Source organism: Dendrobates tinctorius, unplaced genomic scaffold (assembly GCF_039654945.1).
Source record: "Dendrobates tinctorius isolate UK_male_01 unplaced genomic scaffold, ASM3965494v1 ptg000029l, whole genome shotgun sequence".
Classification (NCBI taxonomy): Eukaryota; Metazoa; Chordata; class Amphibia; order Anura; family Dendrobatidae; genus Dendrobates; species Dendrobates tinctorius.
Window position 1 is genome coordinate 11,668,125 of NW_027361697.1, and position 65,588 is coordinate 11,733,712.

Here is a 65,588-nt window from a genome sequence, read left to right on the forward strand (position 1 = left end):
GTCTGCCCATTGGTCTGAGGGTGAAATGCAGAGGAGAAGGACAACTGAATTCCCAGCTTGGAACAGAAAGTCCTCCAAAATCTAGACACAAACTGAACTCCTCTGTCAGATACAATGTTCTCAGGAATCCCGTGCAAGCGAACCACCTGTTGCAAAAACAAGGGCACCAACTCTGAGGAAGATGGCAACTTAGGGAGTGGTACAAGATGGACCATCTTAGAGAATCTATCACAAATCACCCAAATAACAGTCATTCTCTGAGAGATAGGCATACCAGAGATAAAATCCATTGAAATATGGGTCCATGGCCTCCTGGGCACCGGCAAAGGCATCAACAACCCACTAGAGCGAGAACAAGGTTTAGACCGAGAGCAAGTCCCACAGGACTGCACAAAATTCCTGACATCACGAGACAAGGCGGGCCACCAAAAAGACCGACTCACCAAATCTCTAGTACCAAAAATACCTGGATGACCAGCCAATGCAGAGCAATGAATTTCAGACATCACTCTCTTCCTCCACTGGTCAGGATCATACAATTTTCCAATGGGACAACGCTCAGGTTTGTCCTCCTGAAACTCTTCCAGAGCACTTCTCAAATCGGGCGAGATGGCAGAAAGAACTACCCCCTCACCTAAGATGGTAGCAGGCTTGGTCACAACAGGAGAATCAGCAAAGAAACTCCTAGAGAGGGCGTCTGCCTTGACATTCTTAGTGCCCGGAAGAAAAGAGACCACAAAATCAAAACGTGTGAAAAACAAGGCCCACCTAGCCTGTCTAGGATTCAAGCGTTTGGCCGACTCCAGGTAAATCAAATTCTTGTGGTCAGTAAGGACCACGACTTGATGTTTAGCTCCCTCCAACCAATGTCTCCACTCCTCAAATGCCCATTTCATGGCTAACAGTTCCCGATTCCCCACATCATAGTTATGTTCGGATGGGGAGAACTTTCGGGAAAAGAAAGCACAGGGATTCATTTTAGATGTTACAGGATCTTTTTGGGACAAAACAGCTCCTGCACCAATCTCAGAAGCATCCACCTCTACCTGAAACGGGAGTGAGACATCAGGTTGCCGCAAAACCGGAGCAGAAGTGAACCTTCGCTTCAGCTCCTGAAAGGAAGAAACAGCCTCCGGAGACCAATTCAGCACATCAGCACCCTTCTTAGTCAGATCAGTCAATGGCTTGGCAATACCAGAAAAATTAGCTATAAATTTACGATAAAAATTAGCAAAACCCAAAAACTTCTGGAGGGCCTTCAAAGAAGTGGGCTGAACCCAATCATAAATGGCCTGTACCTTGGCCGGGTCCATTTCATTAGTTGACGGAGACAAAATAAATCCCAAAAATGAAATCCTCTGTGCACCAAAAAGGCATTTCGATCCCTTGACATACAGGGAATAAAAATCCGGAACACAGTCCGAACATGTTCCACATGAGAGTCCCAATTCTTGGAAAAGATCAAAATATCATCCAGATAGATGATCAAAAATTTATCCACCAAGTCTCGGAAAATATCATTCATGAAGCACTGGAAGACAGAAGGGGCATTAGTGAGCCCAAAAGGCATCACCAGGTACTCAAAATGTCCATCCGGAGTATTAAACGCCGTCTTCCATTCATCCCCATGCTTATTGCGAATAAGATTATACATCCCCCTGAGGTCAAGCTTTGTAAACCAGCAAGCACCTTTAACTCTGGAGAATAGATCAGAAATCAGGGGTAACGGATACTGATATTTAACAATATTCAGGATTGAGAGTCCTCAGTAGTTGATACCTTTTAATGGCTAACTGAAAAGATGGTAACACATTGCAAGCTTTCGAGACTACTCAGGTCTCTTCATCAGGCTAGACTAGACAGGCTAACACGGTACAAAGATATACATCTTCCCTGATATTTAACACTAATTTTGTCGAGGGAACGATAGTCAATACAAGACCTTAATGTCCCATCTTTCTTAGCCACGAAAAAAAACCCATCACCTAAGGGTGAAGAGGATGGTCTAATATGACCCTTCTCCAACGACTCCTTAATATAGGATCGCATAGCCTCGTGCTCGGGTACAGATAAATTGAAAAGTTGACCCTTGGGAAATTTACACCCAGGGCTCAGCTCAATTGCACAGTCATAACTCCTATGAGGAGGCAAAGACGCAGACTCATTCTCACTAAATACATCATAAAAATCAGCCAAATAGTCAGGAACATCATGCGACTGGGGAGAGGTGGAGAAAACAGGAGCATCACTAAGGGCACACCGACAACCCCAACTCACCACAGACACAGATTTCCAATCCAAAACTGGATTATGGATTTGCAACCAGGGAAACCCCAGAACAATGGTATCATGCAAATTATGCAACACCAAAAATCTGCAATTCTCTTGATGGTCTGGGGCGACCCACATTACCACCTGGGTCCAAAACTGAGGTTTATTCTTTGCCAAAGGAGTAGCATCAATACCCCTCAAAGGGATAGGCGTCCGCAGAGGTGTCATAGGAAATCCACAACGTTTAGCAAAATCCAAGTCCATCAGGTTCAGAGCTGCTCCCGAATACACAAAAGCCTTAGCGGAAAATGTGGACAGGGAGTAGATCAGAGTAATTGCCAGAAGAAACTTAGGTTGAACACCACCCACAGCAAATGTGTGTGCAAAACGTTTCTCTCGTTAAGGGCAGACAGAAATAATATGCGAGGCATCACCACAGAAGAAACACAGCTTATTACACCTTCTGAACTCCTGCCGTTGCGCCCTAGACAAAACTTTATCACATTGCATAGGTTCAGACATTTGTTCAACAGGTGGCAACACCTCTCGTGCGGTTTTGCGTTCACGCAAACGCCGATCAACCTGAATGGCTAATGACATAGAATCGTCAAGACCAGAGGGAACAGGAAATCCCACCATAGTATCTTTTACGGTTTCTGACAAACCCTTCCGAAAGAGAGCTGCCAAGGCACCATCATTCCAGGTAGTAAGGACCGCCCACTTTCGGAATTTTTGACAGTACAACTCTGCAGAATCCCGACCCTGGCTCAATGCCAACAGGGCCTTTTCAGTCTGATCAATAGCATTAGGTTCATCATACAACAACCCCAAGGCTTGAAAAAATGCGTTCACATTAGTAAGAATAGGATCATCAGGTTTCAAAGAAAACGCCCAATCCTGGGGATCGCTGCGCAGCAAAGAGATGACAATTTTAACCTGCTGCGCGGAGCTCCCCGACGAGTTAGGCTTCAAGGCAAAAAATAATTTACAATTATTCTTAAAATTCAAAAATTTAGACCGATCCCCAAAAAACACATCAGGAGTAGGGCTCTTTGTTTCAGCAGCATGTGAATGAGCAAGATAGGCGGAAATTCCCCGCACTTCAGCAGTGAGCTGCTCCACACGATCAGACAATTGCTTCATCTCCATTGAGAAAGAAAAAAAATTCCCCCTACGGCCTCAGAGACATAGAGGAAAAATATACACAAAAAAAAAATTCTGACAAACTCTTTTTTTTTTACAATTCTTTCCTGCTATTGAGTACCCTAGGATCTGCGGTATGGCTGGTGATTCTGTTATGAATGAGTCACCGAAGGAGGAAAAAACAAAAATACAAGCTAAGTCCAGAAATCCGGAGAGGTTGGTAGCTATCGGATTGCAGACCCCTGATCCTATCCACAACAACTAACAGTAGCCGTGGGGGGTTCCTACGATGCCCTAGACCCCTCGATCACAGCCGGAGAACTAAATAGGCCTAAAGAAAGAAAGGGGAAATCTAAACTGCCCCAGAGCAGACCCCAAAGCAATAGGCAGCCCCCAACATATAATGACGGTGAAGCAAGATGAAAACACTAACACAGATAGAAAGATAGGTTGAGCAAACGATGGGGCCCAAGCTAACTAAAAAGGACAGGATAGAAAAGCTGCTGTCTGCAATCCATAAAAAACCCTACCAAAAAATGTCCAAACCGTCTGATAGGAAAAACAGGCCCTGAAGTCGCTAGGACTTCAAAATGACTATATCAGCACTCAGGTAAATTCTGAAGACAGAGCAAAGAGACAAACTGATCAGAGACAAAAATGGAACTCAGCACACCCCCAACCGGGGATGGCTGAACTCCAAAAAACAAGGTAAACAAAACAAAACTAATAAGTTCAATAGCAGAGCAAAAACTTATCTTTGGGAAGAAGGAGTCAGACTGGTCTCCAAGAATCCAGCAGAGAAATCACCAGCGACTCAGAAGGGCGTGGGTTGCCTTATATCCAGTCAGAAGTTCCTGTTACCCAGTCATCATCTACCAGATCAGGTGTTTGGTAATCAGCCTCACTACCTTCCTTCACCAGAAGAGGGAGTTCATCAGACATTGACGGTGAAGGGGAAAATGAACTCACAACAACAATCCTCTCAGCAATCCATGGTCAAGGATCTTAACTCAAAAAGCTCTGACTCCAGTGAGTCTGGAAAACATGCTGTTTTGGCTAAATATTTACCCAAACAAGGAGAGTAGAAAACTGTTATTTGAAGGTTTTTCTTTTGGTTTTCACGTCCCCCCTTTTAGTGGCATGGGTTGCAAGATAGTTGGGAATTTGCCTTCTTTAAAATTTCTCAATGATGTGGCCAAAGAAAAAATTTCAAGTGAGTTAGGGTTAGGCAGGTTTGCTGCCCCTTTCCCATCTCCCCCATTTGAGAATTTCCGGATCTCTCCTTTAGGCATTGTCCCCAAAAAAGAACCAGGCTCCTTTAGATTGATTCACCATTTATCATACCCGTACGGTAATTCATTAAATGACCAAATCGATAATTCACTATGTTCCGTTAGCTATGCCTCATTTGACACTGCCATTGATATTTAAAAAAAATTTGGTCTCAATGCTTTGCTGGCTAAGTCGGATATCAAATCCGCATTTAGGCTCCTTCCAGTTCACCCTGATGGTTTTAGTTCCTTAGGTTTTTATTTTGATGGCAATTTTTTCTTTGACAAATGCCTACCAATGGGTTTTTCTCTGTCGTGCTACTACTTTGAAAATTTTTCCTCGTTTCTACATTGGGTTTTGGAAAAGAATATCGTGAATGTCGGTATTTTACATTATTTGGACAATGTTTTATTTGTAGGCCCATCTGCTACATCCAGCCGACTGCTCTTAAGCTCTTTTTAACTTTATTAGGTTGTGCGAGAATTTTGGAGTTCCAATTGCCCATGAAAAGACAGTTTTGCTATGTAGGTGTATCGAATTCTTAGGCATAACCTTAGATTCTACTGTAATGGAATCAAGGCTTCCTCCCGATAAGGTGTCTAAGCTTCACAACTCTTTAGTAAATTTTGTCAGCAAACATAAGATTACTTTAAAAAATTTACAATCGTTATTGGGTCTACTCAATTTTGCAGTTAAAATTATTCCAATAGGCAGGCAATTCTCCCATCGCCTTTACGAAGCTTCAAAGGGATTATCATCTCCAAATTCTCATGTCAGAATTTGTTCTGACCTAAAGAAGGATGCCAAAATTTGGCTAAGATTTCTGACTGATTTTAATGGAAGGTCTTGTTGGCAATCTAATTTTGTATCAGCTGAAAATTTTCCTTTTAATTTTTCAGTTAGTAATTCTGAAGGATGCACAATTTTATTTGATTCTCATTGGACTGTCCAACGGCTACCTCTACCTTGGATTTCTATCGGGGTAGATAAAAATAACTTGGTATTAGAATTAATTTCGGTCCTCATGAGTATTTTCTTATGGGGATCTTTTCTGCAGAATTCCAGGATCATCATATTATCAGAAAACCAAGGCTTCCTCATGTCCATCAATACTCTGTCATCTAAAAATAAATGGGCCGCAGAAATTTTAAGGCAATTAACATTAATGTGCTTGAAATTTAATATCTGGCTTAAGGCAAATTTGGGGATTAGTCGTTGGAATTTAGCGACTAATTCTTTATTATCAAGTCAGCGGTTAAATATTTTACCAACAGGTTCCAAATGCAGATATAGAAGCGACCCCCTGCCCTCAGGAACTTTGGGACTTGATACAGATTTGATTCCTCATTTTATTCGACAGTCATTATCTGAAAGATCATGGGCCGAGTATTCGGCTGCATGGATGCGATGGGTCAATTTTTGTAACGTTTTCCAATTAAATCCAAAAACCTCCAACCATCTGGCCTAAAATTTACGGAATACCTAGTACATAAAGGATTAGCTTACTCAGCAGTGAGTAAGTCAATTTCTGGGATATCATTTTTTCTAAGAATTTTCGGGTGTCAGCATCTATCGTCTTTTTTCTCTGTGAAACAGTTCCTAAAAGGTTTTAAAAGAAGTAATTTTACACCGGACTCAAGATGCCCGATTTCTCATTCGTTGTTGAAGGACCTTTGTGTTTCTCTGCATAGGGTCTGCTCTAGCTCTTATGAAGCATTATTGTTTTCCGCTGCATTTTTAATCGCCTTTTTCGGTGCCCTTCGTTTTGGCGAATTGGTGTCTGCAAAAAAGACTTTTATATCTGGTTTATTGTTTTCAGATATTGAGATTTATGATGATTTCTTAATTTTATTCATAAGAAAATGAAAAACAGATCAGACAGGTAGAGGATGCAGGATTAGGATTAACAGTTTTCCCGATCCGGTTATTTGCCCGGTAGTTAATTTCAAAAAATGGTTTCAGTTTCGACCAGAATCCCCAGGCCCTTTATTTTTACATTTGGATTTTACTTCTGTTACCAATTTTCAATTTAATTTTTTATTAACCCCTTACCTACAATGGACGTAATATTCCGTCCATGTGACCCTGGGCCTAATTACCATGGACGGAATATTACGTCCCAGCGATCAGCGGCGCCCACGTGGTGAGCGCCGCTGATCGCGGCCGGGTGTCAGCTGATTATCACAGCTGACACCCGGCACAATGTGACCGCCCCCGACACGTTAACCCCTTGTACACCGCGATCAAACACGATCGCGGTGTACCGGGGGTTAAAGGGAAGCATCGGCAGGGAGGGGGCTCCCTCCTTGCTTCCCTGAGCCCCCCACAGCAGCGCAATGTGCAGCGCTGCTGCGGGGGTCTCTTTCCCTACAGGCCCCCGGATCCAAGATGGCGACGGGGGCCTTCGGGGGCCTGTAGGGAGCTGACTTCCTCACTGCCTGCAAAGCGCAGGCATGAGGAAGTCTGCAGAACTGCCTGTGACAGATTGCTGATCTGTCACAGTGATCTGTGATGTGACAGATCAGCGATCTGTCACAGGACAGTGATGTCCCACCTGGGACAAGGTAATAAAGTAAAAAAAAAAAAAAAGTGTTAAAAATAATTTTTAAAAAATCGCTAAATAAATTAGTAAAAAAAAAAAAATATTCCCCAATAAATCCATTTTTTCAAAATAAAAAAAAAACAATAAAAGTACACATATTTGGTATTGCCGCGTCCGTAGCGACCCGCCCTATAAAACTGTCCCATTAGTTAACCCCTTTAGCGAACCCCTTAAAAAAAAAAAAAAAAAAACGAAGCAAAAAATAATGATTTATTATCATACCACCGAACAAAAAGTGCAATAACGCATGATCAAAAAGACGCATATAAATATCCATGGTACCACTGAAAACATCATCTTGTCCCGCAAAAAACGAGCTGCAATACAGCGTTATCCGCAAAAAAATAGAAAAGTTATAGCTCGCAGAATAAAGCGATAGAAAAATAATTATTTTTTATATAAAATTGTTTTCATTGCAAAAAACCGACAAAACATAAAAAAATGACCTAAATGAGTTATCGCTGTAACCGTACCAACCCGAAGAATAAAACTGCTTTATCAATTTTACCGCACGCGGAACGGTGTAAACGCACCCCCCCAAAGAAATTCATGAAACGCTGGTTTTTGTTCATTCTGCGTCCCAAAAATCGGAATAAAAAACGATCAAAAAATGTCATGTGCCCAAAAATGGTACCAGTGAAAACGTCAACTCGTCCCGCAAAAAATAAGACCTCACATGACTCGGTGGGTCAAAATACGGAAAAATTATAGCTCACAATATGTGGCGATGCAAAAACTATTTTTACAATAAAAAGCGTCTTTTAGCGTCTGACAGCTGCCAAACATAAAAACCGCCATAAATAGTAAATCAAACCCCCCGTTATCACCCCCTTAGTTAGGGAAAAATAATAAAACTAAAAGAAAATGTATTTATTTCCATTTTCCCATTAGGGTTAGGGCTAGGGTTAGGGCTAGGGTTAGGGTTAGGGCTAGGGTTAGGGCTAGGGCTCAGATTAGGGTTAGGGGTGTGTTGGGGTTAGGGTTGGAGTTATAATTGTGGGTTTCCACTGTTTGGGCACATCAGGACAACATGGCGTCTGATCTCAATTCCAGCCATTTCTGCGTAGAAAAAGTCAAATGGTGCTCCTTCCCTTCCAAGCTCTGCCATGCGCCCAAACAGTGTTTTACCCCCACATATGGGGTATCAGCCTACTCAGAACAAATTACAAAACAACAATTTCTCCTGTTACCCTTAGGAAAATAAAAAATTGGGGGCAAAAATATCATTTTTGCAGAAAAAAATGATTTTTTTATTTTCACGCCCAGGCGTTATAAACTTCTGTGAAGCACTTGGGGGTTCAAAGTGCTCACCACACATCTAGATAAGTTCCGTGGGGGGTCTAGTTTCCAAAATGGGGTCACTTGTGGGGAGTTTCAATAGTTTAGGTACATCAGGGGCTCTCCAAACGCACATGACACCCGCAGACCAATCCATCAAAGTCTGCATTCCAAAACGTCACTACTTCCCTTCCGAGCCCCGACGTGTGCCCATACAGTAGTTTTCTCCCACATATGAGGTATCAGCGTACTCAGGACAAATTGGACAACTTTTGGGGTCCAATTTCTCCTGTTACCCTTGGGAAAATAAAAAAAATGGGGACTAAAAGATGATGTTTGTTGAAAAAATACGATATTTTTATTTTCACGCCCGGTCGTTATAAACTTCTGTGAAGCACTGGGGGTTCAAACTGCTCACCACACATCTAGATAAGTTCATTAGGGGGTTTAGTTTCCAAAATGGGGTCACTTGTGGGGGGTTTCCACTGTTTAGGTACATCAGGGGCTCTCCAAATGCAACATGACACCCGCAGACCATGCCATCAAAGTCTGCATTCCAAAACGTCACTACTTCCCTTCCGAGCCCCGACATGTGCCCATACAGTAGTTTTCTCCCACATATGAGGTATCAGCATACTCAGGACAAATTGGACAACAACTTTTGGTGTCCAATTTCTCCTGTTACCCTTGGTAAAATAAAAAAATTGGAGACTAATTGATCATGTTTGTGGAAAAAATACAATTTTTTTATTTTCATGCCTGGGCATTATAAACTTCTGTGAAGCCCTTGGGGGTTCAAAGTGCTCACCACACATCTAGATAAGTTCCTCAGGGGGTCTAGTTTCCAAAATGTGGTCATTTGTGGGGGGTTTCCACTGTTTAGGTACATTAGGGGCTCTCCAAAGGCAACATGACACCCGCAGACCATTCCATCAAAGTCTGCATTCCAAAACGTCACTACTTCCCTTCCGAGCCCCGACGTGTCCCCATACAGTAGTTTTCTCCCACATATGGGGTGTCAGCGTACTCAGGACAAATTGGACAACAACTTTTGGTGTCCAATTTCTCCTGTTACCCTTGGGAAAATAAAAAAAATTGGGGACTAAAAGATGATATTTGTGGAAAAAATACGATTTTTTTATTTTCACGCCCGGGCGTTATAAACTTCTGTGAAGCACTGGGGGGTTCAAAGTGCTCGCCACACATCTAGATAAGTTCCTTGGGGGGTCTAGTTTACAAAATTGTGTCATTTGTGGGGGGGTTTCTACTGTTTAGGTACATCAGGGGCTTTCCAAACGTGACATGGTGTCCGATCTCAATTCCAGCCAAAAACGTCAAATGGTGCTGCTTCCCTTCCGAGCTCTGCCATGCGCCCAAATAGTCGTTTACCCCCACATGTGGGGTATCAGCGCACTCAGGATAAATTGCACAATGTCTTTTAGGGTCCTGTTACTCTTGGAAAAATAAGAATTGAGGGTGAAAAGATCATTTTTGTGGAAAAAATATGATTTTTTAATTGTATGGCTATATGTTATAAACTTCTGTGAAGCCCTTGTGGGTTCAAAGTTCTCACCACATATCTAGATAAGCTCCTTGGGGGGTCTAGTTTCCAAAATGGGGTCACTTGAGGGGGGGTTCCACTGTTTAGGTACATCTGGGGCTCTCCAAACGTGACATGGCGTCCGATCTGCATTCCAGCCAATTTTGCATTGAAAAAGTCAAACTACGCTCCTTCCCTACTGAGGTCTGCCATGCGCAGAAACAGTGGTTCCCCCCCACATATCAGGTATCAGTGTACTCAGGACAAATTGCACAATAACTTTTGCAGTCCAGTTTCTCCTGTTACCCTTGGTAAAATAAAGAAAATTGAACCTGAAGTATTTTTTTTGTGAAAAAAGTTAAATGTTCATTTTTTTTTAAATATTCATAAAATTCCTGTGACGCACCTAAAGGGTTAATAAACTTCTTGAATGTGGTTTTAAGCACCTTAAGGGGTGCAGTTTTTAGAATGGTGTCACTTTTGGGTATTTTCTATCATATAGACCCCTCAAAGTGGCTTCAAATGTGATGTGGTCCCTAAAAATAAAATGGTGTTGCAAAAATGAGAAATCCCTGGTCAATTTTTAACCCTTATAACTTCTTAACAAAAAAAATTTTGGTTCCAAATTGTGCTGATGTAAAGTAAACATGTGGGAAATGTTATTTATTAAGTTTTTTTTGTGCCGTATCCCGGTGATTTAAGGGCATAAAAATTCAAAGTTGGAAAATTGCGAAATTTTCAAAATGGTCAAGTTTTATCTTAGAGTTTAATAAATGTTTATTTCTTTACTTGATTTAGTAATATTCCATGTTTGGGGTAACGATCTCGGGAAAATGAGAACGCTGGATTTACTAGCCGTAATGAGATCGGATGTATCATTTTTGAGACAATCCTTTCCGAATACAGCCTTCATTTTCTCGGAAATTGTTCCGAGATTGCTATGGAAGAGAAATGGGTCTTATTTTTTTAATAAAATTCGTATACATATTAATAGGGGCTTACAAAAATTTCTACCTCTAATTAGCGGTTTTTCATTCAGACACGTGGAACTCGAAGGATTTATTCCGGGCCTGTACAGGCAGGATTTGGTTCATTTATCAGATATAGGCCTGGACATTTTGAATTTGGACTTACAATCAATGGTTGAAAGGTGGCTGTCTTTGTGGGGGTGCAGGGCCATGTCTCTGTGAGCCCTGGCTCGTGGGAAAATCACCCGCTAAGGGGCGGATTGTTTCTTGGATTTGGTAATATCGGGTATTTATATGGTTGTATTTATTAATGGATTTTAATATTTATTTATATTAACCCAAAATAAACGCACGGCCACTTTTCATCCACGATTAATGTCTCCGTTGTCGTTAATTTATCTGTAATTCGTATCGGTCCTGTATGGCCATGATGAGAGCCGTCGTCAGCACCCGCCACCAGGGAAAAGCGCTTACTGTAGCGCTGCTTCTCAGTCACTGGCATGTTTCACACAGATGATATCCATGTGTGTTCACCGTGTGCACTTGTGTGGGACATTTTGCCATCCATGCTGACGGTAAAAAACAGATATGTCAGCGTGTTTTGCCCACAGTCCGTGGAAACACGCTGACATGTGCACAGACCCATTCACTTGAATGGATTTACATGGGTAAGTTTCTCCAGTACGTGTGAAAACTGTCACCACATGTACCTGAGACATGGATGTGTGAAAGAGGCCTAAAAAAGCTTTTGGGAATGAGGAGGGAGCCATTCTGGATTTCATGCTGCCCGCGCTTTTGGTAGCATTAAGGCTTGGACTACATGGTGATTTTGGCCTGACTCCTGTGGTGCGACCTAAGTTCGCTTGGTGTCAATGTCAAGTTACCAATGAATGAAGTCCATGAGGATACTGCGGTGGTGACAATTTACAAAAAAATCGAATAAGCGTGGACTTCTTGCAACTTGGTTGTCATGATCACAGTATCCTCAGGGTCACAGTATCCTCGAGGTAACAGTATCCTTAGGGTGACAGTATCCTCAGGGTCGCAGTATCCTCAGTGTCACAGTATCCTCAGGGTCACAGTACCCTCAGGGTCACAGTATTCTCAGGGTCACAGTATCCTCAGGGTCGCAGTATCCTCAGGGTCACAGTATCCTCAGGGTCACAGTACCCTCAGGGTCACAGTATTCTCAGGGTCACAGTACCCTCAGGGTCACAGTATTCTCAGGGTCACAGTATTCTCAGGGTCACAGTACCCTCAGGGTCACAGTATCCTCAGGGTAACAGTATCCTCAGGGTGATAGTATCCTCAGGGTCACAGTATCCTCAGGGTCACAGTATCCTCGGGGTCGCAGTATCCTCGGGGTGACAGTATCCTCGGGGTCGCAGTATCCTCAGGGTGACTATCCTCAGGGTGACAGTATCCTCAGGGTCACAGTACCCTCAGGGTCACAGTACCCTCAGGGTCACAGTATCCTCAGGGTCACAGTACCCTCATGGTCGCAGTATTCTCAGGGTGACAGTATCCTCAGGGTGACAGTATCCTCAGGGTCACAGTATCCTCAGGGTCACAGTACCCTCATGGTCGCAGTATCCTCAGGGTGACAGTATCCTCAGGGTGACAGTATCCTCAGGGTCACAGTATCCTCAGGGTCACAGTACCCTCATGGTCGCAGTATTCTCAGGGTGACAGTATCCTTAGGGTGACAGTATCCTCAGGGTCACAGTATCCTCAGGGTCACAGTATCCTCAGGGTCACAGTATCCTCGGGGTGACAGCATCCTCAGGGTAACAGTATCCTCAGGGTCACAGTACCCTCAGGGTGACAGTATCCTCAGGGTCACAGTACCCTCAGGGTGACAGTATCCTCAGGGTGACAGTATCCTCAGGGTCACAGTACCCTCATGGTCGCAGTATTCTCAGGGTGACAGTATCCTCAGGGTGACAGTTTCCTCATGGTCGCAGTATTCTCAGGGTGACAGTATCCTCAGGGTCACAGTACCCTCATGGTCGCAGTATTCTCAGGGTGACAGTACCCTCATGGTGACAGTATCCTCATGGTGACAGTACCCTCAGGGTGACAGTATCCTCAGGATGACAGTATCCTCAGGGTCACAGTATTCTCAGGGTGACAGTATCCTCAGGGTGACAGTATCCTCATGGTCGCAGTATTCTCAGGGTGACAGTATCCTCGGGGTGACAGCATCCTCAGGGTAACAGTATCCTCAGGGTCACAGTATCCTCAGGGTGACAGTACCCTCATGGTCGCAGTATCCTCGGGGTGACAGCATCCTCAGGGTAACAGTATCCTCAGGGTCACAGTATCCTCAGGGTCACAGTATTCTCAGGGTGACAGTATCCTCAGGGTGACAGTATCCTCATGGTCGCAGTATTCTCAGGGTGACAGTATCCTCGGGGTGACAGCATCCTCAGGGTGACAGTACCCTCATGGTCGCAGTATCCTCGGGGTGACAGCATCCTCAGGGTAACAGTATCCTCGGGGTGACAGCATCCTCAGGGTAACAGTATCCTCGGGGTGACAGTATTCTCAGGGTGACAGTATCCTCAGGGTGACAGTATCCTCATGGTCGCAGTATTCTCAGGGTAACAGTATCCTCAGGGTCACAGTATCCTCAGGGTGACAGTACCCTCATGGTCGCAGTATCCTCGGGGTGACAGCATCCTCAGGGTAACAGTATCCTCGGGGTGACAGCATCCTCAGGGTGACAGTATCCTCGGGGTGACAGTACCCTCAGGGTGACAGTATCCTCAGGGTCACAGTACCCTCAGGGTGACAGTACCCTCAGGGTGACAGTATCCTCAGGGTCGCAATGTGAGTGACCCGGTTCACTTGTATTGCAATGTAGCAATGACATCTAGGAGGCTTTGGTGGTGGGACAGGTGTCACGGCCAAAGCCCCAGGCTAAACAGATAACAACACTTTGGAGTCATGTCCTATATAAATTTGCAGGACATAATGCTCAAAACTTTTGTGTGGGCTCTGGGCACAATGTTCCATATTCTCCCAGCTGTAATCCTTCATTAGTTATTTATAATGTATGATCTGTCACATATAATGCCATGATGGTGTGTACTCTATACAGTGTGACCTGTGGAGGCCTCAGTATCTCTGGAGCTGTGACACGATGTCTCCCTGCTGTCAGTTACTGTCAGTGTCACCCCCTCCATATTCATTACTACAACACGCCCAGCAGCCAATAGTGGGAGGCCTGTACTGTGACCCCGCCTCCTTTGTATTGACCCCGTCAGTACCAGCGCCTGTGCCGCCTCCGGCTGCTGAGAGGTGAGTGACGGCTGCGGGAGGCCGGTGAGGTCGCGGAGTGAGGTAGGTGACGGCGGCGGCCCGGGCTGTGCATTGCGGCTCACACGTGCGGGGCGCAGGCGGCGCTCGTTACAGTGAGTCATGGAGGTGACACTGAGGGAGTGTTGGCGCCGGTTACAGCGCGCTGTGTGACACCTCGGTGCAGCAGGTGGGTGTCGGTCCCTCCAGCGCTTCCTTCTCTCCCGTGCTGCTTTCAAGCAGATTCCGCTGCGGAAAGTGCAAAAGTTGAAAAGTGTGAATCTATACTTATAAAAGCGGCTTGCTGTGTCTTTATATTCCGGCTCTTAGGCTGTGTGCACACGCTGCGGAAAAGGTGCGGATTCATCCGCGCGGATTTTGTACAATCCGCAGGTGAAACCGCAGGTCAAAAGACCTGCGGTTTTACCTGCGGATTGCTCTGCGGTTTTGTCCTGCGGTTTTTCATCTCCTCAATAGAGGAGATGGCAAACCGCAGGAGAATCTGCAGAAAGAATTGACATGTCAATTCTTTCTGCGGATTGAAAACCGCAGATAATCCGCGCGGAAAATTCCGCACCGTCTGCACTGCGGTTTTTGATTCCCATAGGGAATCATTGTACTGTACACCGCAGCAGAAACTGCTGCGGGTCCGCAGCGGCCAAAACCGCTGCGGAACCGTAGCAAAATCCGCAGCGTGTGCACACAGCCTTACGCTTCTAACAAGACCGCACCGAGGCGCTAAGTGCGCGGCCGGGGCTCTGGAGAGCGCTCTGTATTGGGCGACAATGCGAAGGCTAAAAAGACGCAGACAGAAGGTTTGGGAGCATTTTTTAACAAGAAAAAAAGCCTAAATGGTTCCTTAATGAATGGAATAAAAATGTGTGAATCCAGCCTAACACTGGTAACAGGATTACATTCTCTGTGTGCCCCGTGCGAGCTGGCGGTCACATGCCTACTAGTCTGTTCTCGTTTCTCTGATTAGTAGAGAATTGACTCGTGCAGAAGTCTAGTTGGCATGTGTGCACAAGTTGGAATCGTGGTCACATGACCGCCCGCTCGCAGGGAGCGCACACGCAGTCGCGTGGTGACGTGACCGCCCGCTGGCTGGCAGCGCACACGCAGTCGTGTGGTGACGTGACCGCCCGCTTGCAGGGAGCGCACACGCAGTCGTGTGGTGACGTGACCGCCCGCTCGCAGGGAGCGCACACGCAGTCGTGTGGTGACGTGACCGCCCGCTCGCAGGGAGCGCACACGCAGTCGTGTGGTGACGTGACCGCCCGCTTGCAGGGAGCGCACACGCAGTCGTGTGGTGACGTGACCGCCCGCTGGCTGGCAGCGCACACGCAGTCGTGTGGTGACGTGACCGCCCGCTTGCAGGGAGCGCACACGCAGTCTTGTGGTGACGTGACCGCCCGCTCGCAGGGAGCGCACACGCAGTCGTGTGGTGACGTGACCGCCCGCTCGCAGGGAGCGCACACGCAGTCGTGTGGTGACGTGACCGCCCGCTTGCAGGGAGCGCACACGCAGTCGTGTGGTGACGTGACCGCCCGCTTGCAGGGAGCGCACACGCAGTCGTGTGGTGACGTGACCGCCCGCTGGCTGGCAGCGCACACGCAGTCGTGTGGTGACGTGACCGCCCGCTGGCTGGCAGCGCACACGCAGTCGTGTGGTGACGTGACCGCCCGCTTGCAGGGAGCGCACACGCAGTCGTGTGGTGACGTGACCGCCCGCTTGCAGGGAGCGCACACGCAGTCGTGTGGTGACGTGACCGCCCGCTCGCAGGGAGCGCACACGCAGTCGTGTGGTGACGTGACCGCCCGCTTGCAGGGAGCGCACACGCAGTCGTGTGGTGACGTGACCGCCCGCTGGCTGGCAGCGCACACGCAGTCGTGTGGTGACGTGACCGCCCGCTTGCAGGGAGCGCACACGCAGTCGTGTGGTGACGTGACCGCCCGCTCGCAGGGAGCGCACACGCAGTCGTGTGGTGACGTGACCGCCCGCTCGCAGGGAGCGCACACGCAGTCGTGTGGTGACGTGACCGCCCGCTTGCAGGGAGCGCACACGCAGTCGTGTGGTGACGTGACCGCCCGCTTGCAGGGAGCGCACACGCAGTCGTGTGGTGACGTGACCGCCCGCTGGCTGGCAGCGCACACGCAGTCGTGTGGTGACGTGACCGCCCGCTGGCTGGCAGCGCACACGCAGTCGTGTGGTGACGTGACCGCCCGCTTGCAGGGAGCGCACACGCAGTCGTGTGGTGACGTGACCGCCCGCTGGCTGGCAGCGCACACGCAGTCGTGTGGTGACGTGACCGCCCGCTGGCTGGCAGCGCACACGCAGTCGTGTGGTGACGTGACCGCCCGCTGGCTGGCAGCGCACACGCAGTCGTGTGGTGACGTGACCGCCCGCTGGCAGGCAGCGCACACGCAGTCGTGTGGTGACGTGACCACCCGCTGGCAGGCAGCGCACACGCAGTCGTGTGGTGACGTGACCTCCCGCTTGCAGGGAGCGCACACGCAGTCGTGTGGTGACGTGACCGCCCGCTTGCAGGGAGCGCACACGCAGTCTTGTGGTGACGTGACCGCCCGCTCGCAGGGAGCGCACACGCAGTCGTGTGGTGTCGTGACCGCCCGCTGGCTGGCAGCGCACACGCAGTCGTGTGGTGTCGTGACCGCCCGCTTGCAGGGAGCGCACACGCAGTCGTGTGGTGACGTGACCGCCCGCTCGCAGGGAGCGCACACGCAGTCGTGTGGTGACGTGACCGCCCGCTGGCTGGCAGCGCACACGCAGTCGTGTGGTGACGTGACCGCCCGCTGGTTGGCAGCGCACACGCAGTCGCGTGGTGACGTGACCGCCCGCTGGCTGGCAGCGCACACGCAGTCGTGTGGTGACGTGACCGCCCGCTCGCAGGGAGCGCACACGCAGTCTTGTGGTGACGTGACCGCCCGCTCGCAGGGAGCGCACACGCAGTCGTGTGGTGACGTGACCGCCCGCTCGCAGGGAGCGCACACGCAGTCGTGTGGTGACGTGACCGCCCGCTCGCAGGGAGCGCACACGCAGTCGTGTGGTGACGTGACCGCCCGCTCGCAGGGAGCGCACACGCAGTCGTGTGGTGACGTGACCGCCCGCTTGCAGGGAGCGCACACGCAGTCGTGTGGTGACGTGACCGCCCGCTGGCTGGCAGCGCACACGCAGTCGTGTGGTGACGTGACCGCCCGCTGGCTGGCAGCGCACACGCAGTCGTGTGGTGACGTGACCGCCCGCTGGCTGGCAGCGCACACGCAGTCGTGTGGTGACGTGACCGCCCGCTGGCAGGCAGCGCACACGCAGTCGTGTGGTGACGTGACCACCCGCTGGCAGGCAGCGCACACGCAGTCGTGTGGTGACGTGACCTCCCGCTGGCAGGGAGCGCACACGCAGTCGTGTGGTGACGTGACCGCCCGCTTGCAGGGAGCGCACACGCAGTCTTGTGGTGACGTGACCGCCCGCTCGCAGGGAGCGCACACGCAGTCGTGTGGTGACGTGACCGCCCGCTGGCTGGCAGCGCACACGCAGTCGTGTGGTGTCGTGACCGCCCGCTTGCAGGGAGCGCACACGCAGTCGTGTGGTGACGTGACCGCCCGCTCGCAGGGAGCGCACACGCAGTCGTGTGGTGACGTGACCGCCCGCTGGCTGGCAGCGCACACGCAGTCGTGTGGTGACGTGACCGCCCGCTGGTTGGCAGCGCACACGCAGTCGTGTGGTGTCGTGACCGCCCGCTCGCAGGGAGCGCACACGCAGTCGTGTGGTGACGTGACCGCCCGCTGGCTGGCAGCGCACACGCAGTCTTGTGGTGACGTGACCGCCCGCTGGCTGGCAGCGCACACGCAGTCTTGTGGTGACGTGACCGCCCGCTGGCTGGCAGCGCACACGCAGTCTTGTGGTGACGTGACCGCCCGCTGGCTGGCAGCGCACACGCAGTCGTGTGGTGACGTGACCGCCCGCTGGCTGGCAGCGCACACGCAGTCGTGTGGTGACGTGACCGCCCGCTGGCTGGCAGCGCACATGCAGTCGTGTGGTGACGTGACCGCTCGCTCGCAGGGAGCGCACACGCAGTCGTGTGGTCATGTGACCGCCTGCTCGCTGGCAGCGCACACAAGTCTCTTGACAGTGTTTATAGTGACCATGTCATCAGAAAATTGCCTGTAACCTGCCCCCAGACAGGGTTCTGCAGGCTATTACATGTTGATTACAGTGGTGCTTGTAGCTAAACTATGGCCCCAATTCATCATTTGAGCTTTTTTTTTTTTTTTTGTCTTTGTTGCCATTTTTTTTGGTGCCGAATTCATCAAAATGGCAGGTGTGATTCATGCACTTGGTGTAAAGTCATAAATGGATTTTTGTTTTTCCTGTATTGAACTGGTTTTTATGACCTTTGGTCCAAGTTGCAAAAATTGCATCAAAATACGACCAAATTTGAAAAACCGGGGGAGGAGGCGCTGGAGGGAAATCGCACCTAAACTGTTCTGAGACAAATTAAGCGAAAATCTTAGGAATCTCTAAATTCCACCCACAAAGTGGTGAATAAAATAAACACGGGCGAGCAGATATCAAATAGACTTAAAAAAGGCGCAAATAAAACAATTAATTGGGTGAAACAAAAAAGGAAAAAAAGCACAAAACTAGACAAAAAAACCACGCTCAAAGTTGACGATGAATCGGGGCCTGTATGTCTTGTGGTTTTGCCAACTTTGTAACTTTCCTCCTTGTGTGTATAACCGATGTCTACGTATACCGTAGTTTTTTAGCTATGAACACTATTGTGATTACCATGTGATAAGCCTGCAGGACCCCGCGGTCGGGTTAATAGGCGATTTTCTGAGGACAGGTTCCCTTTAATGTTTGGCCACGTAGGCAAAAAAACAACAAAACAAAACGTTGCGTCAGGAATCTCTCACATTTGGTTGAGATTCACAATGTTTTGGACCTTTGCTAAGATTGGAGAAGCCTGTCAGTGCGTTCTTTGATGTAAGGATGTTGCGGTATGACATGGGGGTCTTTCTTTTTTCTCTCCAATCTATAGATGGCTCTGGTGGTGCCGGTTTTCGTCATCTGGTTGCTCGCTTGCAGTTTTCCACCTGCCACCAGTTATCCGGATGGGCAGGTCACCGTAGCTTGCAGTTCCATGGAGCCGCGGCATAAACATTCCCCGCAGCCAGGAGTCATCCATAACATCACTGTGGATAAGACCGTGTTTAGTCCAGGAGATCAGATCAAAGGTAAGAGCATTGACATTAGGCCAACTGCGGCCAATAAGCGATGATGGGTTATGTTTTGCCAACCGCTGTTCATTTACCAGCTTGTTGAGACCGACCAACCGCACTTCCATGTGCACAGAACCATCAGTAGTAGATAAATCTGTGCGAATAGGCTGTCGTTTAAACACCCGACGAACAAGCTTTTTGCTCATTTGTCGGGTGATTGCAACTTTACACTTCCAAAATTGTGTTTAGAGAAACTGTGTGCCTAAAGCAACCAAATCCGTTTTCATTTGTCACTTCGATGAAAGCTTAGAAAATTAAACTTGATGGGTAAAACACAAATTATCCTAAAAATCAATATACGGTAGAATATATAACGGTATGGGTTTTTTTCTTTATTTTATTCATCGTCTATTGTCCAATTTTATTCAATACCATAATTGGCTGATGCCGAAAACTAACATACTGTTTTTGTTTTTTTTTTTTCTTTTTGCCAGTGACTTTGTCTGGAGATCGCTTTTCTGGATTTTTAATTCAGGCTCGAAATGCGAATAATTTAGACGGTGATGCCGTGGGCTCCTTCTCTTTAATTGACAGTCAAGTTTCACAACTTTTGAAATGTGGAAGCTTACCGGTATAGTTACTTACACTTCATAAGAAATAGAAAACCTTGGAGAATGACAAACATTTTAAAGGGAATCTGTCGCCCTATAAGATGCGGCCACCGACATCAGGGGCTTATCTACAGCTTTCTGTAATGCTGTAGTTAAGCCCCCGATGAAACCTGAAAGAGAAGAAGAACAAGTTATATTATACTCACCAGGGGGCACGGTCCGGTCCGGGTCCTCCCATCTTCTAGCGATGTCGTCGTCCTCCTCCTTGCTCCTCCCTCGGCTCCGGCACACGTGTACTTTATCTGCCCTGTTGAGGGCAGAGTAAAGTACTGCAGTGCACAGGCGCCGGGAAAGGTCAGAGAGGTCTGGCGTCTGCACACTGCGGTACTCTGCTCTGCCCTCAACAGGGCAGATAAAGTACACGTGCGCCGAAGCCAAGGGAGAAGCAAGGAGGAGGACGTCATCGTATGAAGATGGGAGGCGTTGGACCGGATCGCGACACCCACCGCACCGGACCAAGCCCCCCCGGTGAGTATAATCTAACGTGTTTTTCTTACCTTTCAGGTTACATTGGGGGCTTATCTACAGCATTACAGAATGCTGTAGATAAGCCCCTGATGGCGGTGCCGGCAGCTGATAGGGCTAAAATGGGCTGACCGATTCTCTTTTAATGTTGTACACTAGAGAAGAGTTGACCTAGCAAAAAAGTTAATTTGCCCGTGTGTGAAGAGTTTCTTGGGAAGATCAGTCAGCAATAAACTTATTCTACACAAATTTAATGTTCCTTATTATGCTATGGGGCCTCTCCAGATCCCAGAGCATAATATACAGTAGATGTTAAAATTAATAAAAATTCTTACTCTTCTCACCGTTCACCTTTCCGGGGCCCCTCACCATCACCCTTCCGATCTTCTTCACATCTTCTCATCCTTGCTGCAAGTACTCAAATTCCCAAGACCCTCACATAGAGCTGGGACTGATGAGACTGGAGACAGTTCTGTGCAAGCGTACGCAAGTTCATGATGTCCCAAGTTGGCTGTGACCTTGCGTATACATACAGAAAACCATCCCAAGCTTCATCAGAGCTGGAAGCCCCAGCTCAGTGAGAGCAAACTGGGGGTTTTGGTGCAGAAGATGCCAAAAAGACTGTAAGGAGCTTAGAGGCCAGAGTTGAACTGTGACTATAAGGGTTTTTTTTTTTTTTTTTTACCTTTTGAAGACCCTTTACAGTTCAGAGAGATGGCATCCATCAGCTGGCATTTTGCTAAATCTGTGCAGAAGAGTTGCCAAAAAATCTGCGTTTTGGCGAATGAAAATTGTAATAGAATTGATTCCACTCAAATGTATTTGCTCATTTCTTTTGTAGAGTTTATTACATTTTTTTTTTTACCGCCGCCTTTCCATTTTGTTTATATCCTAAGCAGATGCTCCATTTTCACCAGACAGCTATATTCTGTATATCCGTGACGTGTTATGAGTTGATTACAATGACGCTGACATTGATACAGCTGCACCGAGCTTTATTACAGAGCTCAGATGCAGCCGGTCTGGGACCTTGTAGCAGAATTTTTGCTGTAAGCCACTGTTTCAATAGAAACACAAGATTTTTGTAACAAAAATTGCTAAAGACCACTTTAACTGCAATGAATTGTGCAGACGTTACGAAGGGTGATGCTTTCCTGACTCCAGAAGGCCGGGAAGTGGCGTCCTTCGCAGTTCCCCCCGATCAAATTGGCTTACTAGTCTGCATGGATTTTATTCTGGCTCGTGTAACCCAATGCTTCTCTTTCCAGGGCTCCGCTGTCAGTCAGACCAACAAGAGGAGAAAAGAACAGGTTGAATTCTATTGGATCGCCCCCAGCGCCGGCCCGCAGCATATCCAGTTCCTGTACGTCGTCATGTTCACAGCACAGGCCACTGTACATTTTCACTTGCACTCACCTGTCGCTTTATATTTTATGCTTTTCAGTGTAGCGCATAAATATTCATGATAGAATTTTGTACCCAAAATGTTTTACCAGATTCCAAAACTGAGTTTTCTACAGCTGGACCCATGATGGTTAACATCCTTCTGAGATGTTGGTTTTGGAAAAGTCAGATCCTCTTGTCATTTACTTGTATTCACAGAATATCAATCCTTTAACCCCTGTCACACTATATGACTGATGTATACATGGATCGGGGTGCTTGGAGCAGGCTCAGGAGCTGCACCCGCTCTGCATATGGCGGGCGTCAGCTGTGTTGTCCAGCTGGCATTTGACACTAACCATTTACTGTGGTCAACCCCTTGAATGGTCTGCCTGTGACATCGCAGGGTGCCTATGGATTGCCATGACATTTGTAGGCCTATGCCATAATGGAAAACAGAAGGTCAGATTCCCAAATCACAAATCCAATATTATTTTTTAACAAAGTTCAAAAATTTGGGCAGTAATGTAAAATAATGTCAATCAAAACTACAACTCAACCCAGCGCAAATGCTATGTCGGTGGTAAAAAGAAAAGGCTCCTTGAAGAAGGGGAACCTATGATAGACTTCTGCCTCCTTAAGGGGGTCGACGTGCCTGTTTAGCATTTCACCGATGGGCATTTACATTAAGCAAAAAAATATATTTTTGTCTTTTATAATCATTGTGATTTGCTTTGGCGTCAGGTCATTTGTTCCCCTGTGTATAATCAGTATTCTATTAGTTAATTTTGGAGACGCGGATTCTTTTCCAGAAAGCGGCCGGGCTTCTCCTTTTACCGACAGATCAATTGTTAACATTTACAAGTGGATGAGGGATTTGGAGGCCGCATTCTTCCCGAGCTCGGCGAATGCTGCTCTCGCTGGATCTGGAAATACTTGTTTATCAGCACGCTGTAACAAACCTGTATTATACAAGTCAGAGGGATTAAAGAAGTCTCTGCCAAGAAATAATAATCAATTCTTTATACACTTCCGGGCAATGTAGAAAACTGTCTCCAACATATCACCTTATTACGCTATAAGACCAGTGCTCTGAGCGAGGTTTATTCAGGCAAAAAGAAGTCTCCTAGGCGTTTAAATCTGTTAAGAAAGTAGGACTTTTTTTTTTTTTATCGCCACTCGCCTGGAAGGAGTTCAGGCCGCTCTGTGGTCTGCACTGATGCAGAAAGAGGAGACATCACTGTTCCGTCAGCAGCAGAACCGCTGTGCTCTGATCGGCTGCAGCGGTCAGATGACTTGATCACAGCATCACTGGATATTTTTGGGATGGCTCGCCGCTCGAGTCGCTTGAATGCTGCTCCCAGTTTTTGGCCGCAGCGGTTCTGCTGACGGAGCGGTGAAGTCTTCCCTTCCTGAGACATTGCAGACCACAGAGCAGCCTGTGCTGGATCCTGATGGGTGTCACTAGGTGATTATCACCTTTATTTTTTATTTTTTTGTAGCTCCCTCAATAAGGAACAGGCTGCCAGAACCCCTGGCGATCAGTAATTGGGTAAAGCTGCTATCACTTGCCGATATGTGAAGTTCATTGAATATTTAATACCTGGTTGGGCCAAGCTGCTTATTTTCTCCATGACACTTATGCCTAATTCATCTTCTATGTGTAACCTTTTATACTCCATAAACTCCCTTAGGTTAGAAATGACAAGTCGTAATTGTAACCGTGACCCCTGCAATGCTTCTACTACAGTGTATGTGACCACTGCAGCCAATCACTGCCAATGTAGATGCCCAGTGATTGGCTGAAACAGTCCTGTGCGCTGTAGTCCTGTCATTGCTGTCGCCCATTAGCGTGCTTTAGTCCCTCATGTTCTCATCTGTGACATAATGATAAATGTGCCCAATCTTTGTTTTTTTATCTAGGATTTTGTCACACTACGTATTTTTGTTTTTGTACTGGTTTAATTCCCTGCATGTTACTTAACCATAACGTTTTCTTTTTTTATGTCCTAGAGCCACTGTCGTTGAAAAATATGCAATTTACTGGGTGAAGATTCCAGGACCAATTATTTCTCAATCTGGTTTTCTACTCGTCTCCAGTAAACCACAGAATGTTGTGCCGTCAGTTGTGCCGCCAGCCGTGCCATCAGCGTCATTACTGACCGAGGGGGTAATACAGGCTGCTAGTTGTTGTTGTTGTTTTTGAGCCCCCCATTCCTGTGAGATCACAAGCTGACTGGTTAGTCGCTGAAACGATTCCATTTTTATTTTTTATTTTTTGTACAGGACTATCTTTATAGTCTTGGTCTCTTCCATTGTAGGCCACACAAACATTACTCCTGCCATCTAATTGATAAAAACATTACCGGATTCCAAACGCACCACGTTACAAGCTATGGGTGTCCGATTGATCGATATTTGACTGCATTATAAATCGGCGCAGGATTATGGCTTCTGTAATAAATGGAGGCTCTTGCACCAGTGAGAACATTGTGTAAAGCAGCTTTACTGTGTAAGGCCGGTTTCACATTTGCGCTTTATGGCGCTGCGATGGCCTGCGCACGGCGGCCGCTAAGCCCCCCCCCCGCCGGCTCCCTGCCCGCCCCATCCGGTCATCGCCGCCTACTAGCGCACATGGACGCTTGCGATCTGCGCACCCCAGCTTTAGCATAGGGTGCGCACATCGTGCGCTGGCCGGATTTTGCCGTGCGCTGCGCACTTTTGAAGGTGCGCCAAAATGCAACATGCTGCGTTCGGCGCACACGGGCGCACCTTCAAAAGTGCGCAGCGCATGGCAAAATCCTGCCAGCGCACGATCTGCGCACCCGTCGCAGCGCCATAAAGCGCAAATGTGAAACCGGCCTAAGCCAGTATATAGGGGGTCATGATCATGTGAAAATCAGATACACTGGATGGCCGAATAATTATTATATTAATATAATTTTCATTTAATTATTTTGTTTTTTTTCCTAAAACTTTGTATTCTAACTTCTGTGAAGGGACTTTTTTTTTTTTTTTTTACATTTCAACCATTCGATACTTGTGACCTTCCTTTAGGTATAAGACTACCATTTAGACTATGAATGGATAAATCTGGTTATACACATGTTCATATCGTTACCAATAATCATTTTGTCTATAATCATTTGCTTGATGTGAAATATTTGACCATCGAGCCCAATCATTCAGACGTAAAGTTTTTCAGATGACTTCGATAAACCCAAGAATTGTAGAATTTACATTTTTATCAATAACACTACACTTCCCACGATGCATGCAAAGGCGTGTCATTATAAACCCCCAAATTATAATTATTCTCCTTTTTTCAAAAAAATTTTTTTGTCTTCTTTAATCTAAAGAAATGCTAAAGCCCTTATGGAAGCGCTGATCATTGAATTCCTGGCAAACCATTTACTATCTAATTATTTGCTATCAATTTTAAAGAACTTGAATTTTTTTTATTTTTATATTAAAAAATGAAAATGCAGCTGTCGCATTTAATAAAAAAAATTTTGACACGATAGCCTAAGGCAGTGTTCACAAGTTGTGTTTTTTTTTTTTTGCAGCTTTTGTTTTTTTTTAAATGCAAATTTTAAGCTGCTTATGAGAAGCTGGTTTTGCGTAAGTTTTTCCTTCGTTTTTGTCAGGGTACATTTGTCTCCTGTGCATGCTGATAAAGTGAGTGCATAAAAAAAAAAATCTGATTCGACTTCATCAGGTTTTGGCACCAAGAACGCAAATAAAATCCGGATGCCTGCCTTTTTTGCATCGTTTTTTGCACTACCCGTTGCTTTTAATTGGGTGAAAAACGCTGAAAGAAGTGACATGCTGTATGTTGCAGAAACGCAGCTGTCAGGAAAAATAAAAAACGCAAGGTGTGTGCATGAGATTTCTGAAGTCTCATAGACTTTTCTGGTGCTGTGCTGCATTGCCTGTTTTTCTGGTTGCAGAAGACTTGAACTGAGAGTTCCTGAGTGTACCCGTTCTGATGGTTGGGTTTACAACTTTTAGCTTCCTGAGCTGCTCAAAGCTTACTTATTAACACAAAGTTCACTTCAACCTTCTAAATCTCAGAAGAAAAAAGTTTAAGGGTTACAAACTCTTCCATTGAAATGAGCTCGCTGATGGATTCTCAGCCCACTCTCTGCTGCCAGCAGAATAGATGGTGAAATTCAGACTCCAGATTTCAAATGGGGCAAAAGTTTTAACTAAACAAAAAAATAAAAAATTTCAGCACAAAATTAATGACTTTAAGAAATATAAATGCCCCCAAATGAGTTTGTATCCTTTCATCCAGTCAATAGAATAAATGTTTCAACCTTCTGTGGGGGATGGAAAATAATCTTACAGTTTATTGTATTTGCAGGTCAGCTCATCCGGATGTGGAAGCAACAAGTTCTGTGTCAGGAGCCCCATATCGTGCGATCCTCAGCGTGATCTGCACTGCTTCTTCCTGTCCTTCAGGAGAGAAGGCGACTCCATCCTGATTGAGATGAGTGGACCAGTAAAAGGATACTTGTCTTTTGCCTTATCCCATGACCAGTGGATGGTGAGTATCACCAGGTGTTTGCTACCTAATCTGATAACCGCAGGATGTAGAGACACAGACCCTGATTCCAGCGATGCGTCACTTACTTTACTTGGTTGCTGCAGGTTTGATTAAAACAGGTTTTATCTGTACATGCTGTAATAGTTTGATGTTTTTGGTTTTTTCCTAGGGGGATGATGATGTTTACCTGTGTGTGATTAATCAGCAAACTGTCACGATAAACCCTGGATACTTTCGAGGACGCAAACATCCAGATGTGGCATCGTCGGTAATTACAGAAAATCATGAAATCGCAACATAAACTTTCAGAATGTAGTTTCATAAGGCAGAAAGTTGGAATGCTAGTTTTAAAAGCTTTAAATTACCCATCAAGCCTTCTTGGCAAATGATGCAATGATTCTGTATTGTAGAAGGGGTATTACTGTTTTGCTCCTGACGCTTTTTGTAAATTCTTTAAAGGGATTGTTTCATCAGAAAGTTACCTATTTTTAATTCAGGTTTTTATCTCGCATGCATTTTTTTTTTTTTATGTTTTTTGCAACGTTTTTAATCCGCTAAGATACAGATTTGCTTAGAAAGTTTTGCAACTGAAAATTGATTCCATTAAAGGAGGAGTTAGGTGAAGAGTAAGTCAAGTCACCAATCCCAAGTATAAATGATAACTGATGAGGGTCCGACTGCTTGGACCCCCACTGATTGGTAGAATAAGGCATATTTCTCTATCGCTTGATTGGGGGACACAGCTAAACATGGTCTCTGTGTCCCCCAAGAAGGCTCCGAGAAACAGATTTTTCGGTAAGCAACCCAAAAATCCTGTTTTATCCCGGTTATAGTATATGAATCTATGGAAAGTGCATTCTGATCTGTGTTCCAATATGATTTTTACTCCAGAACGTTCTGCGGGACATGGCATGGAGGATAGAAGATGGAATTCTTCAATGTTCTTTCCGGAGAAATATCCGCATTCCTGACTCTCAAGAGCGATATCCACTGGACAGCCATCATTATATATTTGTGGCTGATGGTGATGCTGAAGATGGTATATCAATACTCTAAATTCTAAATACAGTATCACTTTATTTTTAAAATGGCGAATTAATTATTTTTTTTTAAATGTAAGGACACATTCACAGACATCAACGCCAGCCTCTTATAACCAGCAAAATGTACAACGTTGCTGAATCTAACGAGGACGTCGGTGGGTCACGATCCCCTCTGCTCATTAAATTCCATGGTAAATAGACTTTTTTTTTTTTTTTTTTTTTTTTTTCCTGTAGGGTTTTTTCTTTTTGATAATGCAAATTATTGACTTGCCGCAAACAACTTTGGTATTAATGGTTAGGCCAAGTGGACTGTTAGTCAGCGGTGACGGAGTAGCATTTGCTGCAGGTTATTGCTTTAGCTGATATTACAGCATCATCCGCACATGGCGTTCGTTTCCACCAGGATTAGTACGTTTCCATTACCTTTTAGCCCTGGGAATAGTGTTAGTCTGGCTATTCTGTCCAGTCTAAAAGAACAAAACAACCCTGACATGACGTCTGTTATGATCCTTTGCAAAAAGGTTCAAAATGGTTGTATTCCTATTTATCAAGGATGCAGTAAACAGCTGTATCCCTCCTCTCATTCCACTTAATACTGCCCTATCCAAGGTTCTAAAGAGGAGTTTAGTCTTATCCTGGGCAAAAATAAGTCCAGTCTTCAGCTGTCCTGTAAGTAGACTGGGCTTCTCATAGGTGACTGGTCAGACCCTATTGTCGCACATACATGAGACCGTCCTGTCTGACTCTGCGCCGCATCTGTCGGGTCACATCTTAATATTGCTATCCGCCGTCATTCACCTGTACTTGTTCTGCTCACCTTGTCAGGTGCTATGATGTTCGTTGCCTGGATGACTACAGTCAGTATCGGTGTCCTTGTGGCTCGATTCTTCAAGCCTGTCTGGCCAACATCTACTCTGTGTGGGGAGAAAATTTGGTTCCAGGTATTTTCTGCTTTTTAAAATTACCTTGTAAGGCTGTGTTCACATGTTGCGTTTTTGCTTTTTTTTTTTTCTTGGCAGGCAAAATCTGCTCTCTTGGCAGTTTTTGTTGTCTCGAGCATGCTGATGAAGTTTAGTGCACCCCCCCAAGATGATAAAAAGAAAAACATTATGCAACATCCTTAGGTTTTTCCAACCAATAAACACAGACAAATCTACTATGCGGTTTTTGTTGCATTTTTGCACTTACCTAAGGGTGAAAAAAACACTGAAAGAATTGACATGTTGCATTTCGCAAAAAACGCAGCAGTTTTCCAGATCAGTCAGGAAAAGAAAAACGATGAAATCTCAGCCTTTGCTGTTACTGTAAAATACAGCTTAAAATTTGCTTAAAAAGTAGCAAAAACGCAACATGTGAACATAATATATTGTGAGTAACAAAGTTGTCACTCACTTTGATCCTACAGATTATATTATAAAAACTACATATTATCTCTCCGAGAAGTAAGGAAAACTCTCACAAGCACAACTAAGTGGAGGCAGCTACCTTATACAATAAGACAGTGTTCATATGTCCAACAGTCCTCTATTTGAAACTGATCTGTCAGAACATTTTTTTTTTCTTTGTCCAACTTAAGGGAACCTGTCAGCAGTTTTCACCTTTCAGGGCTGATATACAGCATTTTATAATGCTGTATATCTGCCCCCAACCCAACCTGGAAGAGAAGAAAGATAACTTACCTGTGGTGCGGTCCGGGTCCGATGGGTGTCGCAGGTTTCGGAGCCTCATGCTTCATCGCTCCCCGGCATTGCGCTCCTGTGCTGATATACTTATCTGCCCTGTTAAGGGCAAAGCAAAGTACAGCAGTGCGCAGGCGCCGGGGAAGGTCAGAGAGGCTCAGCGCCTGCGCACTGTAGTCCTTTGCTCTGCCCTCAGCAGGGCAGATAAGTAAATCTGCGCAGGAGCACAATGCCGAGGAGAGTATGCGGATGACGCAGGGACGCTTCATCCACATGAAGGAGGACGGGGTTCGTAAGAAAATGTGAGGCACCAGACCAGCGACACGCCTCATACCAGACCGCCACGCAGGTGAGTATAATAAGTTATTTTTCTTCTCTTCCAGGTCAGGTTGGGGGCAGATATAAATATAATATAATGCTGTATATGCGCCCTGAAAGGTGATGGCCGTTCTCTTGGACAAGACTTCTGAGACACATACATAGTCCCCATCCAGCTTTTCAAAGTTTATGCACCCTGAAGAGCTGCAAAGCGTCAGAGTAATATAGAACATAAATGACTGCCATAATGCTGCCAGTGTCTGATTTCATGCTTACTATGGTACTGACATCTGAAGTCCGGCATCACACATGCGAGGAATACGGCCGAGTCTCGCATGTTAATACCCGGCACTGCCGCCAGCACTCGGACAGGAGCGTGTGGCTCATGTATTGCTATGTGGCCGTACACTCTGATCCGAGTGCTGGCGACAGTGTCAGGTATTAATATGCGAGACTTGGCCGTATTCCTCACATGTGCGATCCCGGCCTAAATCTCCTGCCAGGTTCCCTTTACTTTATTGCTCGTTGCTGATTTTCTTATCACCAAGGTAAAATGGTCAACTGCAGTGTAGAAAAGAAAAATGTTATCCAGATGAAAGCACTTTGCTCAGTCTTTAGCCATTTAAGTGTTTTTCTTTCCTTCCTGAGGTGCATCGTATCCTAATGGTCACCACAGTATTACTCACAGTTTTGGCCTTTGTGCTGCCATTTTTATACCGCGGATACTGGAGTACTGTAAGTAAACTGCATCCTGCACTGGCGGAATAGCTTTAATTGCATGCATCAATGTTGGACAACCTTTTAGAATGTCAGCTTGGCTTTGTATCTTTTTATTATTCTCATTAAACTGGCTCTCATGTGTCACATGTGCTTTGCACAACACTGCTACACTACTTTTTTTTTTTTTTTTTTTTTTAAATCCATCCCTTGTTTTGGCTGTAAAAAATTACAAAAGCTGCGTTGTGTAGAGCACATGTGGAAACGATGTTTTAATAAGGTTATGCCAGGTTCACATTGCGTTTAACCAGCCCGTTCAATGCATAGCGCTATACCCGCTAGCGTAGATGATTCATCTGTGCTAGCGGTGACGGAGCCTCAGACGCTGCAGCCCGCTTCAGAGGCTCCGTCACTGAATGACGGCACGTCGCGCACGCATGCCGCTTTACGGCATGCGTCGCGATGCGCCCGACAATGGGGCTCTATGGCTGCGTTAACGGACTGCCTAAATGTAATGTGAACCCAGCCTTACCTAGAATTTTCAAGCCATTAGATCTGATTCACGTCACTGAAATAATGCAGTGTGTCTACTATTTTTAAGTCACTCTAACCCTTTCAAACCTAGTTCTCACATACTTCATGTGTTTAAAGGGTTTTTCACTTGCTGCTGCCAATCGCTGAGCTCACCAGCTCTGACCTCCACCGATCTAATAGTGATGCCTTATCCTTTGCATAGGCCATCAGTCTTGGCGAACACCAAGTATTCTCACAAGGATTATTGGTTCGCCATGTCTGGTCAATCATCGCACAAATTACATGGAGCTTTTCTAATTCTGTATTGTCTTCTGCTTCTTGCAGCGGGCCGGTTATCATCCCTATTTAGGCTGTATAGTCTTGGCCTTGGCAGTTCTTCAGCCGATAATCGCAGTTTTCAGGCCTCCACCCTGCAGCCACAGGTATGAAATCCTATAGCAATCGCTTAACTTAATATATGATGGAACTTGTACCCTCTTACTGCTCTCCTTCTTGCCAGCTTTTTTTTTTTTTCTTCCCTTTTTCCCAAGAGTCATAACTTTATTTTTCCAACAACATATTTCATATTTGTATGAGGGAAAAAATTCCAGGTACGATGAATTGGTGAGAGGGAGAGAAAAGGCAAAAATACATTTTTTTTTTTTTTTTTTTTTTTTTTTTTTTTGGGGGGGGGGGGAAATGGTGTTCTTTGCAGTGAAAATAAATAACCTGGTAGTATAATTGTTGTGATTTGACCCTCCTAGCGTTTTTTTTGTGCTCTTTGACAACATAAACTACATTGAGGTATATAATTAATATGATTTTTATTTATTTATTTATTTATTTTTTTACTGTTTTGGTCCCCTAGGCTTACTCAAAGTCCTAGTTAGTGTTAAACTGTAGAGCAGCTCAGTGCTGCACATGCTGTTGCTGCCTATGCAGAGCGCAGCAGGTGAGATGAGTGTAACATTGTCTGATGTGCTGTTCATTACCACGAGTTTGGTCAGCCCGCCAGACTTTGGGCAGGCACCCATTGTGCCCAGATATCACGCCACTCAAGCTGCTGCTCAGTGCATTGGCTTTCTTGCTCATTTATGGATAGAAGAGGCACAAAATTTGAAGCTCCCTATAAATTTGTGTCTGTGGTGACCCCCTTATGGTGCACCACTGGTTTCCACACGTGCCATAAGTGGTGATGTGAAATGTGATATAAGTCAGCGGGGATATAATGGATCGGGTGCCCAGGATGACATTGGACACCAATGACGACCATTGCCCCATGCTTACTAAAGCGAAGAAATAAAGGGCAAGCTAGATATAAATGTAGCAGCTTTGTGTTTTAGTAAATGATGTTTTTATGGAATCCAAAGAGCTTTTAGTGGTTTGTGTTTTAAGACTCATTATTTCAGCACTGCTATATGTAATAAACTGATACATTTCCGAATAGGAGGCCATTATTTAACTGGGCGCACTGGGGAACTGGCACAATTGCAAGAATAATTGCAGGTAAGTTACTTTTTAGAATTTGTGGGTTTATGGTCCCGCGGCTACACTTGTGTTCATGGCTGAGAAAATAGTTCTTCTGTTTTCACATTTTTTTTCTATTAAAAGAAAAAGTAATTAAAAATATTCATTTGAGCCAAAATAATATACAATAGTTTTTTTGATGTGTAATTACGTATGTGTATTGAATGTACTTAGTCTCAAGGAGGTTTATTAACTTACACTCCTATAGCCGGTCCATGCAATATACCCAATCTGTGTGATCCGGGAGGGTCCAGGCGAGCTATGTTTCTTCAGGTCGACAGATGCAATCAAAACCACCATAATTAATAAATTGGGAGAGCGCTGGGCAGGGTAGACAACCAGTGCGAAATACCCAAGTTGTTTACTTGCTCTCTGGTTGATTTACTATTAGGTCATGAGAACATGGTCTACGTTGGCTGAATGTTTTGACCTAATCTCTGTGAACCCGACGAGTAGTTTTCCAAAAAGAGTCCTTACCCCGTTTTATTACAACAGTTACATGCAAGCATTTTGCCATGTAATGGTTAAAGGGAATCTGTCACCCTATTTTTCGCCTATCAGCTGCCGGCACCGACATCAGGGGCTTATCTACAGCATTCTGTAATGCTATAGAGAAGTCCCTGATGTAACCTGAAAGATAAGAAAAATTAGTTATATTATACTCACCGGGGGGCCTCCCATCTTCTAACGGTGACGTCCTCTTCTTTGCTACCTGTCGTGGCTCCTGCGCAGGCGCACTGCTCTGCCCTGTTGAGGGCAGAGCAGAATACTGCAGTGCGCAGGCGCCAGACCTCTCCCGACACCTGCGCACTGTAGGACTCTGCTCTGCCCTCAACAGGGCAGAGCAGTGCGCCTGCGCAGGAGCCGTGACAGGAAGGAAAGAAGAGGACATCACCGTTAGAAGATGGGAGACACCGGACCACGACACCCATCGGACCCGAACCGGACCGTGCCCCCCGGTGAGTAGAATATAACTAGTTTTTCTTATCTTTCAAGTTACATCGGGGGCTTATCTACAGCATTACAGAATGTTGTAGATAAGCCCCTGATGTCGGTGCCAGCAGCTGAGAGGTGAAAGATAGGGTGACAGAATCACTTTAAAGCACCACGCCGTGTTTTTTTTTTTCCTTCACAACTGGAGTGGTGCTTTGAATGGAAGGTTCTTGCATTTAGTCTCATACTTGCCTGTCACCGGCAGTTTGTGACCTGCTGGATCGATCCGGTGTTTGCTGCAGTGAGCCGGAGGTTACTCTTCACTGTAAGGCTGAGAATCAGACTTACATTGCGAGCTTGTGACGAAACTCAGGACTTACGGAGAATCAGAAGTTGCGGTCAAATGATTGCACCGAGGGACCTGAGCGGCGCTGAGAAAAGGTGAAGACGCTGGGCGGTGTGTTATAAGATCAGCTGCAGGGACCTTGCATTAGAGACACTACTCCAGTGCTGAAAAAAATCACTAACAAATGCTGAAGTGCTTCTTTGATATCAAGTTAGAAGCTGTGACACACTGATGAAAAGTTGTCAGAATCCAATGATGTTACCAGGATTGGGACTCTTGTGTTTATGGGGGAACCTACTGACTCTCCCTCAACAGAAGATGACTAGGGATGAGCGAATCGCATCAGATATGAGCTTATCTCAATAGCTGCATCAGGAACCCGGATACCTGAAGCGCTCCTGATCAGCTGTTCGCCACCGCAGCTGCATGTGTCGTGGCTGTGTGACAGTCATAACACATGCATAGACAGCCTGTTTGTTGGGCTCTCCATGCACCTGTAGTGACTGTCACAGCCGCGACACATGCAGCTGAGGCACCGAATTAGTCTCAAACTTTGCATCAATCTGTAAAAATCCATCTTGGTCAAGACAATGCCAGTAAGGAGCACATGACACCGTGCATAGTGAGACACACACCGAATTATGCAAGCTTTACCTAATTGCATTGCTGGGTTCACAGCCACGCTGCTCAGTATTGCTGTATAAAGCCATGTGTACCTTTTGTCTGTGTGCTGCACCGAGGGGGAAAACCATGAATCCCTGTGTGTGCTATGTATGGGAGATATCCTAGCAGCTTATCTGTCCACAATGTCAAAAAAAAGAAAATTTACAGATGGAGGCTGCAGAGGGGAGAACTGATGACAATGCAGAATACAGTTGCTGTTATTCCTGATGTACACACACAGGACAGCTTATTCTGAAAATTTACCTGAAACAACAGTTTTGGCATTAAAATACTAACAATGATTTACAAAGTCCGTATTCTGTCCCCTCAATTCCTCTCTGACCTAATTACCCACTACATCTCCCCACTTGTAATCTGTGTTCCCCTCTTGTCTGCTTCTCACACAACCCTCTGCAATGTTTCTCCCGTGCTTCCCGTGTTTTCTAGCACTCGCTACCCCTGCAGGTCAATCTGTCCCACTTTGGAAGCCTGCAATCTATAATAACCCTGCTGCCAGCACACTGCCATATCAGCTGCTGTTATTCCCTGTAGACTGTAAGCCCTCATGGGCAGGGTCCTCCCTCTGTCACTGACCTAGATGGGTTTATTTGTACTTGTATACTACCTTATGTATTAAGTCACTCCTGGTTTTCTCATGTACTGCTTCCTGGAATTATGAGTGCTTTAAAACCAAATAACGTGTACACGTGAGAATATGTGATGATTTCTTCCTCTTGCAGTGGCTGCAATATTCCTTGGTATGGACTTACAAGCGTTGGATCTACCAGACCCCTGGGACACCTACACAATGGTTGGATTTGTGCTGTGGCACGTGTCTGTAGACATCTTGCTGGAGGTTCACGGCTTCTTTCTGCAGAAGGGTAAATTGAAGTTTACCATCTCTAACGTCCAGAAACTATTTACCTGCAGATACAGGGTTAATGTGCAAGTATATAGCTTAAAGTCCTACCTTCCTTAATGGAGCAGCGGGTACAGGGAGAAAATGATCTTCTCTCCTCCCTGCAGCCGTTCACCTACAGTCATTGGTGTTATGCAAGGAGGTGATACAGTCACTATACAGTGATCACTCTAACAGCTCTGCACACATACACTGCACACTCACTGCAGAGCAGACTGTCAATCAATAGGTAGGAGATTGATTTCACACACTCGCTCTGTGGTAATGATGACTGTAGCAACGTCTTGCACCGCCCCGATGACTGAAGGCAAGTGGCTGCTGGGAGGAATAAAGTTACTTTTCTCCCTGTACCACTTCTCCAGTAAGGTAGCCAGGAATTATTTTTAACGTCATTTACCTGCAAATTAACCGTATATTAACCCCTTTCTGCCATTGGATGTACTATCCCGTCCATGTGACCTGGGACTTAAGTCCCATGGACAGGATAGTACGTCATAGCGATCAGCGGCGCTCCCGGGGGGGGGGGGGGCGCCGCTGATCGAGGCCGGGTGTCAGCTGATTATCACAGCTGACACCCGGCACTATGTGTCAGGGGCGGTCAAGGACTGCCCCTGGCACGTTAACACCTGGCACACTGCGATCAAACATGGTCACAGTGTACCGGGGGTTTAGGGAAGCATCAGCAGGGAGGGGGCTCCCTCCCTGCTCTTCCCTGAGACCCCCGGAGTAGCGCTATGTACAGCGCTGCTCTGGGGGCCTCCTTCCCTGCAGGCCCCCGGATCCAATATGGCCGCAGGGGCCTTCGAAGGTCTGCAGGGAGGCGTCTTCCTCACTGCCTGCAGAGAGCAGGGCTGAGGAAAGCCTGTCCGATAGATGATCTGACAGACTGCTGTGCAAACTGTCAGATCAGCGATCTGACATATTACAGTGATGTCCCCCCGGGACAATATAATAAAGTAAAAAAAAAAAAAAGTGTAAAAATAATTTATAAAAAATCCCTAATTAAAAAAAAAATATTCCCTAATAAATTCATTTTTTGGAAATAAAATAAACAATAAAAGTACACATATTTGGTATCGCCGCATCCGTAACGACCCGCCCTATAAAACTGTTACACTAGTTAATTCCTTTAGTGAAACCCTTAAAAAATAAAAACGAAGCAAAAAATAAAGCTTTATCATACCGCCGAACAAAAAGTGCAATAACGCGCAATCAAAAAGACTGATATAAATAACCATGGTACCGCTGAAAACGTCATCTTGTCCCGCAAAAAAACAAGCCACCACACAGCATCATCAGCGAAAAAATAAGTTATAGCTCACATAATAAAGCCATGCAAAAATGATTATTTTTTATATAAAATTGTTTTCATTGCCTAAAAGCGCCAATACATAAAAAAGATATAAATGAGGTATTGCTGTAACCGTACTGACCCGAAGAATAAAACCGCTTTATCAATTTTACCGCAGGCGGAACGGTGTAAACGCACCCCCCCAAAAGAAATTCATGAAACGCTGGTTTTTGTTCATCTGCGTCCCAAAAATCGGAATAAAAGGCGATCAAAAAATGTCACGTGACCGAAAATGGTACCAATAAAAACGTCAACGCGTCACGCAAAAAATAAGACCTCACATGACACTGTTGGTCAAAATATGGAAAAATTATGGCTCTCAAAATGTGGTGATGCAAAAACTATTTTTACAATAAAAAGCGTCTTGTAGCGTGTGACAGCTGCCAAACATTAAAGCCCGCCATAAATAGTAAATCAAACCCCCCCCCCCCATTATCACCCCCTTAGTTAGGGAAAAATAATAAAATAAAAAATTGTATTTATTTCCATTTTCCCGTTAGGGCTAGGGGTGTGTTGGGGTTAGGGTTGGAGTTAGAATTGGGGGATTTCCACTGTTTGGGCACATCAGGTGCTCTCCAAACGCAACATGGCGTCTGATCTCAATTCCAGCCAATTCTGCGTTGAAAAAATCAAATGGTGCTCCTTCCCTTCCAAGCTCTGCCATGCGCGCAAACAGTGGTTTACCCCCACATATGGGGTATCAGCCTACTCAGGACAAATTGTACAACAACTTTTGGGGTCCAATTTCTCCTGTTATCCTTGAGAAAATAAAAAATTGGGGCAAAAATATCGTTTTTGTAGAAAAATGATTTTTTTTTATTTTTATGGCTCTACGTTATAAACTTCTGTGAAGCACTTGGGGGTTCAAAGTGCTCACCACAAATCTAGATAAGTTCCTTGGGGGGTCTAGTTTCCAAAATGGGGTTGCTTGTGGGGGGTTTCAACAGTTTAGGCACATCAGAGGCTCTCCAAACACGACATGACACCCGCAGACCATTCCATCAAAGTCTGCATTCCAAAACGTCACTACTTCCCTTCCGAGCCCCGACGTGTGCCCATACAGTAGTTTTCTCCCACATATGGAATATCGGCGTACTCAGGACAAATTGGACAACAACTTTTGGGGCCCAATTTCTCCTATTACCCTTGTGAAAGTAAAAAATTAGGGACTAAAAGATCATGTTTGTGGAAAAAATATGATTTTTTTATTTTCACGCCCGGGCGTTAAAAACTTCTGTGAAGCCCTGGGAGGTTCAAAGTTCTCACCACACATCTAGATAAGTTCCTTGGGGGGTCTAGTTTCCAAAATGGTGTCATTTGTGGGAGGTTTCTACTGTTTTGGCACATCAGGAGCTTTCCAAACGCGACATGGCGTCCGATCTCAATTCCAGCCAAAAAAGTCAAATGGCGCGGTTTCCCTTCCGAGCTCTGCCATGCGCCCAAATAGTCGTTTATCCCCACATATGGAGTATCAGCGTACTTGGGACAAATTGCACAATAACTTTTGCAGTCCACTTTCTCCTGTTACCCTTGATAAAATAAAAAAAAAATTGGACCTGAAGTAATTTTTTTGGTGAAAAAAGTTAAATGTTCATTTTTTATTTTTTTTTTTAGCATTCAAAAATTCCTGTGAAGCAGGTGAAGGGTTAATGAACTTCTTGAATGTTGTTTTGAGCACCTTGAGGGGTGCAGTTTTTAGAATGGTGTCAACTTTGGGTATTTTCTATCATATAGACCCCTCAAAGTGACTTCAAATGTGATGTGGTCCCTAAAAATAAAATGGTGTTGTAAAAATGAGAAATCGCTCGTCAACTTTTAACCCTTATACCTTCCTAACAAAAACAAATTTTGGTTCCAAAATTGTGCTGATCTAAAGTAAACGTGTGGGAAATGTTACTTAAGTTTTTTTGTGTGCCATATCTCTGTGATTTAAGGACCTAAAAATTCAAAGTTGGAAAATTCCGAAATTTTCAAAATGTTCGCCAAATTTCCATTTTTTTTTTCACAAATAAACGCAAGTTATATGAATGAAATTTTACCACTAGCATGAAGTACAATGTCCAGAGAAAACAATGTCAGAATCACCGGGATCCATGGAAGCGTTCCAGAGTTATTACCTCATAAAGGGACAGTGGTCAGAATTGTGAAAATTGGCCCGGTCATGAACGTGCAAACCACCCTTGGGGGTAAAGAATGCACTGTTCTTACACGGCAGCTCACTTTTGACAAGTAGGATACCTGGATGCGGCGCAGCTTCAGTCTGTACGCGCGAGACTATGACCTGTGTGGTTTGACGGGCTGACGAGGGGTACACCAGAAAACTGTACACAGCTGTAAAACTTACATTTGCAAATTTTCAATAAAAATGTAATTTAAAGGAAATTTACAAACAAAAGTAGAACGGACCCCGACTCCCAACACAATACAACAAGTCATATCGAATTGCAAAAGATGAACCATTTAGTTCGATAAAGGAGAAAACCTCACACTTATTTACTGTTAACATGTCCGGATAGAGAATAATTACAAAGGAGTACTTTGCTGGAAAAAGTGCATTCAAGAAATATAATGCATCTGGAATTGATGTATTAGATAGAACTAGTGTCCAAAAAACACCTAGACGGCATCTCTGTAAGGCTGGTTTTCCACTTACTGTATTTTTGCGGGCCAATTTTGCGGCCCCAATAGCTTTCTATAGGGCCGGAAAATTGGCCCGCAAAAATTCAATGGTGTGCCGTATGGCCATAAGGGGGCGTATATACGGCCGTGTAAAAATATTGAGCTTGCTCAATATTTTTCACAGCTTGCAGACACAGCCCCCATTTAAATCAATGGGGCCGCAAAAACAAACGGAAGTTTGTTTTTGCGGTGCGCCATCACTTCCGGTTTTGCGGAACGCCATTTTTTTCTCCATTGCTATTTCCATAGTATTGGGAAAAAACAAACGGCGATCCGCAAACATTTTTTCAGCCTGTTATTGCAGTACAACACAAAAAATGCGGCGATTTGGCCCGCAAAAATGGGCCATAATAAAGGACCATAAAAAATGCAGTAAGTGTAAAACCAGCCTAACGATAATGACAACCCTGATCTATCAATAAATGAGACCCAGAAGAGCTTTTCGGATTTTGTCACCACATGTCTTTTTAAATACTGTACATGCCCTTTTCCAAATGTAGTAACCTGTTTAAATTTAATTTTATAAACTGCGGGATTGTAGAGACCTGATCAGTTATTCAATATTAAACTATTAATTTATCGGTCGTCCATGACAGCACCACCTGAGAGAGGGGATCCGCCCTTCAGGAACAGGAAACCTACAGATACAAAAGGGCGGCACCTCTCCCACGCATCAGTTGGTTTCCTGTTCCTATAGGACGGGACTTCCTACAGATGGTCCATCATGGAGTCGTCGAGGGATTCCCAGGCCGGCTGACCGACCCAGGTAGCGGGGGGGTCTCCTACCTCGGTCGAGCTCGGGTCCCTGGATGCGCCACGGTGGGGCCGGGTAGGTCACCACGACAGTGGTTGGAGCAGGCGGAGCAGAGGGTCCGGTGGACAGCCGTCTCCATAGGGCCGGCACAAGGTAAGTATGACCCCTGGAACCCCTCCTGTGGCATTCACCCGGTCTCCGCTTGCTCCTCTCTCTCTCTCTCCCTCTCTTGCCGGGGGCTGGTGGTCGCGCCTGTTCGGCGGGCGCAGGTCGACGCATGTGGGGGCGGCGGGCATTCCGGAGCCGGGGGCGCCGTGCCGGCTCCTTTCCGCGCGCTCCCGCGGCCTTGATCGCGCGGCGGAAGTGACGCAGCGGAAGGGGCGGGGCCGGGACCGCCGAAACCGGAAGTCGGGTGCCGGCCGGCTTTCCGGGATGCGCCGCCGGTGCTCGGCGGCCTGGGGCGGCCCGCGGCGGCGGGGGGGGAGACGGAGCATGTGGGGGGGAGAGTCGCGGGGGGGGGAGGACCCGGGGGGAGGTGCCGCGCCAGAGCCCTGCTAAACCGGACACTGTGGGAGGCTTTAAAAGCAGGAGGTGACGCTGCTGGGGTGCTTCTGAAGGCCCAGCAATGGATTCGACAGAAGCCCCCACAGAGCAGCAGGACGAGGCGCAGGAGCGCCCAGAGAAACAGGCCACAGCGAATTTACATGCGAGTGGCCAGCAGAAGAAGAAACGGACGGGCGAACAAAGCCACAGAAGTTCCTCCAGGCTAAAGGACCCTCCTGCCTCCCTCCGTGACCCGGTACCTGCCTCGTCTGCATGGGTAAGAGATCTCCGTGAATGTACCCTGATGCAGTGTTTTATTTCGTTCTTTCGCAGGCAAGGAAAGCTACGGGGAAGCAGAAGCACAGGGAATGTGCCCTCTGTAATTGTCCTTTGCCAGACGGCCACCCTAAAAAGTTGTGTCAGCCTTGCGTGCGACAAACGGTAGGGGTTGGATGGGGACGGTACCCTAGGGGTAGATTGACAGGCCCTTACACTCTTCCCCGTCCATACAGGTGGCGGAAGAAACACCAGACTTCACCACAAGCCTGAGGGAGATAATCAGGACAGAAATGAAGGCCCTATCTAAAAAAGACTCCTCTAAGGGAAGAGATGTTAACCTCTCGGGTTCAGAGTCTTCGGCCGCACCTGGAATCGATATCTCCTCAGATTCCTCGGCCTCCACTTCATCATCTTCAGAGGAAGACTCGAGCCGTTTCTGCTTTCCCTTAGACCAGATGGATAAGTTAGTTAAAGCAGTAAGGTCCACCATGGGGGTAGCAGACACAAAACCGGAACTTTTGGCACAGGACGTGATGTTCGGAGGCCTAGATCCCAGAAAGCGCAGATCCTTTCCGCTGAATGATAAAGTCCAGAACCTAATAGAGAATGGAAAAAGCCAGAAAAAAGAGGTTCTTTGCCACCCGCCTTCAAACGAAGGTACCCGTCTGATGACCCAGTGGTAACCAAATGGGACAAGGCCCCTAAGCTGGACGCGGCAGTGGCCAAAGCCTCCAAAAAGTCCTCCATACCTTTCGATGACATGGCCTCCTTAAAAGACCCGCTAGATAAAAAAGCGGATTCTTTTCTGAAAGGAACATGGGAGATGTCAGCGGGTGCCTTGAGACCAGCGGTAGCGGCCACATGTACGGCCAGATCCTTGATGGTCTGGCTGGATCAGCTGGATTCCCAATTGAAGGATGGAACCTCAAGAGCATACATTCGAAAAGCTTTACCAGTTATCCAAAGTGCTGCTGCTTTTCTGGCTGATGCGTCAGCAGATTCTGCGAGGATGGCGGCTAGAACCGCAGGTTTATCCAACGCAGCTCGAAGGGCTCTCTGGTTAAAATGCTGGCCAGGAGACATCCAGGCCAGATCTCGACTCTGTTCCATTCCTTGTGAGGGCGAATACCTGTTTGGGCCCGTCCTGGATGAACTTTTAGAGAAGGCCGGGGACGATAAAAAGAAGTTCCCCAGTCTGCCGAACCCCTCTTTTAGACGCCCCTTTACCAGGAAAGGATATTTCCGTAGGAGGCCGTCCAGGGATCAGAGCAGATGGGATGACAAAAGGAGAGGTACTGGATTCATGTTTGGAGGAGGGGGGCGCCAGGAAGGTCCAGCACGGGACACTAAAAAGCCGCCCCAATGACTAGTTGCTCCGGTAGGGGGGAGACTAGCTGCCTTCTACCCGGCCTGGACATTAATCTCTAATAGCAACTGGATACTGGGGGTGGTAGCTGCGGGCCTACGACTAGAATTCTCCCGGGTTCCCCAAGATCGTTTTAAGGTCACTCCTCTTAGGTCATCCTCTTCAGAACAGTCTGCCCTGGAAGCTGAAGTTCGGGATCTTTGCCATAAAAAGGTCCTAACTAAAGTTCCAGAGGAAGAAAGGGGGAAAGGTTTCTACTCCCCTTTGTTCCTGGTCCGCAAGCCAGACAGTTCCTTTAGGACCATAATAAATCTTAAATCCCTCAATGAATTCCTGGTCACACGCCCATTTAAGATGGAAACAATTAATTCAACAATAAAATTACTGTTTCAAAACTGCTTCATGGTGGTGTTAGATTTGAAAGATGCCTACTACCATATACCCATTCATGCAGATCATCAGAGTTTTCTCAGAGTGGCAGTGCAGTTAGATGGGTCTGTTCAACATTTCCAGTATGCGGCCCTTCCCTTTGGGGTGGCAGTCGCTCCCCGTGTGTTTACTAAAGTAGTAGCGGAAGTTATGGCCCATCTACGTGAATTAGACATTTTAGTAGTTCCCTACTTAGATGACTTCTTGATTGTAGGGAAAAAGGCTAACCATTGTTTGCAACAGCTACAAAGGGCAAGGTCTGCCCTAGAACGGTTAGGAAGGCTGCTTAACATTAAAAAATCTCGGTTACAGCCGATGAGAATCCAACAATTCTTGGGCCTCATCCTAGATTCCGTAAAACAGGAATGCCGTCTGCCCCCAGAGAAGCTGGTTCGCCTACACTATCAGGTCCTGAACGCTTCCAATAACCCGACCATGTCCCTCAGGAAAGCCATGTCCCTTCTAGGTTCACTTTCCTCCTGTATCCCGGCGGTCCAGTGGGCCCAGTTTCATTCAAGAACTCTACAGGGCGAGGTCTTAAGGCATCAAAAAATGCTTGGCAGTTACTTAGAGGGCCAGCTAACCTTGTCCCGAAACACAAGGGAGTCCCTAGAATGGTGGCTAGATGAAAATAATTTATCCTGAGGGGTTCCCTGGGAATATGACATATCCCGCATAATCACCACGGATGCTAGCACTTCCGGTTGGGGGGCTCATATGGGGGAAATTCTGGTCCAGGGCCTATGGGAGCATCATCAGATAGAGATGTCATCCAACTTGAAAGAATTGACAGCAGTAGAGCTGGCGGCTAAAGAACTGCTTGTGTATTTACAGGGCCATCATGTGCGAGTGTTCTCCGACAATCTGGTCACCGTAGCGTATATCAACCACCAAGGCGGGACCCGTTCCAAATCCCTGATGAATGTAGCAGAACGGCTGTTCCAGCTAGCAGAGCAGCATTTCCTATCATTAACAGCTCTACATATAAAGGGGAAAGAGAAAACACCACAGCAGATTTCCTGAGCCGCAATCTCTTAAGGCAAGGAGAATGGTCCCTAAAAAACTCTATCTTCGACCTGATTGTACAGAAGTGGGGACTGCCAGAGATAGATCTCTTCGCCACCAAAGAAAACAGGAAAGTAAGACAGTTTTGCTCACTAAATCCCAGAGAAGACCCCCTGGTGGTAGACTCCTTGCTGATAAAGTGGGATTTCGGGCTATCCTATGCCTTCCCTCCCCTATCGCTATTACCTCTAGTGGTGAGGAAAATCAGGAGAGACAGAGCGAAAGTTATAGTGATCGCTCCGTTTTGGCCCAGGAGGGCTTGGTTCTCATGCCTCAGGACCATGTCAGTGTCCGATCCTTGGGTCCTGCCGGAGATCCCGGATCTCCTATCCCAGGGCCCAGTCTTTCATCCTTAGGTGGCTGGCCTACATCTGACGGCGTGAAGTTTGAACGGGCACTGCTGAAAGATAAAGGCTTCTCCCCAGACCTGGTTGACACTCTACTTAAAAGTAGAAAGATCACTACTACCAAGATCTATGTCAGAATTTGGAAGAGATTCCTAAAGAACTCTAGAGTAGTCGCTGGGGGTTCGGCTCCTATAAATCAAATCTTAGAATTTCTTCAGAAAGGTCTAGAAATGGGGCTCTCCACTAGTACCCTCAAAGTACAAGTTTCAGCCTTGGGGGCCCTCTTTAGCTGCAACATCGCGGGTAATTACTGGATCAGTAGATTCATCAAGGCAGCAGGTAGATCCAGGCCAGTGGTGAAGGATAGATTCATGCCATGGGACCTGAACCTAGTCCTTACAGCCATGACAGAAGCTCCATTCGAACCCATCTCATCAGCCTCTATAAAAAACCTGTCCCTCAAGGTAGCCTTCCTGGTAGCTCTAACCTCAGCTCGTAGAGTAAGCGACATCCAGGCATTATCTAGGCGTCCTCCTTATTTACAGTTTAAGGACGATAGGGTAATACTCAGACCTGACCCGGCGTACTTACCGAAGGTAGTTTCTAGCTTTCATAGAACACAGGAAATAGTCCTTCCATCCTTCCTCCCTAATCCAGCTAATGAGAAGGAAGAGAAATTACACACCTTAGATGTTAGAGAATGCCTTAGAGAATATCTGGCGGTTACTGATCCCTGGAAGAAGGAGAATGCCCTATTTATCTCCCATCAAGGTCCCAGGAAAGGCTGTAGAGTGTCAAAAAATACACTAGCTAGGTGGATTAGAGAGGCTATTTCAATTGCATACACCTCAAAGGGCAGACCGGCACCTGCAAAAGTGAGGGCGCATTCCACCAGAGCCATGGCGTCCTCGTGGGCCGAGAGATCAGAAGTCTCCATTGACCAGATATGTAAGGCGGCTACTTGGTCCTCTCCGAGCACCTTTTATAATCATTATAGGCTAGACTTGGGTGCTTCCACAGACCTCTCTTTTGGTATAAGGGTACTGCAGGCTGTAGTCCCTCCCTAAATAGTTTTACTCTCTGTAATTCTCTCAGGTGGTGCTGTCATGGACGACCGATAAAGTCTTAGTTACTCACCGGTTAACGGTGTTTTTCGGAATCCATGACAGCACCCGTATATTCCCTCCCTTTAGTTTAAATTTGGGTGTGCACTTCTTCCTCTTGTATGTACACTGGTAAGGAATAGTTGTGTAAAAGTACTGTATATAAATTTTGCCATTAACCATTGTGGTCCTCTTGTGCTCTGTAATCCAACTGATGCGTGGGAGAGGTGCCGCCCTTTTGTATCTGTAGGTTTCCTGTTCCTGAAGGGCGGATCCCCTCTCTCAGGTGGTGCTGTCATGGACTCCGAAAAACACCGTTAACCGGTGAGTAACTAAGACTTTCCTAGCCATGAACTACATACGGGACACCCCAGTCTTGCGAAATTCATAAAGTCCTCAACGTACCCCAGTATACACACACACACAAGGATTAGGGACTACGTGAATTGAATAAACCCCATTTATAATTTTCAACACCCCTTTCCAGAAAGGTGGTCCTGTTCTAATCTAGAACATCGTATGCAGTAAGTTTGCAGAGCTATAAAGCGGTTAATTATTTTACAGCCGTTTGGGAAGTAATTGCCTTTTTTTATGCACTTTAAATTGTTAGTCACAGGTTTTTTTTTTTGTTTTTTTTCTGTAGGAACTAGAATGATGGTAGAAGACCATATGGAGATTTTAAACCCATCCATAGCTAAAGATGAAGTAAGTCTATCAAATGGTGTCTGTATTCTGACTATTCTCTATGCTCAGCTCACCCATGTCACCCTATTAGGGCCCTCTGCAAAGTCTGCGGGGCCATGAAGCTGCACCAATTTATGTTTATAGGTGTAATATTATCTTATGTACAGTTTTCTCCATTCTCCTCTGGACGTAGTGCACCGGAACACCGTAGAGCGGCACGCAGAGTATCTAATAGCGCGCCATGGTGCCTCTTGTGTGCTGTCGTACACGCTCCATGCATATGGTTCTGCTTTACATACTGTATGCCTTATCCGTAATGTTCTATGTGTGGGGTACACTGTCTATGGTTTGCCTCTAAAGGGGTTGTCCAGGCTTTGGGTACAAGTCTGCAATCCCTCTGACTGCAGACTTATAAATCGTCACAGCGTGCACAGTGCAAGTGGCCAGAAGCAGGTGGTCACGTGACCGCGAGTAGCCATGCTCAATTCACTTGTACTGAGCAAGGCCGCACACATCTAGTTGGTTTGTGACCACATGTACAGTATGCAAATCGCATACTTTCGTTAAGAAATTCTCAGTGCGTACACTGTGTATTGTGAGGATTCACAAGTCTGCAGTCACACAGAATGATTGCAGACTTACACCCCCACGCCTGGACAACCCCTTTTAAATTATTGTTGTAAGTTCCCTAATATATACTTGGCAGTAGAGCTCCCTTTGCAAAAAGTAGCATTTAGAGTTGAGCTTCCTTGTCCAGCATCCAAACTGGTTCTCTGGGGCAGATAGACCTGGGCAGTCTTCACTTCTGAGGCTGGCAATATCCGCCTGGCATCCTGGGCACCTCATGCCATTACTAGCCCCTACAATGTTATGGCATCACCGGCACCCAGCATGCCGATTGCAGAAGTGAAGACTGGTATGGTCCACTGCCACAGAGAACTTCACTGGATGCTGGACCAGGGCAGTGCAAATCTTTGCTCCACTGTAGTAGTATAATAAACCCCTATGGCTACGCTGTTATATCATTGTCTAATACCTAGTGAAGCCTATTGATTTTAGCATTATGTTAATACATAATTCACTATTAAAGAACAAATATTAAAACTTATTGTTTTCTGTCCAGCTACTTGCAGTTCATGTAATTGTCAGCAGAGGGCGCTCCTTAACTGCTACGTTCTGATCTGTGACATTTTTTTTGCATTGCTGTGCTAAATGGTATCTTTGCATTCTCAGGGCCACACCTTCAAGAAGATAGTGCTGACCGTATACATCTGTGGAAACTTTGCCTTTTTGATAACTTTCTTAGCTGCTATTAATCAGCTTTAAAGTAAAACACTGGAGAAAAAAATCTTTGTTGCTGCCATACCGGCTCGTTTTACTATGCAAATCATATTCAGCTTATACTATCTGAGGGTGCAAGTACCTGGTGCTGTGCGAAATGTGGCAGATATGAACTAAGAGCAAAATGTGCTCCAAGGACCACTTTTACTACTATGCCCAAAAGTTCCAAGTGCCTTAATTATAAGTCCATGGTGCCTTCCAATTTTCTTATTTATATGCAGTTTACGCCTATAAAAAGGAAATATTAATTTTGTGCTTTTGTATTGGGATTTACAGGAACACTCGAGATAAGTAAATCCAGTCTTACGCTTAGTACAAGTCCTTAAAGAGGGAGACACTGAGACCGAAATGGCATCACCCCCCCAGTGGCCTTGTGCCATATACCTGCACCCCTCCCCAGCTGCCTTGTACCATGTGCTCTTCCTACCCCAGCGGCCTTGTGCCATGTGCTCTTCCTTCCTACCCCAGCGGCCTTGTGCCATGTGCTCTTCCTTCCTACCCCAGCGGCCTTGTGCCATGTGCTCTTCCTTCCTACCCCAGCGGCCTTGTGCCATGTGCTCTTCCTTCCTACCCCAGCGGCCTTGTGCCATGTGCTCTTCCTTCCTACCCCAGCGGCCTTGTGCCATGTGCTCTTCCTTCCTACCCCAGCGGCCTTGTGCCATGTGCTCTTCCTTCCTACCCCAGCGGCCTTGTGCCATGTGCTCTTCCTTCCTACCCCAGCGGCCTTGTGCCATGTGCTCTTCCTTCCTACCCCAGCGGCCTTGTGCCATGTGCTCTTCCTTCCTACCCCAGCGGCCTTGTGCCATGTGCTCTTCCTTCCTACCCCAGCGGCCTTGTGCCATGTGCTCTTCCTTCCTACCCCAGCGGCCTTGTGCCATGTGCTCTTCCTTCCTACCCCAGCGGCCTTGTGCCATGTGCTCTTCCTTCCTACCCCAGCGGCCTTGTGCCTTGTGCTCTTCCTTCCTACCCCAGCGGCCTTGTGCCTTGTGCTCTTCCTTCCTACCCCAGCGGCCCTGTGCCATGTGCTCTTCCTTCCTACCCCAGCGGCCTTGTGCCATGTGCTCTTCCTTCCTACCCCAGCGGCCTTGTGCCATGTGCTCTTCCTTCCTACCCCAGCGGCCTTGTGCCATGTGCTCTTCCTTCCTACCCCAGCGGCCTTGTGCCATGTGCTCTTCCTTCCTACCCTAGTGGCCTTGTGCCATGTGCTCTTCCTTCCCCCCCCCCCCCCAGCGGCCTTGGGCTCTGGCCCCCCAGGCCCTGCACTAGGCCTGACACCATATTCATTATTCCAGCAGCTTTCTTCCTCTAACCATTTTGCAGCTTTATTGCACTTCTTAGTATGAATTCTAGTTCTAAAAATCACAGCCTGTTGTATGTAACCTTCTATAATCTGGGAGTAATTGTACAACAGGATTGTTGCCTACTTAAGTAATCTGGGAGCAGAATTTCCCTTTTTCCACCTTTTGGGTTTTGCCACCTTCCAGTAGGATAAAACTGCGCAAAGTCAAAATGGAGAACTTTTTATATATATAAAATTTGGAACAAGTTCTTAAAGATATATAGATAGATATATATAATCTCTTTAAGAACTTGTTCCAAATTTCCAAAAATGTCTCAGATAAACTCTGCGCTCACATGCACGCTCAGACATTGTTCTTAAACCAAAAAGAAGCAGCGGGGTCTTGTTCCTTATTATTGGGTCCATTTTCTTTTTTTTTCTTCTAATTTTTATTTTGACCTAAAAAACAAACAAACCTGAACCCGGAGGGACCCCTATAATAATCAATGATCCCATTTAGGTTACATAACAGATGCAACAGATCTTATACCCTTTAGGCTCTGTTCACACTAAGATTGTCTTTTTAGACCGAGAACTGTTGCAAGTGTAAACGTAAATGTTGCGCACATTTTTTATAGTCCGTCTTACACACATGTGCGAATCGGGTATCTGGAAGCTGGTCCAACATTTGCAATATCATTTTTTTTTTTTTTTTTGCTATTCTTTTTATACAATGGTGATCTGTATCGTGATTACACTGCTGGAAATATTTCCATCAAGCACTTGTAGAAAATGTTGAAACTATTTTTTACTGGAATCATCAAGCCTTAATATAACTTTGGATCCAGCAGGTGAGATGTATCATGACTGGTGCAAAGGGAAATGGAGTAGCTAACCAGGTTAGAAGCCTATCAGATGTTGTGGCAGCATCCATTTTTTTTTCTTCATCAGTTTTGATACGCCTCCTCTACATGTCATTACAAGTGGACCATTTTCACATGGTGCAAAATCATTTTGCATCTGATTTAGAAGTCAAAATCAGATTTGACTTGAAATTACAAATGCAAAATGGTTCTTACAGAGATATTCCCATCTTTAGACGTTATCACCTATTCACAAGAAAGGTTACAAGTAGTGATGAGCGAGTATACTCGTTGCTCGGGTTTTCTCGAGCCTGCTCGGGTGGTCTCAGAGTATTTTGGCGTGCTCGGAGATTTAGTTTTCGTCTCTCATCTGCATGATTTGTGACTTGCAGACAGGCTGAATACATGTGGGAATTCCCTAACAAACAGGCATTCCACACATGTATTCAATCTGTCTAGCAGCCGCAAATCATGCAGATGAGACGCCGAAAACTAAATCTCCGAGCACCCCAAAATACTCGGAGACCACCCGAGCAACGAGTATACTCGCTCATCACTAGTTACAAGTGGCTGATCAGTGGGGGTCCGACCATTGGAAGTTCCCACTCATCCTGTGTACAAATGCCCTGTCTGAATGGAGAAGTGGCCGGACATGTGCAACTGTGCTCCATTCATTCTGTATGTGGCTGCCAGGTAGTGGTTTACCGCCGAGTGGTGCACGCGCCCAGCCACCCCGGCATTCAGACAAAGCATTTCAGAACCCTGTGTTTTTTTTTTTTTGGGATGAGTAGCGGTCCCAAAGGTTGGACCCCCCCACCGATCAGCAAGTTGGTGTCTATCCAAAGGGAAGGTGAGAACTTCTAAAGATGGGAATAACTCTTTATTTTAAGTTGGATTTGTCTTGAAAGCAGATGTTGCCTGAATGCCAAAGGAGACTGAGAAATGAAAATTCATGTCTGCTGAAATCGGTCAATAACTTGCAGTGAGGACTCTGCTACACAGTGCAGATGGAAATAAAAAATGTAACTTTGTCAGTAGATGGCTAGAAAAAATAAATCTTATCCCAGAGGTCTCTTTTTAAAGAAGTAACCAAAATTATGCTTCTGAATATTAATGAATTATTGATTTTTTTATTTATGTAATAAAAAAAATTTCCCACTTAAGAATTGTCTGAATTTTCTTTTTACACCACTGTACCGAGCTACACCATATTTGATGACTGTCAAGTTAGGTTACACATAAGGAGTTGTTTCGGTGTTTGTTTGTTTTTTTTTGTTACCATTGATGAGGCCAAATGTAATAGCTGGTGTCCGCTTTTGGGGTTTTGGCACAAGTGGGTGCAAAAATTAAGTGGTAAAAAAAACACACAGCATGCAGAGTTACCGTTAATTAAGAAGGCCCCACCCGACCGTATGTGACCCCACATGTGGTCCTTGACGGGAGGAATAACTAACGTCCGCTTCAGTCAATATATGAAGAGACTGTTCTGCTTTCAATGTGTTGGCATCATCGGGCTGCCCCGGCACAATGTTCAGCGGAGCACAGCTGTCACGAGCAGCACTGGAGACTCTGGTTTAGGTCACAGGACCCCAGGTACAGCGTACCCTGTATACTCATGGAAAGTACAACGGTGATTAATGTTATTCAAGTCACACATCATATAATCCTGTCTCTTGGGCAAAGCTCAGACTGAAATGATCAGAATACAAAGTGGGCACCCACGGAAGGAGACAAAGCCTGACTGTTCTCAGGAGGAGCTGCTCAGTCTCTGCAGCTCTGTAGGTGTACTAACAACATTTTACTTAGCGGTGGAAGAAATGCCTGAGGGTCTGCACAGACACAGAGTTTTGAGCTGACGTGAGGCAGAGTGGTCTCTGAAAAAAGTAATCTGGCTCTTCATCCACAGTGATTAGATCTTCCAATCGGATATTTTTACCCAATGCGGCCGGCAATGTCTACAATACAGTCCTGATCCATCACGTTACTGAATTAGCTTTTATTAAATCTGGAGCTTTTACCGAAACACACGGCTGCAAATGGCAACGGCCTTTCTGTCTCTCGTATTGAACGTCTCCAAACAATAAATGTTTATGGAGATGGCTGAATGTACACAATTATCCTTTAAAGTTTTTTTTCTAACATCAAACACCTTCTATCAAGTTAGATATTGGTAAAAATGTCATAACGATGCACCATGAAGATTGTCTGATGTTTAACGAGGGTACAAAATTAACTTTCAAATACCGTAACTTCTTATTAAACATTTTATACTAAAGAAATTCTTCAAATCTTAATCCAAATTGAGAGTATCTAAAATGGGGATAAGTCTGTCTCTGGTAAAAGGCGCCGGGACTAAATGCAGGGAGTCTCTCGAGCGTCCTTCGTTGATGGTGATCCAGCCACATTGCTGCATTAATGTGACCATATTCGCCCAAATTCATTCCCCCCCCCCCCTCCAAAAAAAAAAGTCACTTTCCTTATTTGTCTGGGTATTTGGTGCCAAATTTGTCCAAATAGTGCACGTGACTTCGAAAATTTGGGTCAAACTCAAAAATTGGCTTTTTTTCCCCGTCAAGCTGTTTTTGTAGCTACAAAAAATTGCACCAAAATTTTGACGGTCAAAATTGTACTGGGTGAAGGGGGACTAGTGTGAAAGAGCACCAAGCTTTGCAACTTTAAAACAAAATAAAAAGTCACAATTGATGACTTAGGCATACATCTAGAATCATTTAAATTCCGTTTACAAAGAAAAAAAAAAAGCACAGACTTCAAAAAGGATGTAAAAAGAATAAACAAAATATAAGAGCACAAAGATGATGATAAATCGGGGCCTATGACTTCTCTTTGCAGCAATGATCATTATAGAAAAATAAAAAGTACATCTAATGCTCTTATTAATGTTACTGAAACTGCACAGTCTACCACGTTTAAATGTCCACCTCCAGTAGGCATACAGACCCAATAATGTGGCATGGCAGAGCGCACTGTTGCTCAGTCGGTGCATACAGGCCCAAAAATGTGGCACGGCAGAGCGCACTGTTGCTCAGTGGTGCATACAGGCCTGAAAATGAGGCACGGCAGAGCGCACTGTTGCTCTGTTGGTGCATACACGCCAAAATCTTATTTTGCAGTAGGTTTCGCTGTCAGCACTGACAGGACCCACGAATGGCTGCCTGAACTCAGTGTGAAAGTGCCCTTACCAAGTAGAGGCAGCAGTGTAAATAAGCATATGGTTGTAAAAAAATAAACTTGGACACAACATGATTCTGTATCCTTTATTAAACTTTTATTGAAAACTCCGTTAACTGTTAACCCTCTCCCTCCTTAGTTCCAGGATGCTCTACATGGAAAAGGTGTCCCACAGCAGTGATCAGAATTCCCCTACCCCATTATAGATTTTTTTTTTTTTTTTTTCCCCTTCCCCATGACAGCACCACAGACATGAGAGAAGGTATCCGCCTCGAGGAAACAGGAAACCTGTAGCAGAGACATAAGAAGAGGGCGGCACCTCTCTCCCCAGTTTGGTTTCCTGTTTCCTGCAGGCGGATGCTTGGGGCAGAGACTGTACCTCGGGAGGGATCCCCCTCTGATGATGTCTGGTCAGGAGGCCGAGGTCCACGGGGAGAGAATGGCAGCGGGGCGCGGTCGCGCGCGCCTGTCAGCCCAGCTCGGTGGGCACTGTGAGCCGTGTCCTCCTCGTGTGACTCCCCGGCGGCTGCTCCAGTGGGAGGCATGGCCACCATGGCGCCGACTGAGTGGTGACAGCTTCCGGGGTCGCACCGGAAGTGATGTCACACGCCGGGGGAGCGGTGTACTGGGCACTTCCGGGTGGGAGCAGTCCCAGAAGCGCGCACCGCTCCTCCATAAAAAGAAACACGAGGCAGGCGCCACTGGTCCCTGAGAGGCTGCACACAGGCTCCAGTGTTATAGAGCCAGACCAGCAGCAAAAGGCAAATGGATCCTGAAGTCGAGAGGAACGCGCAGGAGGAAGAGCCACCGGCTACCGGGGGAAAGGCCACATCCAAACAAAAGAACAAGGAATGTGCATTATGCAAAAAGGCCCTAGCTAAAACGTATGAGAAGCGACTTTGTCGCTCATGCATTAAAAAGACAGTGGCCGAAGAGTCACCATCCCTGATCCAAATCATTAAAGCTATGATCCGGGATCAAGTAAAAGATGAATTAAGAGAGCAGACACCTAGCTCCGATATAACACCTGCCCCAACCCCGCCCCCACCTCTCCCTCCCACAGAGATAACTACTGATATAGAGTCTGAGGAAGAGCAAGGGGAGATAGGGGACTCGGACCTGGATTCCTCGGACGAGGAAAAGGGTCGTCCATATTTCCTATCTGAGGACATTGGGAAGTTATTAAAGCTTGTAAGGTCCACAATGGGACTTGAGACACCAAAAGAGCCAAAATCAATTCAAGATGCTATGTTTAGCAATCTTGAGGGGAAAAAACGAAGGGTTTTTCCTTTCCATGATAGCCTGTTAAATTTAGTCAAGAGAGAATGGAAGAAACCCAACAAAAAAATTTCCATACCGCAGGCGCTCAAATGTAAATACCCGTTTGATGAGGAGGTATGCGATAAATGGGAAAAAGCTCCCAGACTAGATGCCGCCATTGCTAGTACATCCAGAGCAATAGCATTGCCATTTGAGGACATGGGTGCCTTAAAAGATCCCCTTGACAAGAAAGCAGACGCTTTTCTAAAGTCTGCTTGGGAAGCAGCGGCTTGGTCGTTTAAACCAGGGGTGGCCGCCACTTGTACAGCACGTGCTATGGTCAAGTGGTTAGACGAATTAAGTGACCAAATTAAGAATAAATGCCCAAGGGAGACACTGCTGGAGGCAATACCTTCCCTACAGAAGGCAGCGGAATTCCTGGCGGACGCCGCAGTAGATTCCGTCCGTGGTGCCGCCCGTGCATGCGCCCTTTCAAATTCAGGCCGCAGAGCACTTTGGTTAAAAAACTGGTCGGCAGACTTCCAGTCAAAAGTTAAACTCTGTGCCGTCCTTTGTGAGGGTCGATACTTGTTTGGGAAAGCACTGGACGAAATTTTAGAATAGGCTTCAGATAAGAAAAAACGGTTTCCACCCCCCTTCCCTAGGCGTCGGTGGACTGAAGCTCGCTCGTGCTTTCATGGAGCAGGGAACAGAGGGAGCTGAGGGCGGCCAGACGATAGAACCACACGGGCAGACCCTGGAGGGGAAAAGAGAAAGGATTCCTCTTTAGTAAAACCACCCCGATACTAAGCAATGAGGCCAGGGCGGTCGGGGGAAGGCTTCGGTTCTTTGTCCATCAGTGGGTAGCATTGCCCACCTCAAAGTGGGTAACCGACCTGTTAGCCGGGGGCCTACGACTAAGTTTTCTAAGCCTTCCACCCCAAAGACTAAAAGTGACCCGGGTAGCCAAAAAGAATCAGGCTACGCTAGAAAAGGAGATCCAGCTCCTCATTCAAAAAGAGGCACTAATAGAAGTCCCGTCTCATCAAGAAGGGAAAGGGTATTACAGCACTCTGTTCCTCATGCCAAAACCAGATGGGCCACTAAGAACAATATTCAATCTCAAAGCCCTGAACCAATACATCAGAACAGAGAAATTCAAAATGGAGACCTTGGGGTCAGCAGTGAAGCTACTCGACCCAGGTTGCTACATGGCAGTAATAGATCTTACCGACGCCTATTACCATGTCCCAATTTGTGGAGAACACCAACAATATCTAAGACTGGTAGCAGAGATTGCTCAAGTCCCCACTCCTCTTCAGTACCAGTGCCTACCCTTCGGGGTATCAGTAGCCCCTCGTATATTTACAAAAATCATCGGGGAAGTAGCGTCCTTTATAAGAAGGGAGAATATCCTGCTAGTACCCTATCTATACGATTTCCTGGTCATGGCAAACGACAAGCAAAATTGAGAAAATGCAGTTACAAAGGTCCTGGAAATATTAACCAGGTTAGGCTGGATGATCAATCTGAGAAAATCCAAATTAACTCCAGTACAGTCACAAGAATTCCTTGGAATTCAGTTGGACTCATTAAAACAGCAGTGCATTCTTCCAGAAAGAAAAATTGGGGCTATCCAACAAATAATACAACGGCTACAGTCCGGTCGAGCCATATCAGTAAGAGGCAATGTCGCTCCTGGGCACGATAGCAAACAATCCCAGCGGTCCGGTGGGCACAAGCCCATACGAGAGAGCTACAGTGGCAGATCCTATCCGAGCAGGAGAAGGGTCCTTCCAATTTAAACCAGGAGATCATTCTCTCCCCTCAAGTGCAGGAGTCGCTAAAATGGTGGCTGAGCACCGAAAATTTAACCAGATCAGTGCCCTGGACTACTCAAAACTCGGTGGTATTGACCATGGACGCAAGTCCAAGTGTTGGGGGGCACACATAGAGAAACGAACCCTACAGGGCCAGTGGGAACCCGGAATGAGGGATGCATCCTCAAATCTAAAAGAACTGGCGGCTGTAAGGAGAGCCCTTCCCTCTGGTAAAGCGAGAAGTACAAGGGAGACATGTCACCATATTATCCAACAACAACACGGTCATAGCGTACATAAACAGACAAGGGGGTACAAGGTCGGCAACCCTTATGGCAGAGGCCAGGGAATTATTCGCATGGGCGGATAACAATCTTCTGTCCTTATCGGGTACACATTTAAAGGGGGCAGACAATTATCTGGCTGATTATTTAAGCCGTCATGTTCTACACCAGGGAGAATGGTCCCTAAGTAAAAAAATATTGGGAAATCTGCGCTGCCTGGGGCACACCGGAAGTAGACCTGTTTGCCACCAGGGAAAATCGGAAAGTGGACAGGTTCTACTCCCTAAATCCAAGAGAGCAACCGGAGCGGGTGGACTCGCTACTACACCGGTGGAAATTTCGTCTGGCCTATGCGTTCCCCCCCGTTTCCATTGATTCCAGTAGTCTTGAAAAAGATCCGACAAGAGAAAGCTCGAGTAATCTTGATTGCACCCTTCTAGCCGAAAAGGGAATGGTTCACATGGCTCAGACGCATGTCTGTCTCGGACCCATGGATCCTCCCAGATACCCTGAATCTGCTATACCAGGGCCCAGTAGAACACCCCAGGGTTCACAGGCTGCACCTCACTGCGTGGAACTTGAGAGGGGACTCCTTCTAGCAAAAGGGTTCTCAGTCCCGTTAGTAACCACCCTGCTCGCTAGCAGAAAGGAGGTAACTTCACGCAAATACCAAAAAATTTGGGAAAAATTCTTGCAGTTCACGGGCCGACAATTGACTGGGACAGCCCAGGAAATACCAATAAAAGAGATCCTCCAGAAAGGATTGGAAAAAGGACTGTCCACAAGCACCTTGAAAGTGCAGGTATCAGCCCTGGGTGCATGGTTTGATCAAAAACTGGCTGATCACCCATGGGTCTATAGATTCATTCGGGCCTCCTTTACATCCAGGCCCACAAAATTAACATCTAAGGTAGCTCCCTGGGATCTAAATTTAGTATTAAGGGCACTGACAGCATCTCCATTTGAACCTATTGCTTCCATCTCGATAAAGGCGCTGACGCGAAAAACAGTACTCCTGGTGGCCCTAACCTCAGCTCGTTGTGTCTGGGAGCTGCAGGCAATATCTGTAAATCCACCATATACCACCTTTTTGGATGATAGGGTGATCATAAAAACTGATCCAGCCTTCCTACCGAAGGTAAATTCCAAATTTCACAGGGAGCAGGAGATAATTTTGCCCTCGTTTTGTCCAAACCCCAAATCCCAGGGAGAGAAAACCTTCTATTGCCTAGATGTCAGACGTTGTCTGCTTCAATATATGGAAGCCTCAAAATCATGGCGACAATCTTCAGCCCTTTTTGTCTCCTTTCAGGGGACAACAGGGGTAAAAAAGCTTCAAAGTCAACAATTGCACGATGGCTACGTATGGGTATTGCACTAGCTTACTCTTCTTCAGATGTGACTCCCCCACTGGGGGCAACGGCTCACTCTACAAGAGCCATAGCCACGTCCTGGGCTGAAAGAGCAAATGCTTCGGTTGAGCAGATTTGTAAGGCAGCAGTGTGGTCCTCACCATCCACTTTCTTCCGACACTATAGACTAGACCTAGGGCCCTCAAATCTGGCCTTTGGGAGACAAGTGTCTGCTGTTGTCCCACCCTAGGAGTCTATTCTATCTTTCCTCTCATGTCTGCGGTGCTGTCATGGGGAAGGGAAAAAATGATAATTACTTACCGGTAAATTGATTTTCCAGAGCCATGACAGCACCGCATCGTTCCTGCCCTATCTTGGTGATGGTTGTGTGGTGCACCAAAAAATTTAAAGTGGTATCTGGATATGTAAATATATGTGAAAATATAAAAAAAAAATAACAATAATATATATGTATAGAAAGCGAAAAGAAGGTGATTATTTGTGACACTGTTATATAATATGTATGTAAACTAATAAGGCGGTTACCTTTGCATACTCTGAAACAAACTGGGGAGAGAGGTGCCACCCCCTTCTTATGTCTCTGCTACAGGTTTCCTGTTTCCTGGGGGCGGATACCTTCTCATGTCTGCGGTGCTGTCATGGCTCTGGAAAATCAAATTACCGGTAAGTAATTATCATTTTTCCCAGCAACACTGCAGTTGTGCCTGAGAGAGAAGTCATGTACAGGTTATCATCAGTCAGTAACAGGGGCATGGGGACCAGCTTGGGTCTCCACTTTTCAAGGGCACAGTAATAGGTAAATTATTTCCATTGTCTTAAAGTGAATCTTTCACCAAGTTTTTGCTATGTAATCTGAGAGCAGTATAATGTAGGGGCAGAGACCCTGACTTCAGTGATGTCACTTACTAGTCTATGTTTTGCTGTTTCAATACAATCAGTTTTATCAGCAGGAGATCGTAAAGAGGACAAGCTGCCTCGTTCCTCTTGGTCCAACCTTGCCCCCCACCAATATGCATTGTACATAGAACGCAGCCAAAACGTGGTGTGGGTGGGGTTATACAGGGCTCTGCATTCTGAGCTCTGCAGCAGAAAAAAAAAAGTGGATTCTATCATAACTGTTGCACCCAGTAAAGGAAGCGACACCATGCGGCTGATTGCATAGCAAAACCTGCTCTTGGATTCTCCTAACTTGATTAACAATTTTTATATTTAATTGTAAAGGCCGTTTTATTTTTCCCAAAAGTGACAACAGGAAATGCAGCCATATTAGTCCCACCTCTCCCTTTTAGCCAGTCTAGTTTACCCAATTGATTGTCAGAAACAGATTTCCTGATCTAGACTGCTCACGAGGTGGCATTCGGCCTAGGGGGAAGTTGAAAGGCATAGCCAAAGAATATCATCTACACGATTTCTGGAGGTACTCCCATGCGAGTGAAAAAGATTATACCTTTTATTCCTTCCGACACCGTACATATACTCGGATAGACCATATTCTGGTGGATACTTCGGTTCTTCCTAGGTGCGTCTCCTCCAGCATAGGATTAATTACCTGGTCTGACCATGCTCCCATTGTGTTACAGTTAGCGTTAAAACATCATGCGAACCCTGCTTTTCGGTAGCGTCTGAACCCGTCTCTTTTACTAAATGAGAAGGTGACGTGTGGTATCTCTACTGAGTTGACTCACTACTTCCATGTTAACGATAATGGGGAAGTTTCAGATGAAACGCTATGGGCTGCGCATAAAGTGGTTATACGGGGATATCTCATACAACAAGCCTCCATACTGAAGCGTAATAGAGGGATTCGGGATGACCTCTTAGCTAGACTTGACCAGTTGGAATCACTGAATAAAACTTCACCCTCGCAGGCGCTGTCTGATGAGATATACGGGGTTCGCTTTCAGTTGCGGGAGGTTTTGCTTTCTGCCTATGCCCGTAATTTATGTAAGCTTAAAACTCACTTTTACGCCACTGGAGATAGGGCAGGACCAATACTGGCACGTAGGGTACGTAAACGAGAGGCTAAATCCAGAATAGATGGTTTACAAGATCAGAATGGGTGTCTGGTTAGGAATCCGATTGACATCGCGGAGACATTTGTAAAGTACTACTCCCATTTATATAACTTACATTCTGACCCGCAGACCTGTCAACCTACTCAGGTAGCAATCGATTCATATCTGCAATCAGTTAATTTACCGCGTGTATCCCAAGAACAATTATTATTGTTAAACGCCCCATTTACAGAAGAGATCAAAAAAACTATTAAAAGCAGTAAGCTACACACCGCGCCTGGTCCGGATGGACTTTCAAATGAATATTATCGCACATTTCAGGAACTTCTGGCCCCATATCTATTGAGGTTGTTTTCAAGTTGGCGGGATTCAGGCAAAGTTGCTGCCCCTAATTTGGAAGCTACTATTACCACTCTCCCTAAGCCAGGTAAGACCCCTGATAGTCCTGGGAATTTTAGACCCATTGCTTTATTGAATTGTGATTTAAAGATATATACCAAATTGCTAGCCTCCCGCCTTCATTTGATAATCCCCTCTCTTGTCTCTCCTGACCAGGTCGGTTTTGTGGCTGGCCGGGAAACCAAGGATGGTACCCGCCGAATGTTGAATCTCATTAGGGTGGCAGAACTGTCGGGCCTTCCCAGTGCATTCCTGTCCTTGGACGCTGAGAAGGCCTTTGATAGGGTGCACTGGGGATATTTGGGAAGTGTTCTTAGGAAGTTTGGTTTGGAGGGCCCCATCCTTTCGGCGATTTTAGCCATATATTCCACCCCATCTGCCAGAGTCCTAGCCTCTGGGTTTGTATCTACCCCCTTTTTGATCACTAACGGGACGCAACAGGGATGCCCACTATCCCCCATTATATTTGCATTATGTATGGAGCCACTGGCGGAGAAAATCCGTCTTAACTCTGATATCTCAGGTCTGATGGTGGGCCGGGCTGCTCACAAGATCGGTCTTTACGCGGACGACGTCATCATAGCCTGTGTGGACCTGGAGCGGTCGTTTTCGGCCGTCATGGTTGAACTAGAGGAGTTTGCGTCAGTATCCTATTACAAATTGAATGCATCCAAATCACTGGTATTCCCTGTCGCGGTCCCTTTGGTCACCAAAGCTGAATTAGAGAATAAGTTTCCCTTTCGTTGGACTGATCAGGGTATCCCTTACCTTGGTATAAAGCTTACACACTCTCAACATATCATTGAGGCGAACTATACTGCTTTATTCAGACAGATAAAGACTGAGCTGGACACCTTACATCTGTTTATGACCTCCTGGATGGCTAGAATTAATATTTTCAAGATGAAAATTCTCCCCAAGATATTATATTATTTCAGATGTCTCCCTTTGAGGGTCCCAAGCAAAATTATAACAAACCTTCAGCGCTTAACAAACAAATACATATGGGCCCACAAAACTCCTCGAGTGGCCAAGTCTCTTTTGTATTACCCTTATGATCTGGGGGGAATGGGATTGCCAAATTTGATGGCGTATTATAAGGCCTCAGTGGTAGCGGGGCTGCGGGATTGGTGGCAGCTAGATAAGGATCATAGATGGTTGCAAATCGAAAATTTCTATGCGACTAGAGGCTCCACCCGATCTATGTTAGAGGTTGAAGCCTTTGGACCGCGGCCTTGAAATCTCCCTCTACCAACCATGTCTATTGCACTGCATTTTTGGAGACAGACGGTCCCGACTCTTATTAAAATCCCGTTAACTGAAGTGTCACTGAAGGCGCTAGAATTACATATCCCGTATATAGATTTACAGCCATGGGTACTGGCTGAGGTAAAATCACTTCATCAGCTGTGTGACGGCACAGCGATTAAGCTGTTTGACCGCCTAGTTGCAAAACACCCAGATATTCGACATAGATTTTATCAGTTTTTGCAACTAAGACATCTTATACACACTACACAACCGTCGTACTTCTTTAATTCTAACCTAGACCGTACAGTAAATGGCCTCTTCCTGGTGCCCGGACCTAGTACTCACAATGTATCTTATATAGAGCCCTGAATGATCCTGACCCAGAGGTTAAACTGCAATTCATGAGACAAAGGGAGGATGACTTGCAGGTCACCCTAGCGCCTGATGGGTGGCAGGAGGCGGTGTTAGAGGTTCGGAGAGTTTCCTCTTGTTTAAACCATCTGGAACAATTGAAAAAAGTCCACTTAAGCTGGTACTATTACCCAGTTAAAGTTGCTCACTTTGGCCCTCAGTGCTCCCCATTGTGTTTGAGAGACTGTGGTATGTTGGGGACACTTAGCCACATGTGGTGGTCGTGCCCGAAATTACTAAATTTTTGGGCTAGCCTAGAGGACATGATAGCTGAGGTAACTGGGATCCGGATGGCCTTACAACCCAGTATGGTTTTATTGCATATCGGTTTGGATGAGATCCCGTATGTGTTGAGAGGAGTGTTCTCACATTTGTTTATAGCCGCTAGACTGGCAGTGGCATCCAAATGGAGAGTGGCCAGCGCTCCGACCATACAATTTGTGATTGACAGGATGAACCTTCATTGCCAATACGAAAGGGCTCTGGTATTATCTGCGTCATCTAAAAAGAAAAAGTCCCAGATTTGGGAACCATGGCTTGGTAGCCGTCTCTCCTTCAATCCACCGTGATGTTGCTTGTGCTACTTCGATTGAGGGTCTGATATTCCCTGCCCGCGATGAACCCTGCTATGTGTCTAGCTTATATGCCACTTTGATATTCAGGAACCTGCACTTTAGCAGATCAGTTTCTGTTAAGACCTTTGATCTAAGTAATTTATAGTCGTATACTTACGTGTACCTACACCCTTTTCCCCCCTTATTCCTTGCCTCCTACGTTTGTATGTCTGTTTTCTTGATGTATTATTAATCTACTCTGCACTGTTTGTGGAATTGATGTGTTTTCATGTTTTAACTATGTAAAATTTCAATAAATATGATTTTGGAAAAAAAGAAACAGATTTCCCGACCCGGTATAAGCGCAGTTTGTACAATGGATCTTTAAATGCAAAAACTACACGCATGATTAGGAACAATTTTTTTTTCATTACTCCCAAATTACATAAAATTTATTTGCCAATAAATGATCAAGGATCAGAAGACGCAAAACAGCTTTGTCTTTACATCTTTATTTACTTTGTGTTCCTTTACAGACGTGACAAATAAATAAGAGGAGGCGACCATACGTTCTTAAGACAAATAAGGCACGTTCCTTTCATAATACAACATGAGTATAGGCTCGGGATAGATTTGGCTTATATGTGCCGGTCAGGACCAGCCCTGGTTACTGGTGGCAGTGTTTCATGGCATAATAACTGTCCGGAAAGTCTCCAGTCCTTACAAGATCTCACAGTGATGAACCCTCAACACAACATTTATGATCCTGCTTGAAAAGTGTAGAATTAAAGTGTATAAATGTGATCTAAGCTTTTGTGTGACATTGCCGGGAGATCTAAGCGGCAGAAATCAGCCGTAATCTGTAGACAAGTGTTAAATTTCTTACAGCGCCCCAACAGGGTAAATGGAGCATTACATAAAATCAATGAGTTGTCAATGTGATACACAGACATTTTGGGAGGCTCTTAAATAAATCACTTTTTTTTCACCAATTATCGAGGGGCCACATTCAAAGATAGAGGTCCCCCACTAGTTTAGCAGTGCAGAATGGGGTACTTCAAAATGGATTGTCCATCAAACAACCCTTAGAAAATGGATAAAAGAAGCAAAAAAGATTACAATAAAGCGTTGTTTAAATTTTTTTTCTCTTACATGCAAGAAAAAAAAAAAATGTTTTTCATCCACATGCTGAATACAATTTATTTATTTTTTAGGTCCATGTGTCTGTTTTTACCATGTTTGTGGCATCAGTGTTTCTTAAATGAAAAAAATTGTAAAGTGAAAGCTTTGTCTTGGTAAACAGTAAAAAGTGTACAGTACTCGGGTAACATCCTTGTGCGGTCCTTTTTTTTTTTTTATGGACATTACTTTAAATGGGTGAGTTTAATATGTTACTCTTACAAAACATGGACATATCTTTGTGGGGTTTTTTAGCATCATATGTCTTGCAAATAAAAAAAAACTGACATGTGTACCACAGACTATAATGGATGGGCGTTCCATCTGTGGATAACAAGGACAGGAGATGGAAAAACTGGTGTCTGAATGAGGACTTACTGCATATAACATTATAATACTACATGAGATAACTAATTGTGTGCTGAGCATAGAAACGTCTTTATAAAGACAAAAATTTCATTCAGCATTCAAAATTGGATTCATCAGATCCAATAGCATGATCTTCTAATGAGAAAGACCGAAACCAAACTAGGACATCATTCCACATGGACCCTGGTCATGCAAAATCTGATCCAAAAAGACATCAAAACTGCAGAATGCTGCTTTATTACTACATTATGCCATATTCTGCACCCTAGAAGGTCTGCAGTGCAGCATCTAATACATAATAAGAAATATGGATCAATAATTGTACAAATGTGGTGCTCAAAAAAAGTTCTGTATTGAGCGCGATGTTTCGCCCAATAGTGCGCAAAGTCTTCAAACAAAATAAACAATGAAAGTAAAATCATAAATTATGGGACATTTTAAAAACAGAAAGGAATTACAAACAACATTTACAAGCCAAACTTTACTCATCAGATATCGCTGGACTAAGGGGCCTCATACACAATAGATAGATGCTGGCTGAACCATGGTTTGGCCAGCAGCTCTCTTTCTACTACTCCATATGCCAGAACGATCACTCTGCCAAGCCGTCTTGTGTTCTCTATGAAAGTGCCGCTGCCAGACTCATCTGGCACTGGCTTATATCACCCAAGAACAAAAAAATCTGCAGTCCAAAATCAGGCGTCATCTATTGGAAGAGTCGGTAGGCCACCATACAAATCAGACTGGCAGCCGAGCTTACCCAAGTTGGTGGGTCTGTCTGATATTAGTATAATAGGTATGGGAGCCATAAGTAAAACTAATATGAATCTTCTGTACAGGTCATTTGGGAAAAGTTTAGGGTTCTACCATTGTTCTCTGGAGGCTGATGAACATGTGAGTGTGTGCATATGAAGACACGGCTATGCCCCAATGGTCGGCGCCATCACAGGGACATTGTACGGATCCAAGTCATGATCAACTACACCGAACAGATCCTAATTTAGGGAAGGTATGATGTGGGGATGGATTAATTTAAAGGATCTGAAAATTGTAATAGTAGTGGAGGAGAACCTAAACCAATAGTGGATTACTTCAATGATCTACAAACATTGCAAGGACTAACGTTCGGACTGACCATAATCTAATCTTTCAATGGGGAGAGAGGAGAATACTGCTGACATACACCAGTATCAGGTGATGAAATTCCAACTGCGCAATTATTCTATCCCCCGGCATCGTCTGTTGGGGAGGCTCGGGTACACATTCATCCGGTTTGCTGACTTTCATCTGTGTATGGAGACCTAGGAGGCACCCAGTTTTCTAACCTATATTATTATTCACACCCTAAACACCATATACCTGGATGTACCCTAAAAAGGAGCAAGCTTTGGGTCTAGATTCAAGATACAAGGAAGTCTACTATAGGTCATGTTCACATCACATTTTATGCAAACATATCTATAGGCTACCACCTACTCAACACATGCCGAAATACTGCCCATTTGGTATACATTCGTGGAAACACTCGTGTCATGTGGTATAAGTTTATTTAGTACGGGAGGTCTTGGAAAATACCGTATATGCGACTATTGTCTACAGTTATATTTCAGGCTTTTATGCAGACAGTATTATTTTAATGAAAAGTGATATCTAGGCTCGCTTATACTTGAGGTTTTAAGATTCCTTGATTTCTCTTTTTTCTTGTCCTCCTTCTGTCATCTTCTTGCATGTCCTTCATATTTTTACAAAAAAATCAAGGGATCCAGAAACGTCAAGAGAAAGCGAATATACAGTAAATATCAGTTTTCATTAAAACTAATAAAATACACTCACTGGCCACTTTATTAGGTACACCATGCTAGTAAGGGGTTGGACCCCCTTTTGCCTTCAGAACTGCCTCAATTCTTCGTGGCAGAGATTCAACAAGGTGCTGGAAGCATTCCTCAGAGATTTTGGACCATATTGACATGATGGCATCACACAGTTGGCGCAGATTTGTCGGCTGCACATCCCTGATGCGAATCTCCCGTTCCACCACATCCCAAAGATGCTCTATTGGAT

The 65,588-nt window shown here is 45.7% G+C and overlaps 2 protein-coding genes across 3 annotated transcripts; one reads left to right on the forward strand and one right to left on the reverse strand.

Annotated features, from left to right (window-relative positions):
* The first annotated feature begins 14,242 nt into the window (after window positions 1-14,242).
* Window positions 14,243-50,589, forward strand: LOC141085814 (putative ferric-chelate reductase 1). 2 transcript variants are annotated; one of them, XM_073571384.1, is made up of 16 exons: window positions 14,243-14,377; window positions 19,434-19,629; window positions 20,109-20,245; window positions 22,019-22,113; window positions 24,147-24,303; window positions 26,500-26,682; window positions 26,852-26,950; window positions 27,574-27,721; window positions 27,803-27,916; window positions 28,551-28,666; window positions 30,371-30,457; window positions 31,298-31,395; window positions 32,400-32,458; window positions 35,162-35,302; window positions 45,900-45,961; window positions 47,174-50,589. In XM_073571384.1, exons 2-16 carry the CDS (start codon window positions 19,434-19,436, stop codon window positions 47,264-47,266), a joined length of 1,785 nt encoding a protein of 594 aa, XP_073427485.1. In that variant the 5' UTR covers window positions 14,243-14,377; the 3' UTR covers window positions 47,267-50,589. The 2 variants fall into 2 exon arrangements, with proteins under 2 accessions (XP_073427485.1, XP_073427484.1); XM_073571383.1 differs by having other exon boundaries at window positions 14,303-14,419.
* On the reverse strand, window positions 47,395-48,454 carry LOC141086025 (uncharacterized). Its single transcript, XM_073571759.1, has one exon. It carries the CDS (start codon window positions 48,445-48,447, stop codon window positions 47,395-47,397), a length of 1,053 nt encoding a protein of 350 aa, XP_073427860.1. The 5' UTR covers window positions 48,448-48,454.
* Window positions 50,590-65,588: the final 14,999 nt, after the last annotated feature.

Bases quoted from the DNA above. Each gene is read 5' to 3' on its own strand.
- LOC141085814 (XM_073571384.1), top strand. From the start codon at position 19,434: ATGGCTCTGGTGGTGCCGGTTTTCGTCATCTGGTTGCTCGCTTGCAGT. The intron at 26,683-26,851 runs GTGAGTATCACC...GTTTTTTCCTAG, and splicing joins TATCCCATGACCAGTGGATG to GGGGATGATGATGTTTACCT. The intron at 26,951-27,573 runs GTAATTACAGAA...TTTTTACTCCAG, and splicing joins ATCCAGATGTGGCATCGTCG to AACGTTCTGCGGGACATGGC.
- LOC141086025 (XM_073571759.1), bottom strand. From the start codon at position 48,447: ATGGCACAAGGCCGCTGGGGTAGGAAGGAAGAGCACATGGCACAAGGC.